The sequence below is a fragment of the Neomonachus schauinslandi genome, chromosome 10 (assembly GCF_002201575.2).
Source record: "Neomonachus schauinslandi chromosome 10, ASM220157v2, whole genome shotgun sequence".
Taxonomy (NCBI): Eukaryota; Metazoa; Chordata; class Mammalia; order Carnivora; family Phocidae; genus Neomonachus; species Neomonachus schauinslandi.
This window is the reverse complement of record NC_058412.1, coordinates 60,737,990-60,810,078: the sequence shown is the minus strand read 5'-3', so window position 1 is coordinate 60,810,078 and position 72,089 is coordinate 60,737,990. Positions and strand designations below refer to the sequence as shown.

Below are 72,089 nucleotides of genomic sequence, written 5' to 3'. Positions count from 1 at the left end.
CAACGCAAACCAAACACAATCTGCTTCTTTGTGAATTGCAAGCAATTCCCAACTGCCTGAGCTAATGGTACGGAGCAGTAGAGCAGATAACCCAATACGGTGGATAATCTCAAAATCATTTTCCATTTGGCTTGTGGAATGAATTAAATGATTTGTTTCAGCTTCAGCAGATTTACCTTCCTAATTATGTTTTTTGTTAGGCTAGAAACATTCAACATCACAAGATGTTGCCAGGGATTTTAAAAGTACAGCAGATAATAGCCATGTGAAAGATTGGCCCAGAGCTCACCTGGGGTCATCGATATCTACTGACTGCCTACTGTGTGCAAGTTACTAAATGGAACAAAAAGTGATGAAAGACATGGATTCTGCAGTCGGGACTGTAACGGAGTAAATAAGACCAGATCTAGAGTATAAAAATATACCTTAAAGATAGTTGGTTACATAAATGCATGTAAAGCAAAGGCATTTCTATACTTGAGAATCTCTCTAGATGTTCTATAAATATTTGTCAAATAAATGAATGAATGGATAAACAACGCATATCTGGAAAGAAGTCAAAAAAATACTTCCAACGGTAAGCATTCCTGGACTTCTAAGTAAAAGCAGTTCATTGTTCACTAGGGTGGCCAGAAAAGGTATTCCCCTAAATCAGAAGCTCCTACAAGGTGGGCTACATGCTCCTCAAGGCTCTGTACAGGTGAAGAACGAGGTAGATTTTCTCCCCACATTGCCTGATCCTCTTCCCTTGGATTAATCATCAACTTCTGGAACTCAACCCAATATCTCCTCCTCAGGGAAATCCTTCCAACCACTGACCAAATCAGTCCGCAGGGATATGCCTCCTAAATACCCTTCACCTTGTGAGCACTTCATCCAACTGAGGTAAACACTTATCTTTGTAATATTTGTTGAGAAGCTGCTTCCTCTGATCGAACGTAAGCTCCATGGAGGCAGGGACAATGATCTCTCCCATTTTTGTCACTGTGTTTGCGGCACTTAATGTAGTGACTTGCATTCAGTGAAGCTAGATAAGTATTTGTGGAGTATTGAACTCGAGTGCTGAAGTCAGGAAAAAAATGTCTAACTGAGCCCCAAGGAATGGGCAGGAAATATTTAAACGAAGAAAAGGGAAGCTTCCTGGAATCCCAGGAAAGGGAGTCTGCCTGTATAGCCACATGAAGATGAAAATAAATAGGAAGATATCATGGGATCATTAGCAGCCTTCTTCATAAAGTTGTAATAAGGATTAGGAATTACTAAAAAAACAACAAAAATAGCTACCATCTATTGAGTGTTTCCCATAAGCTAGTTTAATGGATTATCTCATTGTCTCTCGTAGCAACCCTATGAAATAGCTATTATCCTTTATTTTACAAGGGGACCAAAGCTTACGGAATTTAAGGTCACTTCATAAATATATGGCAGAACCACTATTTGAACCCAGCCCTATTCATCTAAATGACTCCAATGCCCATGATCTTCACCAGTAAGCAAATGAGGTACTGCATTCAAAAACATTTAATAAATTGTAAAGCACTTGGCAGCTATAATGTGTGTGGGTGTAATCAAATATCCAGGTAACACACTGACTGACTGACTAGCTAAGAAATTCAGATTTTCTCAATAACTAAATACACCTCTATTTCATTGGGTTATGTAAGTCTTGCCTTGCAGGGCTGGTGAAAGTCCAAAATGTTCTACTATCTGAAGGACAAAAAATGTGGGTCTCCTTGATGCCTACATATAAACAGGTAACAATGGAAACACCCACGCACTTTGCTTCCAACTAAATGGTTTAACACTTTTTTTTTCTTTTCTTTTCCACTAAGGCTTAAGAAGATTGAATAAATATTAAGACCAATATGGCCCTTCTCCATAAATTCAAGGCTAACTGGTCCAACTAAAAGTGACTATCAGAACAGATTGGATGCAAGTGTACAAACCCTGGTATGGCCAGAATTGTCAAGCTGTTTTGGTGTAAGGACATCTAGATCTCTGGACCACAAGCTCCAAGAACAGAGGGTCCGAGCCTGTCATTCACCTTTATATCTCTGGTGCCAGCACAACAGAAGGCGCCCAATACATTCACAGTTACGGTATGAAAGGGTGAATGTTTAAGATTCAGTTAGTTTTAAGTGTAAAAGGTTAAAGGGACATGGAAAGCCCTGGGCCATATATTTATCCTCACTATAATTGTCTGTTGTAGAACTAAGAAAAACAGGACACTTTAGGAGGTGGTGTCAAATAGATTTGGCTAAATTTGGATTATTAAAAAAAATATATTTTAGTCACTGAAGAAGCATTTATTTTGCAACACAGTGGCAAACAAATGTAACAAACTAAGTGAGCTGACTAGAATCTTCTTTTCCTTTGTAACTGGTTATCTTAGCATCCCGATGACACGTCCTGACTGGCAGCTCCTAGACTATCATCAACTCTCAATTAGCATTTACTAGTATTATTATTAATAACAATCAGCATGTTTAAATTTCCACTCAGGAGATGTCAGTGGATTTTCATTTTTCAATAATGAGGTTTTGCAAAATGATTTTAATACATCTGCAAAATACGCCGCTGAAAATAATAAAACTTCTATTTGTCCTAATGGCAGCCATTACCTCTGACACAGGTATGCCAGGGTAGGACACAGAGCTTTTTTTGTGTTTAGCAGATCCTGGAGGTTTGCTGGGAGCTGGGCACAAACCACAGAAAAGCAAACAAGTCACCACCTCAGGAAGCATTCCTCAGATATGCTGGTTTTTGAGACAAGTGGAATTATTCCCCACTAATTTATACACCAATGAAACTGGCCGGGTGGCAAGTCCACAATTAATGTGAACGCCAAGTGGGAAGGCAGCTTTGTTTCAGCTCAGAGAACCCTTCGCTGAAGAGCAGCCTCCCCTGCTGAAAATGCATGCAGTGTGTCTCTTCTAACTTGCGGCAGACGCTAGCGTGTCTTCATCTCTATTCACTCTATCATTATGATGCATTATACAATGTAATGATGTAATACACCAGAAAGCTGAAATGTGCACGCCTTGCCAAAAATAATAATAAGAAGAAAAGTATACAATTATTTTCTGCTATGAAAGCCACTATCACTATCATTTCATCCTTCCCCAGCCAAAATGAAAGCTTCCCTAATGGCTCAGAGTCTCTTTATGTTTGTGAATTGAACATGAATGTGAAAAGTAGGACGTCACCTCGTCTGTACTGAGTTAGAACTTTTAAAGGATGTAAACAAATTTATCACTTGAGCATGGCGGGCTGGCTCCCGAATCTGCTCCGGCCATATTTTCGATGGTGTGATTTCTGGTGTGATTCTAAATGTTACCAAGTCTTTATTTGTTAATAACAAATTTTCCTAAAAAGGGCCTGCCTTTTCATGTTTCATTAACATTAACCTACAATCACAAGCCACTGTTCTGGGCAGGAAGCACATTTCAGGGAAAAGTCACCGTCTGCGAGTAGCTGCATTTGTGGCTGATTAAATCAAAAAGAATCAAAGTAATAAAACCTCAGAAATAAAGCCAACTAATTGTCAACATTTCCCTGCCCCCTTACTGAGCCCTATTTTGAGTTACAGAAGCAGAAAATTGTTTTAAGAATCAGATATTCTGAATGCATTACAAGAAAATATTCCTGAAAGATTGCAATATTGAGCAGACTTTCTTCATCTAATTCCTTCTAGTTCTATCCCTCCTTTTCTTTTCTCCCCTCCATTACTGCTCCCCTCCCATGCTCCCACTGATTTTCTGGGTAGATTTTTTTACAGCATATCTAATATTCTTCTTCATTATTACCAGGGACCAACCTCTTATAAACGGTTGGACCAAACCAAAAGAAGAAAGCTACATCCCTGACCGTCCAGCTTGCTGGCAGAACCTCTGTCAATTTGGACTGCAGCAACACTTCAAAATGATATTTTCAGCTCTGTTATTATAATTGTAATTAGGAAGTGGTTGATTAGATGGAGACCAGAGACAAATTTTAAGGGAACACGGGGACCAGAGCAGGGGCATGCTGCCGTCCACTGCATTCCGTCTTCAGCTTTGAGAAAACTGCCTTGACAGAGCTCACTCACAAAACCCAGCCACAGATCATAAAGTTCCTAAGTGGGCTGGCCACCAGCTTTATGCTGAAAATTTGTGGGATGCCATTTTTTGCCTAGCAAAATTAGTAGGAATGCTTAATGTAATTAATTTTTATACTAAACACGTGTTATTTTTTTTTTAATGTACAATTACCAAACCATCGAAACCACAGTAGAGCACAATCAGATGTGCCTGAAAACACATAACTGACATAAAGGACGTGCAGGAAAATAACGTGAAAACATAAAATAAATGGTTATTGCTATTTAGAGTCTGCATTTAAAGAGTGGAATTCATCATAATTATGCATTATTAGCTAATAATTGGGTGGAAGCATTCAGGGCATATCGTGTTTATTGTTGCTGGTATGCCATTGTTACTGTTACTATTATTTTCTGTGGAAATTTTTACCAACCTGAGATTGTTTTGAAGAATTCCCAGTGATTACTCAGTGCATACGGCCTGTAGACTGTTTTGCATTATTCACTCACCATTGAAACACAGTCACCTCTGGGGGAGACCCCAGAAAATCCCAAACATCTCATAAAAACACACCAGCAGGTGTAGGGCATATTTCTTCATCCAGAAGAAAGCCAAAGAGGGGCAGAAAGTAAAGAGGTATGGATTCCTCATGCAGGGTAAAAGCAGCCTAAAGCGAAAAGCAGAACTACACTGTTTTGCTGATTCAAGCATTATTCAACATATCATTTCTTCATTCATTCCATCTATCTCCCTCCTTTTCCCCTCCCCTAATATATATACACATACATGTATAATTTCTGTGTGTGTATATATATATATAATGTTCATATTACATATATGTGTATGCCTATATACATGCATACACACACACACACACATCTGTTCCCAGAAATATAAGAAGGATACGACATGGTAACCAGGTTTTTAATGACTGTTGATAGTCAATAGTTATGTATGATATAAGTTGTATATGTGTCACTGAGGGTCAAAGGATGGAAAGGTTCATATAATTCAATACTTTCAATCTTCAGGCTTCAACACTCCAGGCTGGCAGCCCCGAGCTACCCACTCCAGGTCTGGTACTTTGGGGCATGTATCAAGTGAACTATGATCAAATTTCTGTGCTATGAAACCATGAAGACTAAATGACACTGCATAAAACAGAAGTGGTGTCCTCAAAGTGTCAAAACAACCCATCGGAAGGTGAAAAATTTGCTGACATAGCCAGTTTTCTTGGTCTACATGAGGTAAAATAACTTTTACGATGGATATTTTGTTTCTTTTCTCCACACTTAAGTGTCACATAAACTGTCAAAAGAACAAGACATAGAAAAGAAAATGACCAAAACAGTAAAGACAAAAAGAGAATGCAAAAATGAAAAATCAACTTGGCTCATTTATAAAACTTAAATTTGTTATATATTTAAAATAAAACCAGTTGAGTTGATAAATCCAATCCACTTATTCCATTTGCTTATTTGACAATTATTTCTTGAGTGCCTACTGTGTATCAGACACTATTCCGGGCCCTGTGGATTCAGTGGACAAAACAGACAAAAATCCTGGCTCTCACGAGGCTTATGTTATTTGTGAAGAGGGTGGCTGGGGGTAGAGGGAGGCAGACAAACAACAGACACATAATTAAACCATATAGTAGATCAGATGGTAGTAGGTACCTTGGAGACAAAGCACAAAAAAGAGGTCGGTAAAGACCTCCCTGAGAGGGTAACATTTGAGTCATGACCATAGGCCTATCTGGATAGAAACGTAGCCAAATTATCTAGCTGAATGAACTTTTCCTCTTTAGAGACAGAGGTACTCAAACTGATCCAGCAACCTGTTGCAAGCATAACCTCAGGAAATCACTTACAGGGCTCCAAGGAAGATTTGTCCAGACTGCAGTTCCTGTGCCATAGTACAAGTTCAAGCTAACTGAATCTTTACAAAGAGGAAACACTGTTTTCCGAGAATAATTCAAGTTGTGCATCTCTCATGTTTTAAACACAGATCAATTTGTCTGCATTCAGCAAAGTAAAACAACACAGAGCAAAATGAAAGAAAGAAAAACTGTGGTGGGCCCTCTGCATGGGGTAGGAGGAAAGGAAGAGCAGGATCTGGTCTTTCTAAGCAGCCAAGTAACCAGTTCGTCTGCATTTACCTTTTTAAGCCATTTGCTTTTTCAAGCATTTAGATCCAAGAAAAAAGAAGGGCAGTATGCGTATCTCTAGTGACCATATTTCCTGAGTCATAATTTAGAACTCAGGACCTAATGAAGAATCCTTTTTGTGATTTGTAAGCGCATTTATATAAAAAGCTTTTCCAAGTTATACAATTTAAACTATGTTTGGTTGTTATTTTTAAAAATTACTTTCTTGAAGGGCACCTGGGTGGCTCAGTCAGTTAAGGGTCTTACTCGTGATTTTGGCTCAGGTCTTAAACTCAGGGTCATGAGATCCAGCCGCACCTCCGACTCCTTCACACTCAGCTCAGCATGGATTCTGCTTGAGATTCTCTCTCTCTCTCTCCCTCTCCCTCTACCCCTACCAATCATGCTCTCTCTCTAAAATAAAATAAATAAAATCTATTTTAAAAATGTACTTTCTTGAAAAGAATATCCAGAACCTATGGTTCTCATAAGTTTACCTCAAAACCAGTGTAATCTGTATTACCCTAGCAGAAAATGTACTTCTTTCCTGGAGTACACACAGCTCCTGGACTCTTACTACTGTATTGGTTTATTTAAATAAGGAGCTTTAGCATAACCTAGCATCAGGCATATCCCTCCTCCCTCCTCCCCAACCCCACACACCAAGCTGATGGAGCAGGAAGTGGAGAAGATCACTTCCTCTCAGAGGCTCCACCCCTACCCAATGCAGGAAGGATAAAGCCAGCATTTACTGAAGGGATACGGGGAGGAGGCAAATCCATGTACCATTCTGATGGGAGGAGCCAGCGGGAATGCTGGAAGAGCCACAGACCCTAATCCCAAGCTCCCACCACCACTGCTGCCAGACCCCATTCCTCCCTGAGTATCAAAGTCAATGGAGGGACTGAGGGAAAATTTCTTTCTCGTTACATGGGACATGTTGCTGTGGTGGCACTTGTCTCAGGAGCAGGGGTCCTCCATTACCACCTCTGCTTCTGTTGTCACCGATGCTTACTAAGACCTTCTCAGAGCCAGAGCCAAACCCAGATTAAAACTGTGACATTTAGGAAGAAGATTACATGTCATACAACCTTCTCTATTCCACCTCTCTCTCCTTCCTTATACTGGTCTGGTTGGGCACCCATACCTCCCTCTTTCTCCCCACCCCTTGTTTATTCCCTTCACCAAAACTTTGCTATCAACTCTTATACCCTGGTGTGAATGCAAGTTTACCAGAAACTTCCAGGGAAATTAGCAACTAAAGTCTCCTCTGTCATTGAAAAAAAGAAAAGCACTGTCTCCCATGCCAAGAGTTCCAGGGTTCTATATGGATGTTATCCTGGAGGCTAGAAACTTCTGAAATACATTTCAACTCTTCCACTTGGGCACCCACCTCCAGATGAGCCTGAGTTCTAATTAGCCTTTAGCAACTGGTTAGAAATTTTCTCAAGATACATAAAAAGTGAAGATGGAAATGATTTGTGCAAAACCACCTGTCCATTAACTAAATATCGTCCTCTTTAAATGGTTTGATAGACAAGCAGAATCAATTTGGCCATGAAAAAATACCCTTTCATTGGACTGAAAAAATAAATTTGCTCATTCTTCTCAGACATGGGGTTGCTTCCCCCCTCTCTACCCCATGCCCTTTGCCTCCTTGATGAACTTAGACCCATGAAACTAAATGTGGTATGTTGCTAGGATTTTCTCCTCCAAACTTCCTTTGCCTTGGTGGGTACCAAAGGGTAGGGGTATAGGTGGGTGGGAGGAGTGCAGACCATCCTCAGCCTTCTCTGGAGAATCTATTCCCTGCTGATGCTGAAATGGAGCTTTATTCACTCAAGCACCTCATGACCTTAAAGCCTGATTTGATAAAAAAATGTTAATTATGCTTCTCTTTAACATGATTTATAGGACATTAGTGACAGCAGGGGAGTGTTTACTCCATGCAGGTAAGAGACCAGTCTAGGGGCTGCCTCTGATTTCCATGTAATTAGGAAAATTTGGCCCACCCAGGGGCCTAATAAGATCACCACTCTCTTTCCCCTCCCAAAATACAGAACAAGCTTCTAACCAGCATGTTACATCTCCAGTTGCCAATAACATTTTTTTTAACTATAAAATTTTTTTTAAAGATTTTATTTATTTATCTGAGAGAGAGAATGGGAGACAGAGAGCATGAGAGGGGAAGGGTCAGAGGGAGAAGCAGACCCCCCGCTGAGCAGGGAGCCCGATGCGGGACTCGATCCCGGGACTCCAGGATCATGACCTGAGCCGAAGGCAGTTGCTTAACCAACTGAGCCACCCAGGCGCCCCTTAACTATAAAATTTAAGGTAACAAACAAACAAACAAAAAATCACATTTGTATGTATGTGTCATCTGTGAGTGGCTCCGTGCCAACAAATGGGATTGGTTGCTAGCAACTACAGGTCTCTGCTAAATGAAAATCAAGTGAGTATTTCCTTTCTGGAGGAAGAACTATGTGCTGAAATGACGGAAAATCTGGAATGGATAGAAGACTTAACATCTAAGACACATAATGAACACAGAAATAGTAAGAGTTTATACCTCCTCACGCCTCCCCTGTGATAATCACAGGTATAGTCATGAAACGGTTATACACTTGCCCGGTGTCTCATCTATAAGCCCATAGGTAACCACGTTTCCATCTGTGCAAGCATCTTTCAAAAACACAGCCCCTCAAGTAAGAGCTTCCGCCAACCTATACTTCTTGTGCCTGTAACATGTGCTTGATGTGGCTTCCAGGAAACTTATAATGTTACACATTTTTATGCTGTTACAGCATGAAGCATCTACACAGTATAAACAAGAGTGTAACGAGACCCCTATAAAGGGGCAAACCTGCAGCAAAAGTCTGAACCCATTCTAAGGATGTACAGCAAAAGGGCTTAATGGCTATTCTGGAGAGAAGGGACAGTGATTACAAAGGAGAAAGGGAAGTCTTTCTTCTTTTTTTTAATCAGACTGTCTTTGTGTGAGGGTACACTGAGCTTTGACATGAGCAATGTTTGAGTTTGTGTTGCCAGCAAGAGAAAATTCAGTTTGTGCCACAATATATATGTGTACGGGAAGAGTATTTTTTAAAATACAATAAAATGTTATCTCTGATTAGAAAGGAAAGATGAATTCTCCTGCTAAACCAGGTAACCCTAAAAGCATGTTAACATGAAATACTAAATAAAATGCTACTCATCTATAATAAATCTTATTACACATTTTGGCAATTTTACTACTAACATAGTGAAGGATTCAAGCAATGTTTGAAAATAGAAATCTTAAATTGAATCATTGTTGCATGAATATATGCAAAATATTCATTTCTAGCACTGTGAGGGTTGAGTGCTTTTAAATTGGAGAAATCACTCATGACTTCACCTTTTCATGCAAGATAAAGTTGTATGTGGTAACATCATTACAATGTCATGAAAGGAGTGGAAATCATACAACAGTTCTGCCTAAAGCTAACATACAAAAAAGGGGCTTCAATATTTTTCAATATTGTTCAATATTTAAAGGTGCAGTGCAAGGATTTAAATATATTTTTAAAAAATCATTAGGCTTTAGATGTCAGTGAGGCCTTTACTGAGCTCAGAGACTAATAAAATCATTGATGAGATCTCTTTAATATTTAACGGAATTCATGTCTTAGGTAGTCGCCTATTTTCCACTCCTATCTCTGCAGATGGGGCTAAATATAGATTTAAAAAAAAGATTTATGAGAAGGTGATTATAGATTTTCTTAACTATAGCACTCAAATAAAACTATTTACTCAATGATACTGTCATAACAAGAGAAAAAGCATTATGACATTTAAATAGGATTTTCTATCAATTCTTTAATAGAAGATCGCTTCAAAAGTAGCTAACACATTTATACACACTAACAATCAGGGAGTTCAATCAGTGAAAACAAATGAGCAGATTTTCAAATGAGTTGCCGAACCATGAATCATCAGTAGAGGGTTAGGACTGTGAGAAACTGAAAGATTTTTTTTTTTTTAATATTGAGGACAACAGTAATTGTTGTTGCTCATGGATCTCTTTGCTTCTTCTCTATCCAGTGATAGAGAAAATTAGGAGCCAAAGTTCAGACTCAAAATCCTAAGGCACGCGCACGCACGCACGCGCACGCGCGCGTGTGTGTGTGTGTAAGATATAAGAACAGCTCTCATTTAATTATATTTTTATAGTTACTCTGTGGAGGGAATATCATTCATTCTAAGGTAAAGTAAGGCATTCACAGGCTCAACTTTAAACCCCTGTTTATGTTCAAAATTGATAGCTTCCTTTCTGTTATCAAGTCACTAGTCCAGCACTTTAAAGTCATGGTCTGCAAAATAAAATTGTCTCCCTTTTGAATGTCAACCCCTAAAACCAAATATTCCCATTTATTAAAATAAAAATGTAAATTTATAAATTATCATCCTATTTTTATGTAAAAGCATTCTGGAAAGTACCACATCCCACTGTCACATGGCAAACAGCCCTCCCCACCATTGGCTGTTGCTAGGCTACCAGGAAATGGAATGGACCATTGCCAATGATGAATTAACTGATGAGCCAGGATGACAGTAATCTTTGTCACTGGATGCAGTAGCTGTCTGAGCCCTGTCATTTTCTGCATTTCATGTTAAACAGATATACCTAGATTGTAAAACAATACAAAGAAGAATCTGAAAAGAAAGAAGTAAACTTTGACAATCAGAGGGCGGTAGCTTTTTATATATACACACGAGGCTTATTACCTTCGCTGAAGAATGCAATCCAACATTCGTTAGCTTTTCTTTTTTAAATTAAAACCTGTGAGCAAATGAAACTTTGTTCTACATCAACAGAGCAAATTCAAAGAGATACCTACTGGGAAGCATTCTGAAAAATTCACAAAATAATCAGGATGTTTGGTCCATGATGTTAACTATTGGGATTTATGTATATGTAAGAGTATCCTTATTTGGGGAATTGTACAGACAAAGATGACCAACCAAATCTGGGTGTTTGGGCTTTGTAGACTTTATAGGCATAAATAACTAGCAACTAAGATACCCAGTGAATAACGTCATGTTCACACAGGACATAAGATTTTTCCATTTGAACAAACTAATTCAATCAAATTGACTTTTTCTCATGAATTTATCTAAACATATTGAAGGGATTGGTAGTTTTGTTCTACTTATAGATTCAACCTTAAACCAGTCATGAAATCTCACAAGCAGAGGACAGGGACCCAGAAGTTCTGAGCAGTGGACTTCAAGGGAAGACAGAAGTAAAGTGAATGTATGCTCAGAGGTGTGAGCACACACCATAGCAGAAATCCACTGAGAAAAGCAGGAAAAATGAATTTGTGGACCCAATACAAGCATGGGGGTGTCCAGAAAGTGAGCACAGTGAGACACCACCAGCCAGGAAATTATATTGCAACAAGCATGGCTTGACTCCAAAGCACTAAGACCAATTTCCATAAGTCAAACAAGAAAGGCTGCCTTATCATATTTTTAAGAGATGAGAGGAAAATAAATGGGGAAGATCTAGCAGTGGCACCTTTAGACAATGGAAATATTTAATGCTAAAGGTCATAAGGAAGAAACAGTATGGAGAGAGAGACAACATCAGGTGGAAGCAATTATAAGTTAAAAATGATGTCTTGCCCAACCATTTCTGTACCTAGGTTTTCCCCAAACTGTCCTGGGGACAAAGCTCAACAATCTGATTGACACTTGTACTGATACCACATCCCCTGTAGAAATTTTAGAAATGGCCCACTAGTTAGACATCCTCCTTCTACTTGACTATGCAGCGACTAACTCATTATGAATTGGGTTAATTCTCTTAGATAAAGTAGATGTGAGCAAGGGAGTATGGATATGCGTGTGTGTGTGTGTGTGTGTGTGTGTGTGTGTGTGTGTGGTTTCAGTAGGACAAAGGATCTGCCAATGAGACAGAAACTCTGGGGTCTTGTTAGTCCCTGCATTAGTGAGAAGATAAATGGCAGGGGGCTCTTTGGACCTAATACTTCATAGCACTCAAGCCCCTGTTCTGCTCTTTTTTAACATGTGGATTTTCGAAATGATAGATCATAACTACAGACCCAATACGTGTGGATGCAGATTGTATGTACTTAATATTTCAGGGGAAGTGTGTGCAACCTAATCCAATCACTCTGAAAAATGTGGAAAATGGAAATGCATAAAGAAAGCTGCTGGCATAAAGGAGAATAAAGAAGAAATATTGATGAAGCTCTGTATGGATTAGGCACAATATATTCATGTAGCATGTGAATACATATGTATATGTATGTATATATTCTGATCTATGTATGTTTGTATATATTTAATATATATGTACGCATATATACACACCAGATAATCAATGTATTAACACAAAACAAGTCGGATCAGAAAATTCACCTTCTCTGAAGTTAGAATAGCTGCCTATCTTCTACTGTGGGTTTTTACCATCTCCGTTGCAAAGATCTAGAGAATTATGGAAGATTTTTAATGAGACCATAACTAATACTTCAAAACTATTAGTAAATACTGGAGACGTAGCCTAATTATTAGATAAAAGTGTTGACTCTGGAGCCAGATCTGGGTACGCAAGCACAAATTTCAGCTCTGCCACTATTACGTCTCAGTCTCAAGCAAGTTACTTAACCTCTCCTTGCACCTAGCTCTTCATTATAATATGGTGGGAGGGGAGACAATAAGACTAGTACTTACTTCTAGATGCCTTAATATTTATTTTTTAATCATTTAGAACAGTGCCTGGCACATAACAAGCATTACAGAAGTGTTTATTAAATCAATAAGTACACACATACATAGAGTATTTATCCAGGAAATGTTATCAAGGGAGGTTTTGAAATTCTTTCCCATAAAAAGCAAAACATTTCATCTTGAAACCTAGTGTGGATGTGGACTTATGTTTTACTCTCTGCCCAGGTAACTTAATCCTACGGACCCAGAGAAGAATGGGTGCACCCCCTTAGCTCTGCCTTCCTAACACCAGGATGCTCTTCAACTACCTGCCACCTTGGACAAGTGGCTAGTCACCTTATCTACCCTAGGTTGTCACCTTCACCTTTCTCACACTACATCGTGACTTGGCATAAAGATTTTGTGGAGAGAGAGGAACTTGCCCCAAATGACCGTGAGGAACACTGAATGGAATACGGTATAGAGGACAGAAAAAGAGAGAGAGAAAGCCCAGGACAAAAATGAAAACAACCTCTCCAGCTAGCCCCCTGGCCATAAAAGAGCTGAGACATAGAGACAGTTAAGAGAGGAGACAAAATGGCTATTGTGAACAGTAAGACAAAGGCAGGGCCTCTTAGCCAGACTGTCCTACTGGGTGTCCAGCACCAGCATTCATTCCTTCAACAGTATTTAGTGAACACCTAAGAAGACCCCTCAAATGTGATCCAAATGTTCAAAATTCCCTGCCCCTATGGAGCTTATGTTCCACAGAGGAAGAAGCTAAATAATGAATAACCTAAATCAGTAAAATGTCCAGGATGATCCATGACAACAAGAACTAAGGGAGAAAAGCAGGCGAGAGGGTCAGGAAGTGGGTGGGCGCAGGCAGGGGGCTCACACTGGGCACTCACCTGCAGTAATTCCATACTTCGCCACCCGCAGGGAAGGGCCTTATGCTCAGACCACTTATCTGATCACTGTCTGATCATCCTACTAGGTTTTACCCAACTGCTCCCATTAAAACCTCTCCCCATGGCAGAGTCTTGCTTCTCCCTTGCTTCTCCCCTGCCACAGACCCCCCATGGTCTTATTTGGAGGGGCGAAGATGGACCCAGAGTCTTCTGATTCCTGATTCTTGCCTGAGAGGCCAGACTCTGCCTCTCATACTCTCCAGTAAGGAGAACTCATTGAACACAGCAGCATGGGAAAGCGATGCAAAGTTTATCGTCCCGCATTCGGAAGGGCCTTTCCCCTCAGTCTTTCCTAGTGCCTATTCTCTGATGACCTGCTTTTTGTCATCTACGGGGCACCTTTAGCAGAGAAAGAAGCTGCTAAAAACAGATGAGCATTTCCAAACAGGGAAGCCGTGTGACCCTTCTCTCCCACTCTCCTTCTTCAAAAGATCATCAACAAGCTTCTTAGCACTCCTCCGACATTGTCCTCTTGCTGTTTTGTTGTTTGTTTTTTTTTACCTTTTTATAGCAGTTTTAGGTTCACAGCAAAATTCAGCAGAAGGTACAGAGATGTTCCATATACCCTGCCCTCACACACGTGTGGCCTTCCCCATTATTGATGTCCCCCATCAGAGTGGTACATTTGTTACAACTGATGAACCTACAGTGATGCAGTATAATCACCCCGGTCCACAGTTTACATTAGGGTTCACTGTCGGTGTTGCACATGCTATGGGTTTGGAGAAATGTGTAATGGCAGATATCCATCATCATAGCATCATACAGAGTATTTTCACTGCTCTAAAAATCCTGTGCTCCTCCTATTCATTCGCCCCCTCCCAGCTCCTAGCTTTCTCTTTTCTTCTTGATCTTGTCCCCTCCCTCTCCTTTGTCTCCTTATTTTCAAAACCACACATAATAAATAGTTTTGGAAGCATTATTAGGTCTGGGGTCTGAGGATGAGAATTGAGGTATACCTGGAAAGGAATGATCACAAGGGAAGGGCACTTTAGTCATTCCCTTTAAATGCTCACATTACAACTGGATGGGTGCTCCAAACACAAAGCCCGAACTCACAATAGGTTCAATCCATGATATATTCCCTTCATGCTCTGTGACTGCTAGGCAAGTTACTTAACCTCTCTGAACCTCAGTTTATTTATCTATAAAATTGGGATAATGAAAATATCTATGTTAAAAGGTGATTTTTAAAATTAAATGAGATGATCCAGGTGAAGCTAACTTAGAACAGTGTCTAGTACATGGCTTACTTTAAAATGTTGCTATTTGTGTTAAGTTACACAGCTCTGAAAGGAGCAGTGACTCAGGGCTATTGGTCTCTTTTGCCTACATATAACAAGACTTCAGAGGACAAGAAATCAGAAACCAGTGTCTCTTTCAAGTGATTCAATTGTTGTATGACTCCATTCAAGCTTGGGTTCATTACATTCTTCTATTTTACCTAGTAGAATGATTTGATAGTATCCATGGACACGCAATCTTCAGCATCCCCCCAAGGTTAGGTCTCTAATAGAGGCCAAGGACTGAAGCAGAAGGGACAAAGCTAATGCTCTTAAACAGTTTTCACAAAGGTGTTTTGTGCTAGAACTCGCTGTCACTAGAACTAGAACACAGTACTCCAAGCTGCTGTAGGTATGTCTGTCTCCAACTGGAGAGTGAAGCACTTTTGGAGAGATCAGCCCTTCATAAACCCTCTGCCCCATATTTCAAGGCCAGCAACCTGTGTAAAAAGTACTTTTGGAAAAGGAAGTATGCAAAAAGGATATCAGAAGTGGGATCATACTTCTTACCTGGTAGGCCATATTGGTTGCTCTGTAATGGCATAACAATTCTGCTTGGAACCTTAAAATGACAGGAAAAAACTTGATGTCTCAGCCTGTCCAAATACAGATGGCTTTTATCTCACTGAGGATCAAGTGGCTGCCTGGGTACCACGGAAGTCTGGCGAAACAGCAAGTGAACTGAGTGAAGTTATCTAAGACCATGATGATGCTACCGAGAGGAGGAGGGAGCTCCCAGGCACCGAGAGAAGCTGCCCTCCAATCGAAACTTCCCTGAGATTGACTATAATTTAACCTTTCCTCAGCAAATCATAGAAATCTACTCAGGATTATTAGAAACCCCTATTATAACCTACAATCAGCCTGACAGAAATATCTGAATAGCTAGCTAAACTTTTCAGGAGACTTCAAGACTCTTGGGGCCATGTGCAAAAAGCCAAAAATACTACAGTAGTAGCTGTGCTAAATGTGCTATATGAAAATCACATAGGAGTAGAAAGGAGAAAGGTGATTCTCCAGTGTATTCTAGGGTTGGGGGGAGGGGGAGCATCGAAGGGGAAAGGATATTTGGCTGAATTTAAATTTCTCTCTTCCCTGGATTCCAACAAATGGACTTGCATGTGGAAACAGAAATGAAACCTTCCAAGAAACACTCCATGATTTCAGTACAGAAAGAATGGAGATTCTTCACTTTAGATCTAAATTCAGGTACTTCGGTTTCCCTGGTGCCCTGCAGAAGTACTGCTATCTACAAATGTCCAAAGCAGGGTTTTCTGCATGAGCATTCAGTTTTTCTCTCTTGGGTATATTGACTTAAAAATCTGTCAATGTACATAGTTAAGTCCACTTTTCCCCCCCACAATCCTTACTATATGGTTGGCCCTTGAACAACATGGGGGTCAGAGGCATCAACCCCTTACACAGTCCAAACTGCTGGTATAACTTTTGACTCATCAAAATGTAACTACTAATAATAGCCTACTGTTGACTGGGAGCCCTGCTAATAACATAAACAGTTGATTAACACACATTTTGTATGTTATATACTGTACTCTTATAATAAAGTAAACTAGAAAAAAGAAAGTATTAAGAAAGTCATATGAAAAAATACATTTAATAAACCGTACTGCAAGAAAATCCATGTACAAGTGGACCTGCACCATTCAAACCCATGCTGTTCAAGGATCAAGTGTAGATGACTCTAAAAAGACAAACCTCTCTACCCCTAATTCATTCCTTCGGAGACCTTCCCAGCATCCTGAGAAGTAGCCCAGCATGCGGGGTCCCATCTGTCCAGCCACCCTCGCTCACTCAACTGCTCAGACCAGGAGTGGACAGGTGACCTGGGCTGCAGCAGGTTCTTTCTCCCAGGAATGTGAAATAGGGAAACAGGAAGTGCACAGTCATGTCAATTTGCAGGCTAAGACCACCACTGCCCTACTTGTACACCTGGGTTTCAGGAGATGACCCATGAAGACTTTTAAAAACACCTAGTTTTTTTTGTTTTTTTTTTTAGCTTATTCATGTACATTCTCTTCCTTGTACCAAATAATTCCTAAAACAAGTAGTAAGTAGTAGACATGCTATGGCACAAACTCTTCAAGGTATCTTGTGGTTTAAAGGACTGCTCAGCATCAGGTAAGAATTTCATCGCATGAAAGCTGGACAAGGGTAAACAACACAGGAGTTCAGATATTGAAGGACTTGCAATATTGAGAAAATTAAATGGTTATCTATGAGCTAGGCATTGAACAGCTGAGAGGAAGGGGCTACTCTCCCAGTATTGTTTCATGAGAAGTTAGCAAACACGTCAATGCACTTTGGTAGCATAGTGATAAGCACTATGTCAACCCAGAGAGGGAGATAAAAATCACCAAGGATAACAAATGCTAACAACTATCTTCATCTGTAGCACAATTGGCTTGAGAGAACAAAGTTAAGCATCCCCTGCTCCCTGGAGACAAACTCTCTGGATTGGGACTTAAAGAATACTACAAAGGCCTTTACTTAAAATAAAGATGGGGGAAGCATGCTCTCGCCTATCATAAAGGATCTCCTTCTAATCTACTAATCATCCATCAAAACAACAACAACAACAAAAACAGATGGGTATTCTGACGTGTGTGTATAATTAATGAATAAGCATGGGTGAATGTCCATAAGTGAATATGGTATGGATTTAATTGTCAACATTCATTGAACAAACATTTAGGGTATAGGAGATTTGATTTTGAGCTCTGCCACACTATTAGCCATATGACTTAGTGTGAGTCTTAGATTTCACACCAGTAAGAGAGAGATAATAATACCAGTTTTGTTGGGTTGGTATGACATAATGTTTGTAAGACACAGTACACAGTAGGCATTCAAAAATGTGCCATAAAATCTTACTCCATATCAAGTGCTTTCACAGATTAACCATTAATAAAATCCTAACTGCAATCACTTCAATATAATACTCAGTACTAGATGGAACTATCTTAAAAGAATTCCCTCCTGTGCTATAGAATGTTTCACTCTGATATATTCATTGATGTCTACATTATAGTATCTAAATAGACCTAGAGTATCTTAAACAAATAGGAGTAAAACATGAAGAAAGAGCCTAGGCCTAGCAGCTTCCATGTTCTTGCCGTTACATGGCTGGCTGGAAACAGTAACCTGGCCCATTGCAAAGGCCACACGGTTTTGACTATCCTAAGAGTGCTAATTAAATTAACTTACTTGTGCTAATAAATGATAACCAAACTGATACTTCATAAACTCTTCTACTCACTTTCTTACTTCAGGGCACACTAAAATAGTGTTCTCCCATTCCCCCAGGGCCCTCTGTTTTAATCAAAAACCACCCCTGCTCACCCTACTAGAGACTACAGACACCATTTCAACACTGCTTTCCCCAGGTCATATCTTCCCCAACCTCAACCACTGGCTGTTTCCTACTTTTCCTCTCATAGAAACTACACCACGTCCCGAATGGTATGGTTGATCTTTCTAGAAAAGCCCACCCCCCTCTTGAAAAAAAAAAAAAACTAGGCAGCAATACTTGTCCTATTCTGAACTGAGCACTGTCTTGGTCAACATGTCACCATTAACTCTCCCTTGCTGCTCAGACAAGATGAGCCCTCATTCTCCCTACCCCACCTCCCACCCCAACCTTCCCAAAGACTGTGCATGAGATCACTCCCCAAGGATCTTCCTTCATTGAAAAAGGCAACGTGGAGCTTCTGGTAAGAAGCTTCTCTCTGACGGCAGACCAGAATGCTAGCAAGAGAAACCAACGAGGTGTACATGCGCATCTAGCAGCAGTTTAAAGGAGAACAGCTTTGTGGCGGGCACAGGTCAGGGGAACTTTGGTTTGGAGAACAGGTGGGCTACCTGACAACCAGCAGGCAGCCTTGCTTTTGACTACCACCATTTTAAATCAGGATGTTTGGCAAATCATTAGTGTCTGCTAGCTATTAAACAGAGGAAAGTTCAAAAGCACACGCATGTTTTTCTCCCAGCTTCCCAGGTGGTAGCTGTTTCAAGCAGCAACCTTTTCACTTTGTACACCAAGACTTGTACACTTCCCGTGGCTAAAACCGTGTTTTCTAACCAGGTGCCCACAACTAAGCCTCAGCCTTGCAAGAGTGGCAAAACCCATATGCAAACGTCTGACTGAAGAGTTGCCATTCCCTCTCCTTGCAAGTTTACTGTAGAAATTACTGAAATATACACAAATGACTGCATTTGAAGGTGAAATTTGGTGGAAAAATAAAGATATAATAGGATTCTTTCTTAAATAATTTCCTAGTGTGATGTCTGTCTGAAAAAATGAAGTGAAATTATATGATGTCAAAAAATCATGTTTCAAAATGATTGACAACATGTGAATGTTTTGCATTGTGAAATGAGGTGGAAAATTTTAATTGCATGATGGGAGGACATAATATTTATTAGAACCTTGTAACTACAGAGGATTGCAATGAAGAGGACACAATTTTAAATTTGGCGTTAATACGTCAAGTCTAAATCTTAAATGAACATGCAGGAGTAAAATTCTTTATCAAAGCCTTTTCTTAGAGCGTATGATTAAGTTTTCAGATTCTAATAACTAAACAGGATCGACGCGGGGGCACGTCCATATCCTGACAAAGAGGCTTGCTAGTCTGCCTTCGTATGCAATTCTGAACAGTGTTACCACACAACACATGCCTTGGTGGGAGAGAGAGAAAGTTTGATCCTCCAGCAGGGCTCACATGAGAAGTGGTGTTTGCTGGAGACCTACAATTTGCAAAGAATGCAAAGAAGGGGGGAAAGGGCTGAAAATTAAACACAGAGGTGAGAAAAAGATACAGAAAGGAATATACAAAACTGGCAAAACAGAGATCTCAAGCCAAATTACCTTTAACTCAACCTTGAAAGCAAATGACTCAGCTGAGGAGGGCACGTGGCACCCACATTTGCTGGTCTACTTGTCAATTTATAAGACCGGAGCAAGCATATACTACGTAAGTGGTAAGAGTGGCTCAGCTCCTTCTAACAGATGGCTCCACAACTCTCAAAAGCTTGACAGGAAAGGGGAAAAGGCTCTGCTTCCCCATAGGAGAGCAATGGTACAAAGGCCAAGGCAGAAGCAGGCTTCCCCTCCCTTCTCTGACTCTCCCAGAAGTCGGCAGTTTTATTGATCAGATTACAGACTGTAGGATCACTTCCCATTCCATCCTGCCCCAAACTCTACCACTCAAGACAACATTGCCTCTCAGTCTGTAATAGGTCCAGCAATTAAAACCCAAAGAGGAGTCCTTTTCTTTTTTTAGGGATGGGAAGGACATTGCTGGGGACATCTAAAATTGCCAGCACCAAGATTATTAAGATTCTAAGAAAAGAGAAAACAGAAAGCAAAGTTGTTCTGACACCAAGCAGGAGAATGGTAAGAAAGTATCTCTCTTTCTCTCCCTCCCCTTCCTCTCTCTCCCTCCCTCCCTCTCTCTGTCTCTCTTCCCCTCTCTGTGAGGTTGATGCTGGCGCTTCACATGAATGTGGCAAGGACATAAATCACCGAGTTGGAAATCCTAGAGGGTCAGTGAATGGGTCTATAACTAGTGGAGCAGAAGAGGTCAGAAATTAAAATGGTTAGCAATGAGCAATAAGAAATCTGAGCAAGGCTTAAAGAGGACTTGGAAATGGATACTTTATGGCCTCTTTCTTACAGAATTGAGGAGATGAGCTGAGAGTAAAAGAACAAAGATTTGGTCAAGAAAAGAGAAAGTCACCATCTTGTGATCGATTTCTCTCTCACAGATCTATGTTTCCCCTTTTCTGTTTTTCCCAATGTCACAGATCCTTGAAAGCCAAACTTAGCTAATAATATGCATACAAATACACCCCTTCTTTTAAAGTATTTTTGCTTTCCTGGAGATGACAAATGGATGAAAAATTCCCACCTGATAAATACAATAATATTTTTCACATAGCCTCCACTTTCGTTAGCCAAAATCATTTTCTTTTCTGGTAGAAAGAGTAATTGTTCCAGTAAATTAACACCTCATCTCATGTATATAATGCAAGACCCAAGATTTTTCAAAAGCATCTTTCCCCTCCCAGAGAACAGTTTAAATAGTATGCATTCAAAACTTCAGAGGTTTCTAAATCGCAGGCCACTGAAGACTTACCTTCCACCTGCTCATATTGTTTGCTGCATTCTGATCAGAAAGGGAATTTGCGTCTCTGAACCAACAGATATAAAGTGCACGAGAACATCACAAAGTAATTACGAGTTTTTTTTTATTTTTTATTTTTTATTTATTTATTTGAGAGAGAGAATGAGATAGAGAGAGAGAGCATGAGAGGGGGGAGGGTCAGAGGGAGAAGCAGACTCCCTGCTGAGCAGGGAGCCCGATGCGGGACTCGATCCCGAGACTCCAGGATCATGACCTGAGCCGAAGGCAGTCGCTTAACCAACTGAGCCACCCAGGTGCCCCTAATTACGAGTTTATGACATCACCTTAATATTACAAGAGAGAGAATGAAAGACCCGAGAGAAACGTGCGATTTCCCTTTTGGGAAAACATTAATGGATGCTTACAATCTGTTTTCTTTTGTTTGGATGTTACAACCAATAATACACTTTTATGTCTATAAATAAAGACTAAAGTTGAATAAATCCAACAAACCCCTGAGCCTGCAGCTTGGAATCTTGATTCACGTTCAAGGCCAAGATTTATGAGTCACTCGCAGAGAATAAGTTGAAGCTGCAAGATTTGGGGGGAAATTATTCCACATGGCGATTATTTGGGGGAGTGATTATGCATGCACACCTGATCACGGCGTCACCTATTCCAGCTCATCTGACATGATAAAACATGGCAATTTTCTCTATTTCCCTTTGCTTGCACAACAGAAACTGATGCACACAACCTCACACCATTCATTTTTAAATGGGCTTCCTTGTCAGAGGCATTCCTCCCTTTCCCACTCTAGCTCTGACTTCCTGGAGGTGTTGTACAATGATTTATGTAAATGCCTTGATGACTGCAAAGGGAAATGAGGAACACCAACACTAACGATCGACAGTAGAAAAGAACAGCTTTCAGAAAGGTTCCCCACCCTCCTAACCCCCGACAGGATGGGCTTTGCTCCTGGAGGATACCTACCGCCTCCGCCCCCACCCGCCACACACAGGATTTAAATTAGGGTTGCGGCCTCCTGGCTGTTCTAGCCCCATTCTCCCGTACCGGAATGTCTTCAGAAAAGGCGGGCTTTCTCTCCTGTCTCTGGAGCTCCCAGAGTCTTTGAGCTCCCCTGGAATTCCCGCGACACTTGCAGTGATGGGGCCTCAGCCACCTCCCCGGGCAGTTCACTTCGGTGCCTAATTGCCCTTACTGGGAAGAAATTTTTCCTAATGTCTCCTAACCGACATTTTCCCCTTTCCTTGTTTCAAGCCGTTACTTCTTATTAGACTATTCTCAACCACTGCAAGCAATCCTCTTCTTTCCTTAAAATTATTATTGCTCAAATATTTGGAGACAGTTAGCATAGGCTTCCATCTCTCTAGCTCCTTTTCCTGAAAGATTTAAATGTTATGTTCCTTTAACCTTTCTTTATAGGTCACCTCTTCTAATCCTTTTATCTTTTTTGTCACCCTTCTCTGAGTTCTCTCTAATTTACAGTATTGATGTTCTCTTTATAATGAGGTGCCCCAAACAGTATGCCGTGCTCCGTAAGTGGCTGCCGGGAGAGGCATGATTACAGGAACTCCATTTTCCTATAAGCAACACCCCCCTTGTATGCTGTGTGCCTCAGTAGAGCATTTGTCTTTTTCGCAGCCACACTGTATTATCTAAATACACTATCAGTCCCAATTCCTTCTCCCATTTGTCTCTTGAAGACATATTCACCTAATCCAGTGTTTTTACTTTTCTTCCTACCTGCCCCAGGAGCCCCAGCCCCCACACCAGGATTGTTCACAACTTGAATCCAAGACTCCCTGGTCAATTAAAAGAAAGCTTTAACTCCTTCAGTTATCAAGGCTCTAGTCTATAATAAACTAGACACAGGTAATCGTTAGCCGTGACCCTTTTATTTACAATGCCATCAGATTGGGTTTATTTTTACAGCATTGTTAGAGATTAAGAGCAAAGCTTCTGTCTTCATCACATTGGTTTTACTGTGGGTTAGGACCTATGGTGCCCCACTTCATTTCCTGAGACCCGAGCAATGAGCACAGAATCATTTCTAGTAAGTTCTGACTCTGATTAAAAAACAATCTTTATGAAATAGAAGCTAATAAAATTGCTTTCCTAATTACCCTGAGCTAGTTCATTTCCCAGCAAATATAATAAAATAGAGTTACTTGGCTCCGATTCACAAAATCTGAACCCAAGCTCATTATTAAGGCATTTAGCAGGGAAAAAAGCATGTGTGCGTAAGATGCTGTCCCATCAAGCAGAATGCAAGAAACCTTTTGAAGTTTAGACCTTTGAAGTTTGAAGTTATTGCTGTATTTTTTTTTAATGCAGGTATTTCTGCTAGGAAAAAATATACATCAGAGTCATTTATATTAATGGCGCAGAGTACCTATACTAGCATAATCTTTGGAGAAGCTTTTTTGTTGAGAACAGCAAATCTTTATTTAAGAAAAATATTTAGATCCTTTGCATTGTACTTGCTAATCTACAGGGCTATTATACAAGGCAGCAAGACTTTTACGTAATAGAATAGAGTAACTCATGTCCCAAGGCTATTTCTGCCGTGACTTATGCCACTCACAAATCTCTTTCATCTGTTTAAAGCGTGAGAGTCTGATGACTATAAATGTATGGAAATGTTTGGGGATTGTTTTATTTTCCTCTGAATGTCCTATCATTCATTAACATGGACATGATTTGCTAATATTTCTAATGCATGCATGAATACTCCACTAACAGAGGTTTAAAATGCTCCATTCCCAGGAGGAAAAAAAGACAATTACCAAAATTGAGAGACTTTAAGAAGAGGATATCTATTAACGAAAAGGGAGACGGTTACATGGCAGAATCAAGTAAGTCAAAGAATGAAATCTCTCCTTCGTTCTATAATGTGACACACCCATTTTATGTGACAGCACCAATAGAGTTACAGCTCAGGGTAACTCTAACACCAAAGTAAATACAGCCAGGACTGACTCACGAAGGCAAGCCAAGCTGCTCTGGCCAGTAATGGAGATTCGAAAATCTTCTTTTCTCCTCTTTGGGTATTTGCCTGAAACCAATCTCTTAGAGCTCAGTCTCGCAAATCTAAAATGGGGAAAGAAATTGCCTGTGTCTTCTACCAGGGAGTGCAGCTCTTCTTGGGAAAATTTGTGAAATTCCACCCCCTGGGCAAAAACCATGGCTTTTTGTCAATATGCCCTGGGTGGAAATCTGACATTTCCATAATGATATGACAGATTTCCATCTGGGAAAACTGCCTTCTGTTTTCACAATGAATTTGAAGCAAGAATGAAAAATCTTTCACTTTGTCTATAAAACTATTTAAAAGAAAAAAATCTGCACTTTTCCTGCCTTGAAATAATGGAGAGGGTATTAAATGAGAAAAATCTGTAACTCTTTTGAGTTCAATCAAATCATCAGCAATACTTAGAAAGAAAAGAAGGGAACTATGTGGTGAATAAATCCTTCCGGACAAATTTGTTACTGTTTTTTGATAGTTACCAGCAGATGAAAGGAATAATGTATATCTAGCAATCAGTGAATGTGCATCAACAGTATACAGCTGGAATTCAAGAGAAGATTGACAGAGGGCATCAGTAAGTCTATTTTGTGAAACTGGTTCTAATTGATTTCGATGGGAGTATTGTCATATGGATTGAAAATTTGCTGAAAGATGATAAACAAAGAATAGCAATGAACGAAAAGCAAAGGGGATGACATCGAGGTTAATGTGAGTTTTGATCTCATTTCTCATTTTTAGAAATGCAACGGGAGAGGAGCAACCTGGACAAAAATGAAATATGCAAATGTGCTAAATGAATGGTATAACAATTGCCAACAAAAACTGAAAAATGGAATTTCCTTAGAGAAGTGGTTGGTGGAGGTCTGCAGGGAGAGGGGAACAGAGACATCAGCTGGGCCTGGGAAAGCTGGAGCAGGGACGTGTTAGGGGAAAACAATCTAATACACAAAATGAACGAGCAGTTCCACTTCTCAATATGGACCCACTCTCCATCTCAGTCCTTTGAATTGCTGGTTGTTTTGTTTGGTTTGCCAGCGTGGGGGATGGGGCTCCACTCACTCTCCCTTGTCCCTCCTCTTCCTGAAGTTGGAAAATCTGAGTGAAAATCAGGAGATCTAGGGTGGGCTGGGTTTTCTTTCTTCTATGCAAAGTTAATTATCCCAGACTCTCTGAGAAGAAAAAAAAAAGGGAAAAAACAAAAACAAAAAACAGAAACATTTCCCTTAGTGCCTAATGCCAACAGACTCTGCATTTTCTTCTCACCACCTGAGAAGCCAGAAGCTGCTATTGCAGCTTTTTGTTGTTAGTGTGGTTTGCTGATGTTTTCAGTGGGACCTGTAGAGTAAGACCATCCTGCGGATTTGAAGGCCACCAACCCTTGCAGAGTCAGCACTCACCTGGAGGGAAATTTCAGAAGGAAGCGGAGGTGCAGGAGTGGGGGAAGTGGTTTGCCCAGGAGAGGCAAGTGTGCCCTGATGATTAACACCAGGTCGACGTGCTGAGAGAAAAACGACACAGACACAGGGACCATGCGGCATCCGGTTTGCCGGCACATCCTAATGAGCACGATGGTCAAATGCCCTGGGTTTGCCATATGTTGTGGCCATATGCATATCTGGTGAACCAGATGCCCTGTTTTTTTTTTTTTCCCCCCATATTGCACCATTTTTCTCACAGCATAAAGACATGGCTTAAGTGAGAAGCAGGAGGGGGCATGGGTAGGCAATGAGAGCTTGTTATTCCAAAAGGTTGTCGGACAGAAAACATCAGGAAATCCATCCATGCTCTCATTCCGTTTTCAAATATTTAATGAGCACCTACTAAGTTCAAGAAGAGCTTAAACGAAACCAGGGATGACCAATCTTTCTTGAGTTTAGTAAGGAGAGGTTAGACAGTCTCTGTGCACCGGCCACAGCTTCTCTCAATAAGCCCTCTAGTCACTGAGTAAAAGGATCTGCTGTAGTTTGCCATTTCTAACACGCATAAAGTCTCCAGAGATTAACAGGGGGCCACTTATACTCTGTGCCCAATGAAATAATGTTTAACCTCTGTTAGCCAGCTCTCTCCCTCCAACCTCAAAAGGCTCGCATCGTGTCTTCTGCCTTCTACATGCCTCTTTATCATTGGGCACAATGTGGCGATCACTCACATAGTTCCCTCCACCCAGAAGATCCTTCTCTACTCCAGTTCCTACCTACTCATTGCCCACTCATTCATCCATTTATTGGATATTGCTGAACATTTTCTAATCTGACACTAACCTGGTGGATAACACAGTAAGCAAAAGGAACACAGTCTCTACCCTTCCGGGGTTTACAATCTAGTGGCACAGACATTATTCCAACAGTGAAATAATGTGTAATTACAACTGGGAGACATGCCAAAAAGGCCGAGTCCTGGGAGCTACAAAAGTGTGAACCAGAGCAAGCCAATCCCAGCGGAACAAGAACACGTCACTGGGATGGCGCCTCCTGCGAGGACGCCTTTCTGATTCTCCAAGCCAGGTGTGCATGTGTATGCTTGTGATCTCTCTCTGTCTCTCTCTCTGTGTCTCTCTCGGAATCCTAGAGCACACTGCTAAGCCCTTAACAAAGTCCATTTGTGTTACTTACAAATCGGTCTGACTTTCCTAACCCTCAACAGCACACATTACATGTCACCCACCTTTGCATCCTTAATAGCGCTTCCCCCACTCAATAAATATTAGCCGAAGTCCACTGACATCTCAATTACTCATCCATAGAGAAAAGAAATGGGAATAATATAAAACATCACATAATCCAAAAATCCTTATGGCTAAATATTGCCATGTCTTGGGCTCATACAGCTACCATGATATTTATCACAAGTTCCTGTTTGTTCACCACAAGTTTGTGAGCTCTTTGAGGGAAGGACTGGGTCTTCATGAAGGGAATTGGGTTTGAGCTGAGTTTAGAAGAAAAAATATGGATCAGCCTGGCACAATTTCTGGCACTTAGTAGATTCTTTACACGTGTCTGTGAAACAAGTACACAAACACGTGCATGAAATAATGCTTGACCTCTGTTGGCCAGGTCTCCCCCTCCAACCTCAAAAGGCTCACACTGTGCCTTCTGTCTTCTGCATGCCTCTCTATCACTGGGCCAAAATGAGTACTCAATAGCTATTATTGATTTAGAAGTCAAGTCTGGGCCTCAGCAATGTACCGTTCATTCCAGAAGATGCCATTCTCACTGTGGTATATGCGAATGGAGCCTCCCTGAAGCACCATACAGACGGCAATGTAAATAGCGCCCCCTGCAGTTGTGCAACACAGAGGTCCTGCATCCAAACATTTCCTCGTCCAGGGAGGAATGCGAAGTTTAGAAGAGGTAAGGGAATGGCCACAAATTGCACAACGAGCTCGTAGCACAAGTTGAGCTATGTTTCTGACTCCCAGGCCACTACAACGAGTTGGCTTATATGTTTAAAGTGATACTAAATTTAAAATAATTTATTTCAAGCATCTTTTGACTCTCCTTGAAGTGAGTCCAGCCAGCCTGGAGCACCAACACAGCAAGGCTTGGAGTTATTACTTAAGTGAATTTCTGCTGTGAACCACAGTCAACATACTTATAAATCAGCCCTATAAACAGTCCCTTACATACGGCAAATACTCCAAGACCAATTGTAAAAAGTGTGGTTTTCCTTTAGCCATATACCTCTGGAGAAAGAAAAGGATGGGGAAATTGGCTAAGGAAAAGGCCCAGAGGTTTGATTTAGGTACAATCCAGATTATTTTTACGCTTATCTTTGTTTACCCCCATTCTAGAATCAGCAGAGAGGAGGGTCTGCACACGGGAAGTGCAGCGAGGGGCCATGTCAGCTCTCCTTTGAAGCCCTAGGATTATGGACGATGGTCTCAGAGTAGAATTTCCTACTCAGGAATGCAAGAAAAATGATAGTAGAGCCTCAAAACAAACAGAAATGAGTATTTATGGAAAAGTACAAGTTGTATAATACAAAATTGTTCTTTAAAGTAATCTGAAGGAAGCTAAAATTAGAATAAACAATCAGGCAGCCATTCTACCTTAAATCCCCAACATGATATTTCCATTCCTCTCGGTCATGGAGCTCTGAGTGGCATCCCAGCCCAGTCCCATTAAGCCCAGGTGAAGACAGGATCCAGGCCCTGGTGTCTTCTATTCCAACATTCCATCCCACGACGAAAGGTTTCCTTAATGAAAAGGATTCTACAGATCAAGGGTTGGCCCTTTCTGTGGCATATTCTAAAATGAGTCGTCTATATATTTTCTTCAGGTACTTGCAGAACGTGTGAGAGACTGCCATTTGATTTTCTGTAAATGGGTCATTTCTCAATTCCTAATTTAGAAAATTCACTCTTAGTATTTTCTTGCTCTGGGTATTTGGCAGGGAGTTGAGTGTGGGGAGTGTCAGAAGAAATATTACGCCATAAGTTTAAAAACATATTTAAATTATTCTCTTCTATTTTTGAAAGCCTTACATTATGTACCAGTATAACTGAGTTGGTTCCTGAACACTTTCATTTGGTTTCTTAATTGGACATTTTATAGATCTGGGGGTACATGTTCAATATGTCTAGGGAGAAAAATCCAACTAGCCAATAATATCAAAATAGGACTGGAACCAGGAGAGAAATCTCTTGCACCTATCATCTTCCCATTTTTCTTTGCTGTACTTTTTATTTGGGGCAAGGGGAGAAGAAGGGATGCAAACCCAGGGTCTGCACTGGCACAATAAATTAGAAAACTGAGGCAGCTAGTGAAATAACCCAGTTCAAAAAAATGTGGTGACCTGAATTTTGCAGACTGGATGTCTAATAAGCACTCTTACCTGCTAATGGTTCTATTCTCCATGCCCCTGCCAGCTTGGGGTTTTCTAAGTCACATTTCTTCAGAGATTTTAGGTTTGGGATCAGGTTGTTAACTGTATAGCCATTGCATGCACAGTAGAAGCAGCAGAAAGAGAGGCCTTTCCATCCACTGACAGAGCCAAGAATCTAACAGCCAATGTGCTGCTCAAAAATAAAGAGGTGATTTCTAATGTGAATCTAGACAAATGGCCATCACCTGCAGAAAGTAAGTGCATCAGTCAAGATCCCAATAGGAAATAGAGTTGTCTGCAGATGATTGAAATGAGACTTTAACAAGGGGCTACTAACAGAGGAGTAAGCAGAGTTAAGGAAACAAGCAAGGAACAAGGAACAAGCAGAGCAGCAAGAAGAGACTCAAGTTAGCAGGAGGCCCTAAGGAAGGAAGGAGCATAGGAAATGGTTTCCTGAGACCAGTGAGAGCTCAGCCAAGGGAGAGGCGTCCCAGATGCTGCCAGAGATGTGCACTCAAGGAAGTGAGGGAGTGGGCATACCCACCTACTCTTTCCTTCCTCCCTCTCTCCCACCAGTCCATGCCAGTGCCTTCCATTGGCCAAATCCAACCAGGAGTTCAGGTCAGCCTCCTGGACACAGAAAGAATATAAAGAATAGAATGAACTCAGGGGTGGGAAGCAAATAAAGAATAACCAGCACTATCAGTAACATTCTTCAGATCACAGTACATTGAACTGTGACTGGTGCTTCAACCCAGAGTTGGCACAGGGCAGTTATCTCCACATATTCTGTCATATGTCCCCATATATCCCTTAGCCAGCACTATGCACGCTTCCCAGTCTAGCCTCTCTCCTAATACCTTCCCACTCTGCTCCCCATTCCAACTCTCTCCTTCAAAAACTAGTATTTGGGCGCCTGGGTGGCTCAGTTGGTTGGGCGACTGCCTTCAGCTCAGGTCATGATCCTGGAGTCCCTGGATCAAGTCCCGCATTGGGCTCCCTGCTCGGCAGGGAGTCTGCTTCTCCCTCTGACCCTAACCCCTCTCATGTGCTCTCTCTCATTCTCTCTCTCTCAAATAAATAAATAAATAAATAAATCTTTAAAAAAACAAAAAAACTAGTATTTATCAAGGCTCTCCTCACCTTACTGCCCTCCCCTAAGTCTCAGTTCTTCTCTTTACTCCCAGAGTACTCCCTTAGCAGAATGTAACACCTGCTATTAGCAGTTGATAGTTATTACATATTTTTTTATCCAGTAAACAAGTAGTTATTGAACCTTCATAAGTACTAGGCACTATACTTCAACCTGAGGATACAACAGTATATAAAAAGGACAGAGTCCCTGTGCCTTGGAGCTTTGGTGTAGTAAGGTAAAGAACAATGAGTGGAACAGTCACAAAAATACATATGCAACTGCACCCTTTGTTAAGCACTATGGAATAAAAAGTGCAATGTGCCCTGAGAATGTATGGCGGACAGACCTCGTCTGTAGGTCATGGATGACTTTCGTAAGAAGTGATGCCTGAGTTGAGATCTGAATACTGGGTTGCAATTAACTTGGCCAAAGAAAGGCTGAAGAGGAGATCGAGAGTGGGGCTTCCAGTGGAAATGGCATGTGTAAAGGCCCCAAGGCAGGCGGAGTTGTGTTGTTCTTTGCTGAACTGATGGAAGACCCAGGAAATGGGCCATGGAGAGCCAAGCAGAGCCAGCTCAGTAAAGCTGGAGGCTCACTCTAACATATCTATGGCCATATTTGGCCAAGTTTGTAGAAACTTAAAGTAGTTCTGCTGAGAATAAACATGAGTCTGCAGTCTTTTTTAATGCATGTTTCACCACCGAAGCCTTAGAAAGATTGCATTAGTTACCCTCAAATCTCCTTTCCAACAGTCATTGATTTGCTGAATTTTGTTTAAATAGCCCATTTCCCCAAGGCAGAGAAAATATTAAAGTGACAGGTGTCTGAGCTACAATATTCTGTGAGTTCTTCATATTACCCGATTATTCAAAGAATTGGGAGGCTAAAGAATTGAAGTTGGTTTAAAGAACAATTAAGAACTACTGTTTTGTTTTTTCTTTGTCTAGATTTTCTTTGTTTGCTTGTGGGCTCTTTTGGTTGGTATGGGGTCTGTTTCTGCATTTACCATACAACAAAATTTGTGAGTGAAGAATCAAAACATGGTAGACTTTTAAAAGGCAGCAAGTACATACCAGGGGAGAGAAGATAATGGTGAATGATCCCATCTTGCTCTTGTGGCCTTGTTTTCCTTGAGCTCCAAAGAGCACAGTCAAGTTCTCAAACCAAAGCTGTTTATTACCTTGTGCTCCCTCTGCTGGTCCCAGGCTCACAGAACCATAGAGTTTATAGAGGTAAGTCTCCAAATTCTACCCACATTTCTCTGCCACTTCTGGTCCCAGCACTCCCAGGGGATCTCACTACTCACAATCTGCAACTCCAATACCTATTTCTCCAGTACTGAAACTACCCTTTCTCTGAACCCATCAAAGCATGGGCTGCCTTTGCCACTTGATGCATCACTTAACTGCAAATACTCTCACTTCAGGCACTTTTTTTTTTTAAGATTTTATTTATTTATTTGACAGAGAGAGAGAGAGAGAGAGAGAGATCATAAGCAGGCTGTCAGGCAGGCAGAGGGAGAGGGAGCTGAGCACGGAGCCCGATGCCAGGCTCATCCCAGGAGCTGGGATCATGACCTGAGCCGAAGGCAGACGCTTAACCAACTGAGCCACCCAGGCACCCCTAGGAACTCTCTTTTTATCAGTATACTCTCCTTGACCAGTCCATAACTTTCTCCAGGCCAGTGAGTATGACTCTATTTCTTTTGAACCCCAGAGAACCCAGCTTGAAACTAGGCAGGTTGCAGTGGATTAACCATCAGAAAGAATGATTTGGTGAACCTGCAAACAATAAGTAGTTGAGAGTAAAAAATATGGCCATGTCCAACCTCTTTTAAAAAAGGATTATCACAGATAACATATTGCACAATACTCTATGTCACCAGGTGTTCAATTAGTATCTGTTAGCTGTTTTTTTTTTTCTTCTCTTCCCTCTCTGATACTGCTCACCTATTGCAAGTGAAGAGACCCAAAACATTTTAAGAGCCTATATATAAACACAACACACACATACACACACATACACATACATACACACACAGACACACACACACACCCTTCTAAACCTTCCTCCTTAAAAGGCAAAGCTCCTTTTAAACACAACAACCATCCTGTGTCTAGGAGAAGACCATCGAGTTGTACAGCCCACAAGGCCAGCCAGTGGACCGGTGTCCCATTTCTCTGGGGTTGAACCCCTTCAGATTTTCTGTCCTAACCCCAACACCTCACATTATGGTTTCTTTTTTGCTGATACAAGCTCTGGACGTGTCCCCATGGAGACATAAAAAGGCTTCTGGTTTCTACTTAATAAGGAAACCTAAAAATATACAAGACCCTAAATGCATGGCCTCTGAGAGAATTTTCCCATGGGCCACATCCAGGTGTAAGAAATAATTAGGAAGGGTACAACTACACCTGAATTGAATTTGATATTACGTTTACATGCCTGCAAAACACTGGCCCATCCTCACCTTAACTTTTTAAATTATACCTTTCCTTTGTTTTTCTTCTTTTTCTCCTATATAATGATAATACAATTGTTTCATGCTCTAGATTTTCAAAGGTTTGACCACATTATTTATTTATTTATTTATTATTGCTTGATCTTCAAAATAACTATGGACAGTAGGCATGGGAGAGAGGATAAGTGGCCTGCCCAAAGTCACATAGCTAGTTAGGCTAGCTAGAATATAAATAGCTATCTTTCCCCAACTGCCTATCTTTTTTTTTTTTAAGATTTTATTTTTAAGCAATCTCTACACCCAACATGGGGTTCAAACCTACAACCCCAAGATCAAGAGTCACATGCTCTACTGACTGAGCCAGCCCACTGCCCCCAACTGCTTATCTTAATGCAGATCTCTAATGCCAGAAATATACATTACAAAGTGCAGGAATGCTGAGTCAGGGAAAGAAGGTAGCCAAGCCTTTGGAGGGCCAACAATACCTGGCTAGCCCCCATATTGAGAATGCACTTCCAACTGGAGCACTTCTATCTATGTGGCTTAGATAATGGTACTTTCTAGTTATCTGATTTTCCATAAGAACTGAATAAGTAAAGGGATGCTTATAAAAGTACTTGGAGACCCCCAAGTCCTAAGTGCTATGCTTATGATGTCAGCATCCACTGCAAGATAGACTGTTTTATATCAAGCAATTGTAAATACTGGTGCTATCTGTAATGTCTACTAGAGCAACTTACAGGTTCTGTTCTTAACCTTGATTTTGACTTGTTTCTGGGACAGTAACTTAGAGCCCTACCCTTACCCTAATGCACTTTTTATAGTTTAATTTCCTCTTTGTGGTGCTGTTTGGGGTTGGAATTTTTTTAAAACAATATGACTCAATTGAAATCAGATTTCCCCCAAAGAAGTCAAACAGATCACAGAGGGGCCCAATCTGAAAACTCTGCCCCACAGCCTGTGGCCATTCTATGGAGAATAGTATTCTTCCTTTGCTATCCTTTTGTTTCTACCTGAATGATTTGTCTCAGCATTATGATGGTGTAATACTGGGGTTGATGAACAAAGCCTCATGAACGTACACAGAATTTATTAGTATCACCCACAAAACCTCTGTGGGTGGGATACTTCTTTCACCTCTATTTAGTCCTTCCTGGTAATAGGAACTCTACTCTCTTCCATGGTTAGCGCTGCCAAGATACGAACACAGAGATATGAATCTCTAAGGAAATCCGTTCATTGCAGAGGGGGCCAGCCCCCAATACTTATGAAGCAGGCTTAGTGCCTCCTTCCCAAGGGCTTCTCTGTTGAGGCTCTAGCATGTAACATACCCAGGAAAAGCATCATTTTAAGGACCTCCAGGAAACAAGAGCCCTGCACTGAGATTAGGCAGCACTTACATGGGAGTTAGGAGAGGTTATATAGCTCATCCCCTGCTCACTCATTTTCCCCAGAAGAGAACAAGACTTTAAAGAAATGGTGGGGGTAAAAGGACTGGGGATGGAGAGAACCCCAGGCGAAGGTGATCAGGAGGAAGAAGGAAAAGGTCTAAAAGAAAGGAGGCCACAATAGGTCCTACTTCTTCCTATTCACCTGACCTTCGGAAAATTGTTTAATCTCCAGGGGGCCTCATATTTGTTTTATCTGTAAAGCAGAAAATACACTAGAACCCACCTCATAGCATTGTTGTGTGTGTCAATGAATGACATATAGGAAGCACTTAGTGGAGAACTTGGGGTTTGGTGGGATGTCCACAGCAGCTTTGGCAGTGATAACAACACTATTGTAGGGACAGCAGGACCCCAATCATGGGGGGAGGGGGGCAGTGGTGGAGAAGATCAAATAAAGAGGAAAAATATGCCAGGGACAAGCTCTGATTCCATGACATTGCCCAGAGTGGTCTCTGGGGATACTCATTTCTCAGTGATGAATTAATGAGTTAATGAGATCAGACATGCTGTATATACACTGTGCTAATTTTTTCTTTAAAGTTTTCATAATGGACCAAGGCTTGTGGAAGAAAGTTTCTACTATTAGCAGTATTTGTCTTCCATGCTACACAATTAATTGTTCAGAGGAAAACAAAGAGCTGTGTGTGAGACAATAATAAGGTGGCTTGTGTATTAACAGGAGAGAAGTTACATTCTTGTTCCTTGAGTAAAATACCTGCATTGATTGAACCTTTAAGAAATCCCTTTACTAGGATCAAAATGTCTTGGCTCTAGAGTTGGAGATAAGGGAGGGTGGGGGGAGGGGGGAGAATTCCATTTAATTAAGATTATTTACAGAACAAAGCTGTTTAGTTGCTCTAATTATTTTTTAGAGAAGATCCTCACATATCTTTTCAGGGACTCAGTGATGGTTACAGGTATTACCAAGAATTTTCTGCATATGTGCAGGTTTCAGAAGAATGCAAAAAATTTGAAAGGTACAGTGCCCTCTCTCTTATGAATCTTCTTTAAAAAAAAAAGTCCCCCAAGGTAAAAGACACAATAAATTTTATCTATTCTACAAAAAAGGGACATTCTATTTTAACTTTTGTTTTTGTCTTTATTAAGACTCGAATTTCACTACTGTACTTTAAAATCTGGCAACAGGTTTCTGATATGCCATATAACAATTTGGGTATATTAATTAGTTTTCAGGACCCCCAAGCAAAAAAAAGCTAGTCGTTCAAGGTCACAGTTTGACTTATTTACAATTGACAAATAACTTGGCAAACTCTGCACTGAGCCACTCCATACAATAGAAAATATATTGTCATTCAAGTTAACAAAAGAATCTTTCTTTGCCATCTCACTACAATGGCCCTACAAATGAACATCGCCTGAATAAAATCCTAACCACATTTTCACTCTCATTAACCACAGTAGGGTATCACACAATTTGCCTGGCTCCTGCTTAGACCACTGTGCACCATTTTAGTAGCAGCAGTTTGATGGGTTTTATGGCAGGTGATATATGGAGTGGGAGTTTCGGGAGTCGTAAACAGAAGGCACTGTGTATCACAATGTGGTTTAGGGATATAATGACTGTGTTGTAAAGCAAGGGATGACAATACTGCACTAGGCTTGGGGTACTGAACCAATAGACCAAACAGCTCAACATAATTCAAATAAGAGTGAAAAAATCCTAAGAAGGGGTGTGGGCGTGTGTGCGCAGGTGCGCGGGCGCACACGTGCGTGTGTGTGTGTGTGTGTGTGTGTGTAGGTCTTCTTCTAGCTTTCATTAATTACTTCAGATGAATTTGAATAAGAACTACTGAAACTGAAATAAATCTGTGTCCCTCTGAAAAAATAGAACATTTCTCTTTCCTTCCAGCACAATCCTTTTCTGCCTCCTCTGTCCAACCCTTAACTACTTTCACTGTCAGAATAATTAAGTAAACAGCTAGTCCTGGTACAAGGAAAGGAGCAGCAGACATTTAGGGAGATTGATGCAGAGGAGAAAAATAACACCAAAATAAACTTTCTTTCCTTTCCAGGAGAATCCATCCCTATGGCAGGGTGTCAAATTCGGGTTGACCTGACAGGCATCCCTGCTGCCCAGAAAGCAGGGAGACTTCGAGGGATTTGGAAGTCTCAGGTTCCCTCTGTTAACATCCCTGCGTGTCAAAGACCCTGACTGTCTCTAAGTCACTTCGAAGCCACTTTGCCCTAGAAGGGTAGGCCTGGTATTCCCCAAACAAAAGATGGCAACATGTGGCCTCTTTTCAAAGAAAACTATGTTGAACCAGCAAATGAGGACTTGTGGTTACTAACCTACAGTGTGGCCTTGGCCAATTCACAAAACCTCTCTGAGTTTTCATTTCCTTTTGGCACACTCTCCTATCTTACTGGCCTACTACAGGGAACATACCAGGCAGTGGTTTGAAATTCTAAAGCCATATGCCAATATAAATCATCATCTTTATCACCATCACTGTCATCACCATCATTATCACAGCAGTATAATGCACTGAGATATTAATGTGTGTTTTGTTCTCACTATATTTCCCCCTCTTTAGTTCCCAAAAAGTAGCCAGGCTCTTTGTGTTCCCTTACTTTAGCAGAGGGTTGTAAAGGCCAAACATAGAAACTGCCTGCAGAGAAGTCTTTACCTGTTTTATTTTCCCCCTAAAAATTTGAGCTCCTTGAGACATAGGTAGAGAAGTAGATGCTTTTGAGTTGAGAGGTTTCCCAAGACTGGAATGAGGTTGGAGGGGGGGTGAGACTCCAGGGTTCTGCGATGCCCTGAGGAAGTGACAGGGCCTCTGGTGGAGAGCTGGCATTATGCACCTAACAAGGCTGACCCTAGACAGAAAGATTCCCAGCCTTGACAATAATAGGGTGCCAAGGAAGCACCAGACCAAGGAACAGATTAGGGTCTGAACAATACCCAGGTCCACTGATATCAGAGTGGCCTGAAGAAACATCTTCATCCCCCACTCTCTAGCAAAATGAGTGAGATTCGATTTCTCATCTGAGCTAAATCAAATACAATTTGATTTCAATAAAATAATGTTGCACACCTGTATTTGTGGCCAAAAGTTCAGATCTAATTTACTATCACCCTGGATAACTGTATCAGAATGGAAAAAAGACCTCAACCATTGTTTAAATTATACAGTACAGTCTGTAGTAATATTCCCATCTCTGTTTATTTCACATCTTCAAACTACTCCTCTAAAGATTTGACACAACTGAGGACACTCAAAAAGGATATACCATCTCCCCGCCCCCCACAGAAATCCCACAAAGAAAACATAAGAATAAAGACAGCCCCACCAGAAAGCATTGCCAGGTTCCCAAGGGGCCTGCTAGGAGGGGGACACCTGCTGTGAGGCTGCTGAGGTTCTGAGGCCCTCTTTAAAATCTCCGTGGCATTGCCTATCCACAACCACCCTTTATATTTGCAGGTCTAGAATGGAGCCATGTCCCACTGCACTCCAGCCCCTGCTCAGGTCTCACATCCTGATACCAAACTCCAGCCAGGCACATAGCCATGGTCCGTGCAGAACTGCTGAGGCTGTCACTTCATTTCCTCCTTCCTCCTTAACAAGGAAATGACTGACCCACGTGTACCACATATCTATTTATCAACAGATCATAAGCCCAGTCTTCTGAGATCTTGTGACAGGTCCCATTAGCTGTGAGCTACCCAATAATGTGTATAATCAGTTGTTAATGGCACTATGCTATTCCGTGATAACTGGGCCATTAGTGAGTGTCAACGCAGTCCCTCACCTGACTGATATCCGGCTTCAGAGGAGCTGCACATTTCCATTTGTGATGGTTCCCATACAGGTGAGAGGTAGAGGGAGTGCCTTTCTAAATTACCCATTCTGGACACCTTGTGTCCCTGAACAGGCTAATGGGCACTTGTGTTATAAGGGGAAACAATATACCATTTGAAATGATAAAACTAAGTCCAATAGCAGTCAGGTCCTTCTGATCCTCAAGGTACTTTGAGTCACAGCAAGAAAACTGACACATTGGGGACACTTCTAAAATTCCAAGTCCTAAAAGCAGATCTCCTCAATACCATTCCATGTAGTAATCCCTTATAAGGGTCCAGCCATAGCTGTTCTTTGTGAACTTCAACAAGTTCATAGAGTTTAGAGTTACACACACACACACACACACACACACACACACACACACACACACACTTCTTTTCAAGTAAAAATGTCTCCATCACCAAAGCTTGGGTTCAATTCTCCATGCTTATTTCAAGACCTCCTCATTTTTCTTTACACATATTTTGCATCCAATTCATTTAAGGGACAAGGAGAGGAAAGTACCAAAAGCCTCAAACAAAAGGGAAATGTGAAAAACTCTACATCGCGAGTTTTCCCCTCATGTTTACTACAAAATCCATGCCCATCACCCCAACAGAACAACCTCCAACCTCAGTCCAAATTCAGATACTTCAGAAGCGTTCCCAGCTTAAGACCTTTATAGGTCAGAATTTGATTTATTTGGAAAAGGAACGTTTCATTGAACTTAGAAATCTGTCAACCGAATCCAGCCAATGCTCAAGTGATTTACATCCGCTCAACATCCCAGCACTGCCTATCAAAGGCCCTAGAGTTTTTACTGCTGCCTCCATAAAAAAGAAATTTAGCACTAAGGACTTGCCAAAGGGTCATCACATGTTGTTGGAAGGAAATAAAGAATGAGATATTTGTAAAGAGCGGGGAGAAAGGATGAGGCTCAGCTTACACTCTCCCTCCCGTGCTGGCTGCCAAGAAACTGGGGGCTGGGTCTATTCTTTCCAGAAAAGTAATTTCCTCAGAACAACTGAGGAAAGAGAGGTATTCCCAGGCCTTGGAAGGGAGGAAGATTCCTGACCCAGCTTAGTGCCCTAGAATGACAACAGCCCTGGTCCAAATTCACCCCAGAATAAGAGGGCTTAGGTTTGTTAGGTATGTCAAAACATAGCAGGGATGGGACAGAGAGACCAAAACTCTGATCATGAATGACCTAAAACATCAAAGTACAGTGTTCAGAATCCTTTCTGAAGGAGAGGTGGACCTAAGGCACATTCGGAGGCATTGTCTGTACCAATTCCAACAGAGACCAGACATCCCAGCCCAACTTTCCAAGAGTAAACTGGAAGATGAGAATGTGGGGAATTATTCCCCTTGGGCAATGATTCATTCACTCATTAGGGGGAAAAAATAGTGCCCACCGCCTGCCACATGATGAACTGAAGATGCAGAGACGACCCAACCAGAATGGAGCCTCTGTATTCCTGAACTTTGTAGAAGAGTAGAGATCCCTCATGGTTGAAAGGGTGAGCTCAAGGGATGGAACACTCAGGGAAGATCGGAGCTATCTCCTGGTAAGATGACTCAGCTGTCAATGTCTCCTGTACTGTTAGACAATCCCACATCCTGATTCTGCCTGAATCTCTGCTGTTTTGTATGTGTATCCACTCATTTACTCATGCATGCACTTACTCAACCAATATTTATCAAGTACAGAGTATATTCTAAACATCATGCTACACTCTAGAGATATAATGCTGAGCAAAATCAAACATGATTCTTGCCTTCATGGAGCTTATTAATAATTAATTGCAAATAAATGTGGAATTCCGACTGTGTTAAGTTTCACAAAGGAGAAATTCATGGTGCTCTTTGAGAGCCTAAAATGAAGGGCGAGGGTTGCACTGATCAGGGAGATCAAGGATAATTTTCCTGACGCTTGACCTCTGATTAGAAGGACGGGAAGATATTAGGTAGATAAAAGGAGGAAGGAAGAGTGCTCCAGGCAAAGGCAAATGCAATCAAGAGAGCTCAGTACTGTGTGGTGAGCAGGAGGACTAAAGGAAGACCAGGGTTACAGGTGAACACCATGAAGAAGCACCTGGAAGAAGACACAACTGCAGAAGAATGCATGGGAGTTCAACCACACTCATTAGAAACTGCGACTTTGTCCTCAAAACCATGAAAGACTTTTGCAGGCTGCAACATGATCCTATTGGTTTTAGGAAAAGTCCGTCTGGCTGCAGGATGGGAAAAAGAAAGGAAGCCAGCATGGAAGCATGGAAGCAGGGAGATCAGAGGGGAGTCTATTTAGAGTCCAAGTGCAAGATGATTTGGCTTTCTTAAGGGTGGTGCTGGAGGTGGAAACGAGGGGAAAAGCAAATGCATTAGAAGGTAGAAGAAAAGAGATCTGCATTGGACATGTGGGTGAGGGGTTGTCAAGATGACATCTAGGTTTCTGGTTTGTGCAACTGAAGGGACAGTTGGCCAAAACACAGCCAGCACTGTGGTCTTGATCTGTGTTCCCCACCACATCTCCACCTGTCTAACCTTTTCCAACCTGTGTATGCTTGGTCCCTCACCTTCTGACCTCAACAATGAGCTAGCTGGTCTCAGTCTCAACCTTCCAGACCAGGTCTCCTGATAGTGCCCTTCAGTTATTTATCTGGCTTCCCATACCATGACATCTCCACATCTCTGACTTAGATCCTCTGAGCTGCCCTCACCCCCACTTCCTCCCCACTTCCACCTCAACTTCAACCCATCAGATCTCTCAGTTCAAGCTGCTACATGTCCTGCTATCCTGGCTAAAACAGGGGGCAAGATGTTTCCTGGCTGTTGGCAGAGCCTTATCCCTGATAGATAATACTGAGCTTTCAGGGTTGGACATAAAAATAAATAAATAAATAAGGTGACTCTCATTGATAACAGTAACAAAAGAATCAGTAGTGATGCTATTCACTGAACTACTACTTACTGAACACATTATATACTTACATAAACTATTTAAGCTTTATAAAAATGCCATGAGGAAGATATAATGATTATTATCCCCATTTTACATATGAGGAAAATGAGGCATAGAAAAGGTAGGTAATAAGCTCAAGGTCACATAGCTGATCAGTGGTAGAAGTGGCATGTAATCCAGGCAGTCTGACTCTGGAACTAGTGCTCTTAGCCACTACCCTCTAGTGCCTGGATAAAGATTTCTATCTGTCTGGCTTGAAAGCTCATGCTATAGCCAGGTGTACACATGCCCTTCCAAACTCACAATTCTGGTTACAGGTCATGAACCCCTCTTGGTCCAGCCATATTGCCATCATCAAGTAATCCCAAGAAATTCTACAGTATAGAATCAGAAGTTGAACGTCATTTGTTTCTAATGAATTTCTACTGTCCTCATATATCAGCCTTTGCTATGGTTATCTCGAATTTTCTTTGAGAAACTGGATCCCAGTAGTGACTATGAAATGAAGCAAGGCTGTTTGTTCCTCACACTAAATAACCCCACAATGATGAACATTCACCCTGACTTATCTATTTAACAACTCCTCCCCACCCCTCACCTGTTACTTTTCAGATCTCCAGGCTGCCCCTAGTTCTGGATATCACAGCTTTCTTCCCTTCATGGAATTAATCTGTTGTCCTCTCTTGGAAAATATGTATGCTTTTTCCTAGACAGAAATATACTACTCTGAATAAGAGGAGAGCTGCCCTCTTTGTCTACTGTACTTTGTACATTGTATAATAAGTCACATCAAGTTGGGGGTGGATCTCATCCACTCCAGCAGAACAAAATGCATGAGCTCGTAGATACCTATTCATTTCACATATATGATTGTTGTGAATATTAATAAAAACAGCAAATATTTATTGCATATTTTACAATACGCTAGGCCTCATGATAAGCACTTTGCAGCTACCACCTGACTTAATCCTTGTATCGACCCTATTTGCTAGACATAATTATTTAGAGAAGAGGAAATGGAAGCTTCGAAAGATGGTGTAACTTCCCAAGGACACAGATCAGAAGCCGCAAAGCCAAGACCTGAACTCAGGCTTCTTTGGCTCCAATACCATTCGCTTCCCCACCATGTGAGACAGCTAGAAGACCATCTGAGAAGTCAGCAGCAACAGGAATATGTTAGAAATTCAGAATCTCAGGCCTCAGTCCATGCCAACTACATTTTCACAAGGTCCTCAGATGACCTGTATGAATACTGACATTAAAGAAATGCTGATCCATACCACTGCCCAGACTTCAAGTGTCAAAGTCCCCTCCACTGTCCGAAATACACTGAAGAACGGGAGAAAGAAGCATGAGAACACTACCTCTGCCTTGCACCGGGACTGAGTCCGGGGTGCACATGGCGGGAGGCGGCAGAAGAGCTCGCCCTCTCAGATGATCCTCACATATCACTGCAACCATTCCAGGCCTCTGCAGCTGCATCTTGAGCATCCCCAGACACACTTGTCCAAACCTTGAGGTACAAGTCTGTTTTCATGCAGCCCCACCACATCCATGCAGGTTGTCTTTAGCATTTGGTACCTTCCCTTCTCCCCTCCTTTTCCACAACACTCCACCTCCAATATACCCAAGCTTGAGCTCAGAAACTGGTCTTGCCAGACAAAATACAGAATGCCCAGTTAGATTTGAATTTCAGATAAACAAGAAAAAAAATGTTATATGCATATGCCCCATGCAATATTTGGGACACACTGTACAAAAAAATGTTTATATTGTTTATTCAAAATTCAAATTTAACTGGGCATCTGTATTTTTATTTGCTACAATTGTGTGGTAAAAGGTTTATAAGGAACAAGATAGTCACAAGATTTCAAAGTATCACTCTAAATGGCAAAAGGAAAAACATAAACCTATCATGGAAAGTGTTTGTGCTCACTACCTTAACTAAATGATCAAACTCAAGATCACTGATAATGGGATGTCCTACTCGATGTGCCTCCTGGTAAGAAGCAATGTCAAGCACACAGAACCTCCTGTAAAGCATTCTGGCCATCAAGGTCACCTGGGAATCCTGCCAGGACAGTGGCACAAATCAAATGACACCAAGAGAGAATGACCAAGCAAATCCAGATGATGGGATACTCTACAAGACAGCTGTCCGGATCTCTTTTAAAAAATTTATACTATCAAAAAAAAGTGGGGGTAATGTTGGACTCTTCTAAATAAAAGAATCTAAAGAAACGCTACAAGCAAATGTAATGTATAAACCTTGACTGGATCCTGATTGGTACCAAACTTTGACCAGCTACAAATGACATCTTGTAGACTTATGAAATTATTCTTAGGTATAGTAATGGTAATATGGTTATTTAGAAGAATGTGCCCATTTTTAGGAGTTACATTCAGAAATATTTAGGATGAAATATCACGGTGTCTAAAACTGACTTTCAAATGGCTCAGTATATACATATATGCATATGTACATATAAATGTGTGTTTAGATATCTACTGATAGAGAAAATAGGAATTGTTGAAACTTGGTGGTCACTGTACAATTCTTTCCAACCTTTCTGTAGATTTGAAAATAATAAAAAGACAGGGGGACACTCTTCTTCAAATATCACCCAAAGCAATCTAACAAGGCGGCCTGCTTCAAAGAGCAGTCCTATCTCTAGAATAATACTATTGACTCTGCAAGATCAGAGTCCTTACAGTACCACAGAGGACTGGGCATGGTAGAAGAAAAGCCTTTTTATACAATAGCAGGAAAGTGTTTCTGCCATGAATTTTAAAAGTGTAATCTGAATGTTGTCCGAGCTTCAACTTTATAGGCTCTAAATTAAGATGCCCTGTGTGTGTTCCTCATTCTACAGGCACAGTATCCTCCACCTGCCAGATGGCCTCACCTTAGTGTGTATATATGGACTGGGGACAAAAGGGCATAAGAGAGCTCCCATATAATTAAGTCAGCTGTGTATTCCTTCGCACCGCAAGTATAATGTAATGAATGGCTATGAATGAATGGCTATGTGATATAATGACTCCTCTCTCATTTATAAAACAGAGATGACATGATAGATCAAATTAGTCACAAACACCCTTTCCTTTCCTTGTCATGTGACTTGCCCTGCCTCCTGGCAGGCAGAGACTGCTTCCCCACACCACTGTCAGGATTGGCCATGATTTACTTTGTCCTGTGGCATGTGCGTGGATCTGATGCACACAACATCCAAGCAGAAGCTTCAAAAGTAATTACAAAGTTCAACCTGCTCTTGGCATTTTTCTTCCATCGTCCCACTATGAGAACAACATGTCTAAGATAAGGACTGCTCCTTCAGCCATGGTCCCAGAATGAGGAAACATATAAACAGACCCACAACTGACCTTCAACTTGGTGCAGAGCTACAGCCAACTTGCAGCCCTCATGAAATGTGGATGAGAAAAAAATGCTGTATTGTTGTAGGCCACTGATATTTGGGGAGGGTTGTTACTGCAGCAATAGCTGACTGGCCCAGAAGATAATAACAGTACCTACCTTCAAGGGTTGTTATGCAGATCAAATAATATAACACCCGAAGGGCAGGCAGCGTAACATTTGATGTTCAGTAACTGCTCAGAGATGGTTAAGTTGTTATATGACAGGTCCGTTTCTCGAGGTTCATCCACACCTATGCCAAGCACACTGACCTGCCATACTGCTGAGGCTCAGCTTGAGTCCCTAACATACTGATGTCAACTCATCACAAACCCCCACCCGCAACCAACACTTCAGGTAGTCTCTCCTCTCTGCCACTGCCCTGTGCTTGTTACTGCAGTCTGCCTCTGCGTCTTCTGTGTTTTATGCCTCGGTGCCCATTTATGCCACCTAGCTGGTGGCACTGGCCCACTCATGACCTTCATCACCCCCTGGTGTCCACTTTCCCAGCTTCTCTACCTGGTGCTCCATTACTGCCTCATTCCACATTTCCAGGCTACATAAATCTCCATCAGGAAAAGAAATACATGCTATTTTTGGCTGTACTAAGTGAACACAGAAGCTCCTTGCAGAGATGCTTGGGTTCCTAATAATCTCATATTTTTTTTTAGTTTTATTGTGGCAGGATTCATGGGTGCCCCCAGGTGACCAGGTCAACTAGATTTGAGTAGAGCTTTTTATTGTCCCAGAACTCTGGTCCTTCACCAAATACGGCTAAGTTGGTCCACTTCTACCAGACCTGCTCACTCTGTTGTGCTCCAGTGTCCTTTTCTGCAATCTGGCATCTGTTGGAACCAACCCCACTCAAGTCTCCTAATTACGCTTGTCCCAGTGACTGAAAGGATTTAAGTTCCTTCCCACAGGCCCACATAAGTCCATGGACCGTCAGAGCCTGCCTGGATGACATGTGTAAGGGAGTGTTTGGGTTCAGGGTCACCAACAACCACACTCAAGTCTCAGCTCACACCAGCCATGACCTCTATAGTTTCCATAGTCTCTCATAATTTTCACAGTAAGCTGATCTGAAATATTTGTGAGCTCAAGTAGACTAAGACCATGCTGCTGAAAGAAATTCTCCAGACCAGGCACCCCAGAATGAAGCATCTGACTCCCACTCCACAGATCTCCAGTCCTAGCTCTATGGCTAGCTGGCTGAGGTGGCCCTGGGTGAGCCTCTTCACATCTTGGGCTTCCGTGTCCATCATCTGATCAACAGCTTAGATCAGGGATCAGCAAATTATAGCCTCTGGGCCAAATCTGTCCTGCCACTTCTCTAGTTTTAGAAGCAAAGTTTTACGGAACACAGCCACACACACTTGTTTGCATATTGTCTAGGGCTGCTTTCTTGCTATAACAGCAGAGTTGAGTATTTGTGACAAAGACTGACTAGCCTACAAAGCCTAAAATATTTGCCACTGGGCCCTTTGAAGAAAAGGTTGGTTTACCCTTGGGTTAGATAATCACTAAGGTCTCCTCCTGCCGCAATACTCTGTGATTCTCTAATTCTTATATCACATCCGGCTCCATTAATACTTACAATATTTAGGGGAAGGTGTCTGAAAAAAACAACAAAAAACAAAACAAAAAAAAGTGCTACCTAAGATTTTGAAATGGTTGACATTACAGCCATTCCACCAAAAATTATGGCTCATCGGGATGAGCCAGGGAGCTGGGTTAGAGGGGAGAGTATTTTTCAGAAGTAAGAGTATCCTGAGATGGTTATTTTAGCTTTTCAAGGAGACCTTGTATTTGAGACTCTGTGTGTGTGTGTGTATGTGTGTGTGTGAGAAAGCTCCATGTATCCAGTTCCTTTCACATTAATAGAAGGCACATGGTTCCTTCAAGAGGGAAAATATCTTTCAGAAACAGCATAATTTGCTCTAGTGGATAACAAATAGTTTGAAGTTTTCTCAGCAAGCAACCATTGTATCTGGTTTCAAATTCCGTTTTCAAGCCAAAGGAAATGATGATGATCTCTAAGGCATCGCTGTTTTTTGACACAGACCTGAACTCAGCATTCTAAACAGGACTATGCAGAATTGGATTACATTTCATCTCCCTCACCCATCCATCTTCCCCTTTCCTGCTCATTTGCTGGGGCTGCAAAATATTGAGTGCTCCAGGAGAGACTTGGTTTTCCAAACCATGCAAGTCATTATGAATGGCCTTGTGTCCAGGTAAAGGTTAAGGAGGTCTTTTGTTGTTCTAGTTTAACTTGTCCCTGCCACTGCAGCCTAATCATTCCACATAATAATGGGCCTGATACACAGGCCCGAGTCAGAGTCGCAAGTCAATAAATCCATTCCTTCCTCCCTTTCAGGCGAAGTGTTGAATAGTACTGAGTGTGCAGTGTCACCAGATCCCACAGTCCATCACATCAAGGTCGTCTGGTATACAGCACATAAAAAAACAACTTTCTCTCTTTTTAGGGCCTAGCACAACCGAGAGAAGCATCACTGTCTCCCACACATGGGTGGATAAGGGAGGGGTTGAAAGGCAAAGATCGATCGCCCTGGTTCACCAACTCCTCCAGCCATTAAAACCAGGAGCCACTTGTCCTAGACCCCAGCTACCTGTGTGGCCCTCCTCATTGTAGGAATAAGAAAACTGATGCCAGATGAGGGGAAAGAAGTGTACAAGATCATGTGGCCAGTATCTTTTAGGGCAAGGACTGGATGCAGGCCTCCTGACCTCCAGTCCAGTGTTCACAGTCGGCTTTGGAAGGGGAAAACAAGGGGCTGCAAACACAGAAGGACAAGAAATCTCCCCCCTTTCTAAAAAGAAACCCTATCCAATCCCACCCCACCCCCCCCACACACATAAAGTCCATTCTCCGCCTTAGATAATGCCCCCTCCATGGCTAAATTGTGTGAAGTCACATTCTGACTTTGTTTCTAGAGGAAAAACATCCAAACACCTAAAAGCCTCAGTTTCCTCATCTGTCAGATGTAGATACTAACAGTGTCTAGTTCAAAGGGTGCAGCGAGGCTGAAACGTGGGAGATGGTCCCTGAGCCATGGCTAGGCTCAGTCAACGCCAGCTCCTGCTGCATCACTGTTCTCAGCAGGACAATGACAACTGCTGTGCGTTAACCCTCTCTTCCTGCCCGGTGCACGCAGGCTGCTGGCCGCTCCCAACGAGACAAAGCATGGCTCACCAAACTATCTTTTCACCTCTGGTGTGAAAATGAAACCTGATAGAGGCTCCTTGAACGTATGCAACCCTGAGTTACACTTTGTTTACTTTGCTAAGGGACTTCCAGCTTTTCCAGGTTCATAAATTCCTTGTGGTGGATGAGGGAAGGACTGTAAATTAGCTCAAATAACAGGACTACATTTCTGTATCTTCCAAAGGTTTAAATTGCTTTGAAAGGGGGGGGGAAAAAGTCACACTTCTCATCTGCTGTCTCTGTTTTTCCCTTAATTAGCAGTTGGATTAGGTACCACTAGAGGTGAGCAACTAAAGGCACCAAAGACCTGAACCAAATGTCAAGAATTTCTGCCTAACAAACTTGAGACCATCTTTCCACCACACCTGTGAGATGGATACAATAATGTGGACCTACTGCCCCACACCGCACCAAATACCTGTTTTTCATTTGGCAAGGCCTGGGATTCTCTGGCATAATCACCACCTATTATTGTAAATACTATGCCAATGGGGTGCATACATCAGGTATAGAGAACTGGCTTCCTCTGAAGAATTAAGAATGCATTGAAAATCTGCCCATCATGGTACCAGGCATGTAATAGGCATTCTTTACAAACTTCTCATTTCTTCATAAACCTCTCCCTTGTCTTGGCTTCACAATTCTGAAAGCCCAACTCTAGAGAATAATGCTTTCAATCAAGGCAAAGGATAACCACTGGGAGTCAGCTTATAGTAAAAAGGAGTCCAAAGGTCTGACTTCCATGCATCGACCTTGAGCCAGTCTGAATTGAAGAAGATATTTATTCTCATAACATTCTGAGATACTGCAAGGATGAATGAAACAACGTCCATAAATACTGTCTAATGTCAAATAACAAAATTCTTTTTGCTTGTTTAGACTAGAAATTACCGCATACGAGTTATCACTGGTACCATTTTTGGAAACAATGGTATGCTGGCTCAATAACTTGGTAAGGGCTCTTAAGTCCTGGCCCTTCCCTATGCCCATTCTCTTTTATTCTCCTTCCCTTTTAGTGTTTAAGTTGATCTAAACTCAAAAAATATAGGAAAATAAAAATAACTAGCATTTATGGGTGATTCTAATTGCTTTAAGTTTTAAAGAATAAATTCCTACTACTATAAGAATTCTCAAGAAAATCCAAATTGTCATCAAATGGTCTTACCAAATAATCCGACAGATTTTTACACAAACCTGAACATCTCAAACACATATGTGATATACAAAATGTCTCATGTAGGTCAACAGAAGACACAGGAAGAAGAAACAGAAAAACGTACAGATTCAAGGGCTGGTCAGAGCAATACTTGGATAATATACTGTATTTTTCAACCAATGGGATCAGTCCGTGCACTGGTATCTGACGTTTCCTCCAAATAAATTGGTTAGAAAAACTTATATTCACAACTATGACACTCAAACCACCTCAAAAAATATATGAGTTATCCTGGAATCTGAGAGCTCAAGAGGACCCCTCCCCCCCAAGAAAGCATATTCGCAAACCATCTTAGAAAGAGTAGCCAAGAATAGAGTTGCCCATTCACTTGGCAATATCCAGACAAGAAATTGTCTGCATTCTGATAAACCTTCGCATAAACCTTAGAAACAAGAAGCTTCACTTTTTCCTAATCTGGCTGGCACACAAGCATTTATCTCCACGTTTTGTTCTGTTTTAGATCCCACAGTGAAGGGGAGACAGGGTCACTGTGCAGCTAGCACAGACCTATTCCTAAGAAAGTGGTATTCTGAAGAGCAAAGAACTTACCTTTCCAAAGAGGAGAGGGATTGTTGTTGTTGTTGTTGTTGTTTTGTAAGTACAGGCAAATATCAAGGCAATAACTACTAATGGAGTGATTACTTTATTCAGGCACTGCGCTATGCACTTTGTATGTACCAGTTCATTCAGGAAACGGAGATTAATGGCTAAGAGGTCAGCCTCGAGAGCTAGACTGCCAGGTCTGAATTCCAGCCCTACTGTTTCCTAGCTTGGTTATTTTGGAAGAGGTAAACTCTTTGTGACTCAGTTTTCCTCACCTGTAAAATGATCATCACTGCAATGTCTACATCATAAAATGGTTATGAAGATTCAAAGAGTTCATACAAGGAAAGGGTTTATAACAACACAAGGCTCAGAGTAAACAGTAAACGTATGCTGTTATTCATCCTCACACCATCCCTATGATGAAGGTGTAGACAAAGGATGGAACCTAAAGAGCGTTTCTTCTTCCTGCGTCTTCCAGTGTCACCTACACCTAGGCAGCTGCTGACCCCTGCGCTAAAATGTTCTCTCAGGTTTCTGATCCCTACCTGCCATTGCTTGGCCACCTCCTCAAAACTCAGTTCACATGTCCACCCCAGAGAAACTCCCTTGATTTCTCTCCATCATGGAATGAAGTGCTTCTGTCCTGGTACAATCCCATGGTACCTATGATCCTTCACCGAAGCGCCCCTTCAGTGTCTGTTCCCTCCGCTAGTGTACACACCCCTTGGCATCAACAGCTCCTGGCATAATGCCTGGCACATGGCAGGCTCTTAATAAATCTTCACTGAATGAAGAAAAATGAGGTAAAACATGACAAAACTGAATTTCAGTTTCAATTTCTGACCTATTAGCCCCCTCATGCGAAGTTCTTTTCTGCTTGGTTTCTGAAGAAAGTGTGCTGCAGCCATATGTGGAAAATGTGAGCACAGGATCTTCGAGCACAAGTGCTGAAAGAGCTCAGCAGGTAGTGCCCAAGGTGGGCAGAGCCGTCAAGAATGTTTCAGAGACAATCTCAAGCTAGTCCCTGAAAGGCGTGGGATTAGCACAAACAGGAGTGTGAGGAAAGGCTTCCACACAGAGAGAGGTGGAAAAACACAAGGCAACATGAGAAAAGACTGTGTCGAGCTGTGGATCCTAGACCAAGGAGATGAGAAACCCCTGGATGCCACTCCTCTCCGGGACTATCCTCCAACGTCCCAAGGAGCATTGCCCTGATTAACAGACAATACCAGGGATACTTTCAACCATTTGTTTCACTAGAAAGGGAGACTGGCCCATGAGATAAAATCAGACAGCCCTGGATTTGAACTCTACCTCCAACTGCTGAAGAGCTCAATGGCATTACACAATCCTATCAGCCTCAGCTATGGACATCTATGTAAGAGGCATATACCTTTACAAGGTTATTGAGAGGATTAAATAACAGGACATTGTTGACCCACAGTAGGCATTCAATAGATGTTAGCTGCCATTCTCAGCCTTATGCCACAACCATACCCAGGCTCTCTGAAAATTACTATAAAATCCACCTCACAGTCACATCCTCTTTATGAATCCATAACCCCCCTCCACATGTCTGCGAACTCTGTTCTAGCAAGACTGTTTATGGTTAAGCATTGTGCTTTCCCCAACAAGGTCTGGTCCTTACCAGACCAGCAGTTCCTCTGATGGAAGGGTAAGGTTTGTACTACTCTAATTAGGTCCCTGGTCCCTGGAGAGAAGGGAAAAGGGAAGCTCCCACCACCCCCTACCAACCCTTATCCCACCATCACCTCCCAAACCAATGGTCAGGACTAGGGAACACAATCAAAACTGCATCCCTCTCTGTCACTATTTCATAAGGTGGCTCTGTGTGCATGTATTTTGCACCACTCACCAGGAAACAAAACGGAGTGGTGTAGTTAATTGAAAAACAGCTCTGCCCTGCCTGCCATAATTGACATTAAGTACTGTTTGGGGTAGGAAATCAGCCATTTCCAATTGATATTAAACGGGAAATCATTTAACATCAATGGATATAAACCAGGCACAATTGTGCTGAATTAGTGAGAAACACTTTGGCTCATGTTAAAAAATGTTTCTGTAAAGTGGGATTTTTCAGAGTAAGTGAATATTAAGTCAGCTTAATACCTGTATTAGGAAAAAGAAGAAACCACTTCTCAGTCTACCCTCAAGGCTTGGAAGAAAGCTGCCAAATGCTCTTTTGGAAGAAGCCGCATTCTGAGGTGGTCTTGTCTCTGAAAAACAAAGTAGAAAGAAGGTATAATCTGGGAGAGCAGACGAAAGGAGGAGGAGAGTCTCTTGCGAGTTTAGCCAACATTGTCCACTGTTGGGGAGCAGCTGGAGTCCTGTGAAGGGGCACAAATGAGGAATCCCTTGACCTCCCTTGGAGTTGAGGATATGGGGACCATGGCCCCAGATACAAGGAAAACAAATAGGAGCACAGATATGCGAAGGAAAAGAGATGCCTCACATCTTCCCTCTCATCCCAATTCCTTTTTATTTCATGCACCAGCACCTTTTGGCAGTCCATGGCTTCTCGCAGCCCATGATATCTTGGCACCAACTGTCCTAATTAGAGTAGTGCAAACCTTACAATTATGGCTGATATATCTTATCAACTGGGGCTTTAGAAATCTCTCCATTATTCTCCAAAGAGAATAAATACCATATCCAACTTGTGATCCTCCACTCCTCACAAGAATGAGGAAGAGAGAGGAAAGACAGGAGAAGAGGGATGGAAGTACAGAAAACAACTGGAAAGAGATGAGGGCTTTGTGGGCAGGGGAAAGAAGAGTGGACTGTCTGGGGGTAAAAGAGGGAAGAAAGGTCTGAAGACTGCAGTGAGTGCTTCACAGGGTATGCAGAGTCCAGAGCTCCATGTTGTAGAGGAAGAAACTGAGGACTAAGGACGTTCTGTGGAATGCCCCAGCCCACACAGCTACTTATTAGGGCCAGAGCCTGGCTTAGAGCTCTCCTGATTCACTGTCCATTTTTAGTACCTCATACCATCTCAAGACAAGACTAAGAACAAGAGAAGAAAGATGAGAGAAGTAGGAAAGACAGTAGGGAAGGGATGGAAGAAAGATAATCTTAGAAGTACAAGGCCAGTAGGTCAACGCAGAATTTCTATTTTAGGACAAAATTTAAAATATCATACTTCTGAGTGGACACCCCATACATGACACAATTTGTCAGCTCTGAGAGCTTCTTGTATGGAATGGTGGCAGCTACAGACACAAGTCTCTGAGGGCCTTCATCCCCTCGCCCATGAGATTTTCATGACCAGACCTTCACATCTGCGGCCTCTGTGTGGCCAAAACCACTAGCCAGGTTTCATCCCATGCGGAACTCTCAACGTGAGCTCTAAGGCAATCTCTGAAACCTTATCCCTTTGAGTGAGTTCAGTATAGAAATGAATTTTGTTCTCTCTTAGATAAAGAAGCTAAATGAGTGTTAATAGAAGTTATGTATCTCACAAGCATACATTCTAACAGGAGGCGGCCCAGTTGGCATGTGGTGAACAAGGGACGTTAAACTCTCGGAGTGGAGGATGGGAAAGCCTTCCTCCTGGCCTGTCCCTTTTTTTAGGACCCAAAGCTAGCTCTTTTCTGGTGCAACAAAATATGGAGCAACAGACAGAGGTTGGCTTGCAGAAAAGCCTCACATTGTGTCTCCCCTCAAAGGAGATGGAGGAATCCAAGGGCACTGCTCTGGCCTGCAGATGCAGTCAGCAATGTCTGTGCTGGGGTCAAGCTGAGAACAGGGCTGAGAAAGCTCTTTCAGGTTTTATTATCCCAGCTTTCTCTCCTCAAGCCAAGGCCTTCCCAGAGTTTTTCACAACTAGGTGCAAAAAGGCTTTGACTCCTGGCTCCCTCACCAGCCCTCTGCTCACATGGGACAATCATGTGGGTGTAACAACTGGCCAGAATATACTTGGCTACACTATGATCCTCTGGTTTAGAAGGGGAAGGCCTAGCAAGTGGGACTATGGCTATTTCACCTGTTCTGTCAAACACCCTGTATATGTAAGGTCAAGGCTAATTGGTTCATTCATCTATTCACTGTCAATCAACAAGCATAGCATTGAACATATATTCTAATGTTCCAGACACTATCCTGGGCCAGAGCATCCAGAGATGAATAAAACACATTCCCTGCCTTCAAAGGGTTTGCCAATGTAGAAAATTCATTGAGTCTTACTCTGTACCCAGGAAGACACCTAGAAACAAATGCTCATATTGAGAAAGCTGCCTCACTCTGTGTTCTACCCTTATTTCAATTCCTAAAAAGCTGAGGATCTCTCCTGCCACAGGGCCTTCACAGATGCCATTCTTTCTTTCTGGAATGGTTTTCCCTGCTGCCTGCCTCCTTCATCTAGCTAGCTAACTCCTACTCAGCTTTCAAACCTTGACTCCAATATCACTTCCTTAGGGAAAACTTCTTCACATCCAGCCTGGGTCAGCTTTCCTTGTTCTATGTCCCTTTTCCTTCTCAGTTGGTGATTACACACTCATTCGTGTGTTACTTAGTATCTATCTCTGTCCCTGCACAGGACAGTGAGTCTGGAAGGACAGGAGTAGTGGTTGTTTTTGGTTAACATCAAGTTTCTGTGACAGCACAGAGCCTGGAACAGCCTGGGCACACTGCGAATACTGGTTGATCCTTGCTGAATGAATCAAGAGGAAGATAGTAATAAAATATTTCTATCAATAAAACCTTTATCTTAGTTCTTCATGCTAGATTTCTAGGTGAAAACTAGTTATGTAATTGCGCTGAAAACTCCAACATCATTCAAATGCCCACATAGATCCCAGAGTGTCAGTATGGAGATTTAAGAGACTGGACTCTAGAGTCAGACCTGGCTATGTTCAAACCCCATTTCCACCAGCTGCATGACCCTGGAAAAGCCTTAACCTCTGACATAGGCTGGAAATAGCTCCCTGGGAGATACCCATGTCAGATCCCTGGAACCTCTAAGTATCACCTAATCTGTAAAAAGGTCTTTGCAAATGTGATTAAGTTATTCATCTTGAGATGAGAAGGAGATCCTGGTTTTTCCAGGTGGGCCCTATATGCAGTCACATGTATCTTTATGAGACAGACACACAAAGAAGACACAGGGTCAGAAAAGGAGGAGGCACTATGATCCCATATGTAGAGATAAGAATGATGTAGACTTGTGGCTACAAGTCTAGGGATGCCAACAGCCACCAGAAGCTATAGGAAGGAAAGAACTCTCCTCTGGAGCCTCCAAAGGGAGCATGGCCCTGCCAACACCTTGATTTCTCATTTTTGGCCTCTATAACTGTGAGAAAACAAGTTTCTGTTGTTTTAAGCCACCTAGTTTATGGTAATTTGTTACAGCAGCCACAGGAATCTACACCTACCTAAACCTCAGGTTCCTCATAGGTAACATGGAAACAATGCCACATACCCTGTACGGTTATAGATCTTAGCAAATCAAAAAGTACCCAAGGAATGGCCAAACCCCAATGGTCATGACCATTCACAATGGTCAATTCAGATTCCTAAATGATTCCTGGATGGTTCTGCATCACACACACTCAAAATTTTAACAGGTTTTGTTTATATTTTTGCTTTTAACTTAGAATAAGGGCATAATGGGACTTGATCTGCTAAAATCAACGAGGTTAATTTCATTCTGAGAGTGATGCTTATTCAAGGGATCAGTGTAGCTTAAGCTAAAAGTTACTTTCATGACTCACGTCCATTTTCACAATTTCCCTAGCATGATCTCCATCTCTAGGCAATAAATGAGCTATTTTGAGAGCTGTCTGTACGTGGAGGTAGGTTAATTTCTTTTGATCGCATTTTTAGTTGGTTTAAATGTGTTACAGTAATAACCTTAGTAATTACAACTACTGGTGTAATATTAATGATAAATCTATCTTAAACAAATGTGAGAGATATTTTATAACCAAATAAATATGGATCACTAAGACCACAGCCAACATAACAAGGCCAAAACTTTTCATGAATGTCTGTTTGCAAGAAGAGAGGTTGTTTTCTTGCTTTTAATTTTAGGGTGAATAATAGCTGCTGGCTGATCTGAAGCTGGATCAGCATGCGTAAGTCCAGACAGGGAGATGGGGAGGCTTTAATTTAAGATTCTGGAAAATTTCAAGCTATATTTTAGGGTTGCTATCTTAAAGACCCAGAATTACATGACTCTTAAAGTTTTCTATTTGATTAAAAGGTATATAGGAAATGTAGAGGAACCCACAAAATATCCTAACACACATTAGTTGGATATAATGCTCAGTATTTTACTCCAGGGAGCTCTAACTCTCCAGGGAAGAGTTCAACTCTTTTCAAGGTCATACACCCATTTACTCATTTACACACATTTACTAAGAGTCAGCTATGTGCCAGGCACGATTCTAAGCACAGAAAACACTTTAATGAACAAACCCCTTATGCTTATTAAGCTTACATTCTAACAGAGAATATGGATCGTAAACAAAATTAATCAATGAATGAATAAGAAACTATCAGAAAAGCATAAGCTCTATGCTAAGAAGAACACAGGGTGATGTGATAGCGAATGGAGGATGGTTACTTGTCCAGTAGTCTGGGAAGGCCTCTCTGATGGGCTGACAATTAACCTGCTCTCCTACCACGCCCACTTCCTTCTAAATACAGGATATGCAAACAATGAATCATGGAACACTACATCAAAAACTAATGATGTCATGTATGGTGATTAACATAACATAATTAAAAAAAAAGTAACAACATTTGTTTATCACTCAATATTTGGGCAAAAAAGAGAAAGCTAGAGAAAGTTAAATAACAATTACTCAATAAGCCTAAACTCATAGGTTATATTTTTAACATTAATTATGTACATTCTTCAAGGCTCTTGTCAGCATATTGTAAATCTAGATAAAGGTAAGAGGAAACCAAAAAAAATAAAAATAAAAATAAAAAAGATACAGGATAATGGAGTCAAAACAGAAAAAAAGAGAAGGAATGTGTGGCAATGTCAGAAAAGAGAAAGCTGAGATCCAGCATCTGAATGAGACTTTTTCAAAAACTTCATTTGAAAAATCACAGTGAGAGGCAAAAGGGCCATGTTCACAATACTCCCACTTAATAAACAACAGAAAGTATACCTTTACCCCTCACGTCTGTTGAGAACTGTTTATTGCCAAAGATTTACCTCTTTCTTGTGTGCTTGTGCCTTTCATGCTAGACCATATTTTATGAAATCCAGTATGTCTACCAATTGTAAAGTGCAAACCAATGCCAGAGATGCTAAAATATTAGACCATGAATGTCTTACAATCTATGAAACAGAGTAATTCTGACGAAGTTCTTTGTCTTCAGACTTAAGTTTACATTTATTTCCTACTGGAGATCTCAGCATACTCTACAGCTCTACTCCAACGACTTAGTTTCCTCCTCCCACTTCCTGCCACCCCTTTTGAAAATGCTTTAAGCAACCATGACCATTCTTACACCACCTACTGAGCAGTATTTTAAGAGGAATGGGAATTCTCTCTTCCACACTCACCAAACTGTCTTAGTTTTCAACTATCTCTCTTGAACCATGTCTCCTACCAAATTCTACCATGTTCTTGACAATCTCCCCTCGCCTTCTATTATCATCCTCACATCAATCTTCGGACTTGACAGTGCCAGTTTCAAAAATCCTCTCCAGTCCAGCTGTACCTAGCTCAGATAATCAATCAGTCTGCTCAGCTGATTTGGCCAAGGACCCTCCTTCTCTGGTCACCACCCTTCATGGGCAGCTCACTCATCAGGGTTGCTCTGGACACAAGAACATGAGCTATGTTCTTCTTCACTTGGAATCATCAGCCTCTATACCTCTCCTCCTATGAATCAGAACCCCTTCTATTGGTAAAATACCAAGTTCTCTGTCCTGGTTCCAAGGAGAACCCTTAAATAAAAATCAGGAAGACAATCTTAATTTTGGGCAATGAAAGTTAAGATTTTAATTTAAAGAGTGGGGGATTTATTCTTACTCAGGACTAAAGAAAGTGTGAATAGTGGCAGTACTAGACCAGATTCTAATACAGAAACACCCCAGAGTCTTGTCCAAACCAAAGCAGAAGAAGGTACTGGAACATCAAACAGTTATCATCAATTTGTCATTGAATATATTTATGTACTTTGCTCTCACTCTCTGACAGAAGAACCAAAGTATAGTGAGAGATTTTTGTGAACATTTTTTTTAAAGATTTTATTTATTTGACAGAGAGAGACACAGTGAGAGAGGGAACACAAGAAAGGGGAGTGGGAGAGGGAGAAGCAGACCTCCCCGCGGAGCAGGGAGCCCAATGCGGGGCTTGATCCCAGGACCCCGGGACCACGACCTGAGCCGAAGGCAGACGCTTAACGACTGAGCCACCCAGGTGCCCCTTTTGTGAACATTTTTAAACAAAGATAGGTAAATTAACTGAGTCATCTAATAACTGAAGATCAGAAAGCAGAGAACACACCATAGTCTTCCCCACTCGGTCTGAATGCCAAACAAAGCCTGACAGGGAGAGTCAGGACTCTGGCTGTAGCACTCTCAGAGTCTGAGGATGCTGCGCTCTGGCTATACCAGCCACATCTGAATGGGTGCTGAAGAGCCTAGATTCACTGAGAATATTCTCTGCACAATTTAGGAATAGTCATTCCAGTGATACTGAAGAAGAGTAGATGGACATTCCCCACAACTGCTCATCTGACGAAACAAAAAACTCTAAAGATAGCCCTGTGAATTAGCAGTTCTGTCCTGAGGGACAACTTCGAACGACTGACTACAGGATTTTTAATAAGACTCAATTAAAACAAATAAATAAACAGGGAATCCTGACACACAGATTTCATAATCTGTCCATTCTCTTTATTTCTATAAAAGGCACACGGTATGTTTAAAATGATTCTGATGATTCCCCTTTTTTCTTTCAACATATAGAAAGAAATAGAGGAGACTCTCATTTAATGGGAATAACGGTGATGGGAACTGTGGCTGTGATTAACTCTATTCAGAGTTGGAGTTAAAATTCCTTCTCCTCGGCAGTATTTTTTAACTACACTCCTGATTTTCTGTTTGGAGACATCATAGACCTGTTCTGGTAAATTGTCACACAACCACAGGTCAAACACTCATATGTGCTAAATATTAGAAAATGCTGCCATTTTTATCTGATTTGTGATTCATTCATACACTGTTATCTACTTTTAATTAAATAATATAAAATATACATGGTCAGCAGTTTGACTTTTCATTTCCTTACTATGTCAGTAATTCAACTTGATTGTTCCCTTCTACCCTGAAATTACACGTTAAGGATGTAACACTTGCATGGTACTCAGCCAAAATCTGGAAAAGTCAAGCCCCTGCTAATAATAGCCACTGTCCAACCATACCCTGAAAAAAAACAGGCATACCAAAATATGCCAAAGAATATGATCCCTCAAAAACACAGTGTGCTTTAGTAAGGAGGCAGCAGCCTTCCTTGTCTGATCTTCTTGTTTCATCCCTTTCCCCAGTGTCATATCCCTTGTTGATTTATAGTGTACTGAGTTCCTTAAAGATCCACAAGACTCCCATGGAATTGCTTAAGGCACTGGAAGAAAGAACTTTACTCACAGGCTGTTATGGACTTAGACAGTTTACTACTTCATTAAGGCTGCTCTTCCCCTGGACAGTTTGCATATTGCTGTGCCAAAGAAACCACTCGCTTCTTCCTCAGCCTCCTACCCCCACCTTCTCCACATTCTTCCCAAGAACAAAGACAGGCTGAAGACAGAGGAGTGAAAAAATGAAAACCCAAATACATACAATTCCTATTTTTTGTTATGATTACTGTTATTATCCTCATCAAATCTAGCAAATTAATTCTACTGACCTATTTGACAGTGTGCTGTTCTGTATGCAATTTTTTTTTTTTTCAATTTAGAACTAAACTGGACAAGGACTCTATGGAGGAACTCTGGATAGCGGAAAGGTACAGAATCCTAGCTGAGGAAATACACACTCAGCCTTGCTCCTGATGAAATGGGCAGTGTCCTTGGGAATTTATTTCCCTAGGATATTCTTGAAATTATCTCAAAGCTAGAAGTTTTCAGGATGAGGCAGCTCTATTCATAACCCAAATGAAAATAAAAGCGATTAGTTGAACGATGATAACCAGGAGGTAACCCTAAAAGCAAAATCCTCTTGTAAATAAACTTGATTTACTTACATTTAAATGTGTGATTGCAAAATATATATATATATTTTTTCAGCCAAACCATAGAACTTCTGCTTAATAATAATAATACTTAGCACTTATACAAGCACTTTACATCTGCAAAGTGCTTTACAAACATTAACTGATTAATTGTTAACAACACCCCAGTGAGGTAGGTAAGTATTATTCAAGTATTCTCTTGAATGTTCAAGCCAGGATTACAGCAACTCCAGAATGGGTTGGTGCTTGAGTGTGTGAGTGTGTGTGTGTGTGTGTGTGTGTGTGTATGTGTCCTGCTCCACTCTTACTAAATATAGGACTTTGGAGTATCTTATAAATGGAAAGACGGCTCATCTGGGGAATGTTTGAAGCCTTTCCAAAACCATGGCTTCGGAGTTTCCCTAATAGAACCAAAACAAACTCTGAGGTGGTTTCTCCAAATCTTTCAAGTAATTGGGTAAGGAGCAGTTTTACACAGAAGAAGCCAACCGCCCCCTCCCTTCCCACATTCTTCACTTCTCGGAGTTTTGGTTCTCACCATCATTTGATAATAAAGACTAAAATCTCACTTTTAGAAGGATTTCGCTCGATGGTTAGGAGAGTAGGCACATAAAACATGGCGCAGCATGGAAGAGCCTGGCATCCCCAGGGATATATAAGACATAGGCTTAAAGAGCAACAGTTCTGGAACCTTATGGTAGATGCCACGAGAGTGAATCACAGTGCTGTAGAAACCAAAGAAATAACTAGTAAAAGCCAAGGGTGGGCCTTGTTGGAGCAGCGGCATTTGATCTGCCCCTACAAAGGGTCACGGTAGACATTCAAAACGTCTGTGATAAACATTACCACTATCCTTTGGCTGAAGACACTGTAACTTCAGCAAATGAAGGCCACTGCTAAAGTGCTGATCTCTTTCCTGGGTCAGATAACATCCTGCCAAAAATGACCTTAGATTTTTTTATCGATTTCTTCATTTATTCATTAATAATAGCTAGTATATACTGAGCATTTCCTCTGTGAAGGGCACTATGCTGAATTCCTTAGTTTTATTTGGTCACTTAATCTTCACCACAATCCCCTCAGGAATGTTCTATTAGCTTCATTTAAAGATCAGTAAAATGAGGCTTAAAGAGGTTAAGTAATTTGGTTAAGTCACACAGCTAGTAAGAATCAGAATTAAAACCCAGACTCCTAGATCCCTGATTCCACTCTCTAAACTCTACTCTATATTCTTCCATTCATGTGATTACTATCTGAGTAGATGCCTGGCCTAGAATTAGGTTCTGAGCATAAGTACTGAGCAAACAGACATGATTTTTGCCATGGTAGAGACAGACATTGGGAAAAAAAAGTCACAAATAAATATGTCATTTCAAACTGTAATCAGTATTGTGAAGGAAAAATCAGAGTAGTGTGAGAGATACAGGGAACATAATTTACATCAGAGAATCAGAGAAGTCCTCTCCAAGTAAATGGCATTTAAACTCGAACCTGAAAGATGACAGGTGTCAGCCAGGCAAAGAAGGAGTAGGAGAGCATTCCAGGCAGGGGAACGACAGGTGGGAAGGCCCCAAGGGGGGAAGGAGTTCAAGAAACTGACAGCAGACCGGTGTGGGGAGTAGATAGTGATCCAGGGGGACAGGCACACAGACGAGGTCAAAGAAGGAAGCCAGGGCCAGATAATCAAGCAGGGCTTTATGAGCCATATGTATCAGTTAACATTAAGTTCAGCTGCATATAACTGAAATACAGAAATAACAGTGGCATGAAGAAAACAGAAGCTTATTTCTCTCACACATCAAAGAAATCAGTCCAGGGTGAGTATCACAATTCCATAACTCAGGACTAGGATCCTTTCTCTATCTTTCCACACGGCCATCCAGCATATCAGCTTCTTTCTGACAGGTCCCGTCATGGTCCAAGAAGGTTTGTGGTGACCCAGCTATCACATCTGCACCAGGCAATGGGAAGGAGGAATGCAGGGCCGGCCAAAAGGGTGCCCTAAATCAATTTCCTTAAGGGATCTTTCCCAGAACTCCCAGGGGACATTTCCACTTACATATCCTTGGCCCAACTGTTACATAAACACACCTATTTGCAAGGGAGGAACAGAATCTGCCTCTTATAACCAGGCAGATTCTGTTCCTCAAGAAGGGGAGGGAATGGGTATCAGGAAGGCCACTGGTAGTCTCTGCCATACCATGGTGTAGAGTTTGGATTTTATTGTCAGTATGATGCAAAGCCTGTACAAGTTTTTAAGAAGAAAAGTAACATTACCTAGTTGGCATGCTTAGAAACTTTGGCTGCTTCATAAGAAAAGACTATAGAATGGGTAAGAGTAGAAACAGGGTATCGTGATGGTCTAGGAAAGAGATGTGGCTTTCATAATGGGAAAACATGGTGGAATCAAGATATATGTCAGAGATGAAAAGAGCAAAAATGTTTATATATTTAATACAGGACTGGAGCTGTGGGAGTTTTCCAGGATAATGCCTCAATTGGTGGCAGGTACAACCACATGGCTGGAGATGCCACTTACAAAGATGGGTAATACTAGAGAAAAGAAATATTTGGGTGTGGGAGAGAGAGATTTTAGTTCTGGACATCTTAAACTTAAAATGCAAGTGAGTTATTCAGAAGGGAAACAGGGAGTGTGGTATCATGAACACCAAGAAAAGAGAGTATTTCAGAAGGGAGATGTCAACTTTGACAAATGCTACTAAAAAGAGACCAAAAAAAATGAATACTGGGTAGTCAACATTAGATGGACCAAATTGGAGGTCATTGGCGACCTCAGCAAGACAAGTCAGGAGTAGTAGAGAAAAAAGACATATGTATATACAGAAGAACAGCTGAGAGGTGAGGCAGTAGAAGAGGAAACATTTGTCCAGACTTCTTTTGTGTGGCTTGGCTGTGAAGTACAGTTAGGGTAGTAATGGAGGGAGGAACTGGGATGAAAGGAAGACATCTGAAGAGTACTTAATGCTTGCTTCAAAGTCAATGGAAAGAATCTTGTAAGGAGTAAAGGCTGAAGATGCCAGAAAAAGAAGGGCTTGCCAATCAAGGTCATGGTCTAAGAAAAAAAAAAAAAAGGAATACAATCTAGAACCTAAATGAAAGGACCAGTTTTTTTTTTTTTTTTTTTTTTAAGATCTTATTTATTTATTTGACAGAGAGAGACACAGCGAGAGAGAGAACACAAGCAGGGGGAGTGAGAGAGGGACGAGACTTCCTGCAGAGCAGGGAGCCCGATGCTGGGCTTGATCCCAGGACCCTGAGATCATGACCTGAGTCAAAGGCAGATGCTTAATGACTGAGCAACACAGGCACCCTGAAAGGACCAGTCTTTGAGGAGAGTATGCATTTTTCAGTAACACAGGTGGGAGTTGGACAGGATAAGAATAGAATCAGGTATGTTTATTGTTATGGTGGAGATTAAATGAGAAAACATTTCTCCAATGCTTTCAATTTTCTCTATGGAAATGCAAATTACAACTACAATGAGAAATCTTTCCCATTTATCAGACTGGCAAAGATAAAAGATTGAGTAGCATGCTGTGGTGGTGAGCCGGAAGATACTGGCATTCCTATAGACTGCTCGAGGGAACATACTGCAGTAATCACTGTGGAGAGAATTCCAACAATATCTGTCAAAATGGAAAATGACACACCCTTTGACCCATCCAAAATATTTCTAGGAACTTATCTTACAAATGTGCCAACACATATGCAAAATGACGTAGGCATAAATGTATTCATTACAACATAATTTGTAATAACATATTGGAAATTAACTATCCATCAATAGTAATACTACAATATTATAAAAAGAATGGGAACATTCTCCATATACTGATATGGCTTTATCTCTCTGACACATCAAGTTAAAAAAAAAAAAAGCAAAGTGTTACCATATATGTAAAAGAAAGAAGGGAGAGAATATACATGTGTATTTGCTTTTTTAAAAAGATTTATTTATTTATTTGAAAGAGAGAGAGAGGCGGCAAGGGAGAGAGAATCTCGAGCAGACTCCATGCTGAGTGCAGAGCCTGATGCGGTGCTCGATCTCACAACCCTGAGATCGCGACCTGAGCCAAAACCAAGAGTTGTATGCTCAACTGATTGCACCACCCAGGCACCCCTATATTTGCTTTTATATGCATAACTGTCTCTGGAACACACAGACTGAGATCAGTGGTGGCCCCATGTGAAGGAAAATGGGGAGTACAGAGAACTGCGATAGAATGGTGACTTTTGTACCTTTTGAATTTTGGACTGTTTGAATTTATAGACCAAAATAAATAAAATTATGTTTAAATAAAGTTAGAGAAAAAGCATTTATCTATGTATTATGAGGCCTGGTAGACCAGGGAGGTGGGAGGCAGAGATGACAGAAGGAGAGGAGAAGAGAGAAGAAGATACATTGGTCTGTCAAGTGTGGGAAAGCAAACCTACTAGAGATAGGCAGGAAAAATGTTGGGCAATGTTGAGAGCCTAGTTGAAGGTTGTGAAGGTCAATGTACAGTGGCGATACACTGCTTGGTCATGTGATAATTTTCTCTTTTCCTCCCTTCCATCCTTCCTTCCTCCCCAACCCCTCCAAACCCCCTTCTCCATCTCTCAATCTCTTTCTCTCTCTTGCCAGAAATGTCTTGCTGTTTAATTACAGGTACAAAGATAATAGGTTGTTGAGCTCATCTAGAGTGTGTGTTTTTCTGCCAGGTGGGAAGGAAGGAAAGAGGGTGAGGGTATTTGTAAGACTGAGTATAATAAGCTAGATACATGGCATGTGAAAGTGATAGAGAGAAAGTGGAGGAGTCAATGGATTAGGGTCATAAAGATGTCTAAAAATGTTAAAGTGGGGATCTTGAGCAGGTGAGTTCTAAGAAGAAAGTTAACTTTTTCAGTTCCTAGAATGAGCCAACAATATTTTTCCTGTTGGGGGAGGTGGTTATTAGAAAATGTTCAGATTAAGAGTAAGGCAGGGCGAGAAAGAGGAAAATAAAGGGTATGTGGGAGTCACAAGAGCACTGAAGACTGTGGCCCAGAAAGGGATGCAGGATGCAGAAGAACGGCTTCTCTGGACCATGCCCAGGGCACTTATGTGGATTAATGTCTTCCAAAGTCAATGCTGTGGGGGCTTTGTGCTTGGGACAAAAGCAGTCCAACAGTCAACTTAGAGAGGGGAGGGTTACAGGAGGATTGCTTAAGCCATATTTACAATCGAAAGGGAGTCCTTAAACATATAAAGAAGAGCAATGCTAAGATCATGGCAATTTCATTATCAAGAAAAGTATCATTGTCATTGGTCTTTGAGAAAGAAAGCTCCAGAAAGGGACTCCCACAAGACCAGCTATGGAATTATCACTGTCTAATTCACAATTCTAAAACTCTTTTGATTCTTGAAATCACATACTTCCAATGGCTCTAGGTTAACCATAGAATAAAACTAAACTCTAAAGAACATGGCAGGAAATCCTTCTACCCATGGTCTGCCCTATCCAGAATCAGCAACTCTGATTTCCTGCTTACATTGAGAAGGAATGTACCCACGAGTCCCAAAATATCCATTATTATACCTGCTTCCATGCTTTTGTTCATGCCATTTGCTCACCTGGAAAAATCTTCCTCCCTTCTATCTAAAGTCAACACTTCCAAAGTCCATGTCAAGTCCTACCCTCCCCTCTAGAGCCATCTGTCTAGCAACATACAAAGCCCAAGGACTCAAAAGGCAGCCCAACTTCCAAGAACGGTTCCCAGTTCTGTTGGCCAGAAGCCTGGGGAGAAAACTCATTCATTCATTTGCATTGAAAGAGAAGTAAACACTAGACTCAGGTCTCCCCAAAGAGTTGTAGGTAAGAGAAATGCCTCCTCTTTTTTTTCAGGGGAGCAATTTCTAGCCCTTGCAGGTCAGGTTTAAGTTATTTCCTGACCAAACACCAGCACAGTTCCTACGCAACTCCAGCCAGGTTCAGCTCCTCTGGAAGACTCAAATGTAGTTTCTGAATTAATAATTCCTTCCAGCTTTGATATCTTCATTTGAGAGTTCCAGGAGAACAGTGTGTTTTTAAAAGGAAATGGGAGAAGGGATGCTCAAGGGGGGCACTTTTAAAAACGCATCTGGATGAATGAGACTAACTTCCTATGACTAATGTCCCCCAAACATTAAGCTAATGATTAAACGAAAAAATGCAAATCCCCAAGATGTCATATGCTGCTGGGCGGACTGAAGGAAAGAAGCCTTGCAAACAGTCCCAACATCGTGTGGGGAGTAGGAGAGGAGATGTGCATGAAAACAACGGAGAGCCATATGGTGCTAGCCAATGGTCAACAACCAAAAATTCAAAAGCAGGGAAAGAAAACTCCAGAGCTACACAGAAATGTGATTCTCCTACACTCTCTTATTCTGGCACTTCTCTGGAAGTTCTGAAGTGAGAAGAGAGCAATACCTCAGGAAGCAAATCTGTAGGCATAACCCCCTGGGGCTCAGCTCAGCAAGCTATATGACAAGTGATGATCTCTACCTGCACAAAGATTCTCCATCTCCAGAGAAATGAACGGGTGCTAGGCTTGTGTGACCTCCCAACAGCCACCTGGGTCTCCTCACGATCCTCCACATGCCCCCAAGAAATACGATAGTCCCCCAAATCAAGAGGAGCCTGGAGTTAGCAGGACATCCCAGAAAGTACAACAGAGACGCAAAAGAAGATTCTGTGGCAGCAGTGACTCAGAAAGGTCTGTTTTGGTGGTGCAAGAGACTTAGTTACCTTCTGACCTTGGAGGGTCTAAAAATTGTAATTACTTGATTTGGGGTATCTTTTTGTTTCAAACTACCACTAAACAAAAAGCTGATAGTGTCCCTGCCTCTTCAACATATGTGTAACTTCACAACAGAGGGGCTTGAGCTGGCATTTAAGGCCTTCTGGAAAGCCCAAGGAACCCCCAATATTGTATGCCATATTTTACAAGTATGCGCATTTTAGGAGAAAAGAGTCATTGCTTTTATTTGATTTTCAAAGAGACCTACTACCTGAAGTTGGCTTAAAACTACTGGTATGCCTCATGTAGCCAAGAAATGATATCTTAGTTATGGAGAATATGAGATTATGTTTTTCAGAGGTTTGAAGGACGTGATTGTGGGACCTCATTAGAATCTGGGGCTTGGGTTCAGAAATACCCACTTTAGGTGTACTTGGGTGGCTCAGTCAGTTGAGCAACTGACTCTTGGTTTTGGCTTGGGTCGTGATCTCATGGGTCATAAGATCGAGCCACGCATCAGGCTCCTCATTCAGTGTGGAGTCTGCTTGAGATTCTCTGTCCTTCTCCCTCCCCCCCACTTGCTCCTGTGCATGTGCTGTTTCTCTCTCTCTCTCTCTCTCTTTCTCTCTCTCTGTCCCTCCCTCCTTCTCTCTGTCTCTCTCAAATAAATAAATAAATAAAATCTTATTTAAAAATACCCACTTTACAGACTCTCTTTATTAGAGTAAAAGAGATACGATATGCATTCTTTTGCTCAGGGTATACACCTTGATCTGAACAAATGCTATAAATAAGGGCTCTTTAATGTAGTCTTATTTCTAAGTGAGATTAAAGAACAAAATGCCCAGACATACACAGAAGGCATCCCCAAGACTTTGCAAACAATATTAAATTACAGACCTTATAGGACACATCACAAACCAATATCATATCATTCAATGAACACATATCCTTTCAGTCTGTTGTATTTTATTGATATATTTGTATATTTATCATACAGTTTTTCAGAGTTTGAGGAGACCATAATGAAACATCTCATTGTGCAGAAGAAGAAATTAAGACCTAAGGTCACAGAGCAGCCCTGCACCAGAAAGCATCATCTTCTGAATTAAGCCCCGGAAAACAGCTGTCCAGACTCTGAAGCTATGGAGAAACTGGTCCAACCTTCCTAGAAGACAATCTGGCATCTTCTCAGGGATGGCAGAGTTTCATGCCATTCCCTCCACTGCCAGAAAGCTGCTGCTACAGGGTTCTGCTTAAGCAAGCTGGACTGAGGGTGGCAATTTCTATCAACACAGTTTGATTGTTTTTCAAAGTTTCAATGCTTTCTCTCCAATGACTGCTTTCATGAAACACGCAATATATGAGCTGCCAGCCAATCACCTCCCCAAAATGAAGATCAGTGAGTCCTTGCATTTGAATGTGGGAGAAGGATAGTTACCATGGTTGTTCTTGTTTTCCTTCACCAGCTAGGGCTTTGGTAGGAACGAGGAGTTCTGGAACCTTACACAAAAGAAGGCTGTATTTCCGAAGTGGCAGTCATTGGGGTCCCAGGGAACACCAGGATCTGATCTTATAATTAGGTTAGTCTTTCAGGTTGACATTTTTGAAGAGTGTAGGCCAGCTATTTGTAGAATGTCCCTCGACTGGATTCTGGTTGCCTGATACTTTTTCATGATTAGCTTCAGGCTATGCATTTGAGGCGGAAATTCCTCGGGACATTACATGAGAAGGCACATGCTGTTTTTCCTGCTTTCTACCTCTTACCTGAGCTGTGCACTGGGACTGGGGAATGCAGTCCTCAGAGACACCACTCAGACAGCAGCATGCCAGGCTTCTAGCTCAAAATGAAGAAATCTGAACCTCTTGAGTCAAACCTCCACCCCCAGCTCCTCACTCAGGCAGTATGATTATCAGTTCAGCGGAGTTCCGTGGAGGCAGCCCATAGCAGGAGCACTGCAGGCTGGCAGCTGAGAGCTGACAAGGAGGAGGACTCCACTCCAGGTCCTGGAGTCACCCCCACCCAGGTCTTGCATCCTCGGGGATTGGCTGGGGTGGGGACGGAGGAAAGGGCCACCTCATTCCTGTCTTTCTGATTCACGTCTGGGAAGCTAAGATGCCTGCAGGGTGACCTTCACCAGGGCTGGACAGCCAACACCCTCTGGGTAACTTGTTGCCAACCACAGGTCACCCAATCAGTCCGGGGCTTGCTTCCAAACATTCGTTCCCAAGCCATTATTCATTATTCATCTAGGCAGAGTTGGCCAAGGGGAAGAGGAGACGCAGCTGGAAGCATAAGATCAAGCTCGCCCTAGGCAAAACTGAAGAGCCCAAATAGCTTGTTTTCAGAGGCTCCTGCTCTTTCCATACATTTCCCCTTTTTCAGAAATAATTTTCTCCCTGGGGCCTAAGGCTCCCAAGCGCTGCTGAGTAGAGACGGCATCTCACTCACAGTAAAATGTTGGGTGCTTTCTGCATATTTGGAGTACATGCACAATTTTTAAAAAGGAGGGTTCATTTTCTCCTGGTGCAATTATTATCCAAAAAAAAAAAAAAAAGATTGGAAAGGGGTGGGATGTCCACAGCAACGGGGGAGCCGGATAGGGTCTTCAAAACATCCTTCAAGTCACTCCAAGGAGCCCACCAACTGCCTCTATGAATCTGAGGCTGGTCAGCAAGGCTTTAGTACTAAACCCTGTGCTCAGCGCTGCTGTCCTTTCTAGCAAGCCCAAGTCCCAGGAAGCTCTCATCAGGAACAAGGAGAAATATCTGCAAAGAGCACTAGATTACACAGAATCCACTCCACCAATCTGTTTAATATGTTGGTTACTTTACCTCACCAGGCCTCAGTTTCTTCATTTAAAAAATGAGAAGGTCCAGCTGGTGGATCATGAAGCTCTCTCAGCTTTGAAAGGCTGAAAGATTATATTCTGGCCTGTCATGATTCATTCAAAGTTATGGAAATGGGAAGTGGCTTCAGATTTTTAAAGCTAATAACATTTCAGATTTGTTATGTGCTAGTCTAAGTACTTAACCTGAATAAACTCCTTGGAGCCTCAAAAAAACATCTGAAGTCATTACTCTTACCATCCCCATTTCACAGATGAGGAGACTGAGATGCAACCACTCAGGAAGTTGCAAAGAAGCCGAACACAGCAGTGTTAACTGTTAGTGCTCCAAACCACTATGCTATACCGCCTCTCAAAGTAGAACAATGTGCCACCAAGAATTGAGGTATGTTAGGCAGGGCTGGGGGCAAGAAGAAAGAGAGCTAAGAATGCTGGCCAGGACTGGTGGTCGGGCTGCCCCAAGCTTCGGGGTTCACGCACAACAATGGAGCCCATGGCAAGAGACGTGAGCAGAAAGCAGTCCAGCCGGGCCTGTATGACCATATGGAATGAGGCTCCCTTGCTGCCACCTTAAGTCTCTGAAAGCCTGCGGCTATCTCTGAGCAGAACTGGCAAGGAAGGTTCATCACAGACACACAGGGCAGACTGTGCAGTCCTGCACCCACCCTGGCCAGCCTTCTTGAAGCCAGGCCTCTCCAGGCTCGCTCCTGCATGGCCATGATTACAGGACTGGATGCCTGAAGGGCGGCCTGCAGTTCTTTTCCCTGAAACTCCCCATGCCTGAGCACATGGACACACAGGTCTCCAAAAAGAACATCCAAGGAACTGTTTCTTCACTCTCTGTACCGCTAATGGCAAATAAGCAAAAGTGTGTATATAAATGTGATACTGTGTGCTCGGGACCCTGCAGGGAAGAGAGACAGACAGAGACAGATAAAGAGACACAGAGAGACAGTGACAGAAAGAGACGGAGAGAGAGAGAGAGAGAGAGAGAGAGCAAGACAAACACAGAGAGACAAGAGACAGAGAGAAAGTAGCAGAAACATAAGACAGACAGAGGGGATGGGGGCGAGAGACAGGCAGGCAGGGAAATGACTCTCAAGAAGTCTCAAATCTTGTTCAAAGCTTCCCATTTAAATAAACCCAGAACCTACTGCAGTGTTCGGGAGCCTCTGTTGGTGTCTTAAAATCAGTGTTTTAGCTCCACCTAACTTTTGCAGGTTTTTTGTTTTTGTTTTTTAAGTTACAGTCTGGCATAAAAGTGCCAGTTTGTTATGTGGGTGGGTAATGGTATGCTTTTAATTAAGGAGGCAGAGACTAAATTAAACCACATCAAGTGGCTAGTGTTTCTTTAATTTCAGATTGTGGGTCCCTTACCCTGAGCACAAGGAGTTGCACTAGATCATGATTCCCCTTTAATGGTTATGGCTGAAAAGCTCCATCTCATGACCAGCTTCATAATTGATTAAACACAACTGTGGACTCCCATGATCAGGAAGTGCAATTTTGCTGGTGTCACTTCAAGTCTAAAATACCTCCAGGGTAATTACAGGCTCAGAGGCAACTCCAAAGGCTTTGAAGTAGAGAAAGAAAAGATTAGGGCGTCCAGAGGATCTGTGCCTGTTCATTTGTCCTTCATGGCAAAATCTTGAAAGCCTTTGGGGAAAGATGCCTCTGTCTGCAGGAGTTCTGGGGGTCCGGACAACCCGGGTTGGCTGCAGACTGGGAAGGAGAGCAATGTCCCGGGTCATGACAAGCTTCAGAGGTTACTACGGTGTCCCCTACTTAAGGCCACCTTTTCCTGTTAGCCCCGAATCCAGGATTCATGCAGCTCTGATTCTCTTTGTCTTGGGTTTGGTGTGCCTGACTGGCCGTGACTTGAGCCTTCCACTCGAGGCGGGGAGAAGTGCACTCTGTCTGACCAGCTAAATTATTTACTTTGATAGCAATTATCAAACACTACAAACCACACTCTAAAGGCCTCTTCGCAGTTCACACAGAGAGGATATAAACCTCACTCAGAAATGGTGAGAGTGGAGGGCTCTTTTTTATTTTTTAATTAATAATAGGTTAGAAGTAAAAACCATTATTAGTGACAGGACATAAGGGGAAAGCCAGACCTGCATTGTTAAGAGGACTATTTAAGGAAATGTTAATGAATTGAATTTGAAGTTCTTCGTAGTCAACCTGGAGACAACTAATGGTTTCAAAGTGGAAAAGTGAAGAGTTATTAAATGTTGTATATTTATTACACTAATAATCAAACTGCCAGAGGCTGGGAGAGATGCAAATACGGGTCCAAGTCCTATTTAACCATTAGCTGTGGAAATGCAAGAGATGCACTGGGGGAAAGTTAGCGCATGCAAACATTTGCCAATGCCACCGTGATGAATAGTTCATGGATTAGGACCATAACTATTCCAGTCCCAGGAAAGAGCCCATTTCAGCAGAGGATAGAATCGTAACTTAATTTTTTACTGGCACTTGGAGAGAGACAAGGACAATATTTCTGGCGGCTGCCATTTTACATAGTGTGGGGGTTTTGTATTGAAATAAACAAATAATAAAAGACACCTTTTCCAGTTGTCCAAGTCTTCCAGCTCTCCCAGGAAGAGGTGAGATCCCTCAGATCCTGGCATGTAGGAAAGAGCTCTTTCTAAGGCAGACATCCCTCTGAGGTAAATCTGCAAAGTTCCTCTGGTATCTGTGATAACTTCCCTCAATGAACAGTTCTATTTGTAGCAAACTAAATCTCACAGAGTAGAAAGAGTGTGGATTCTAGAGACAGAGTCTGAGTTCTGAACTTGGAATTCTGAATTTGCTACTTCCGA

At 41.7% G+C, this 72,089-nt stretch overlaps 1 long non-coding RNA gene across 1 annotated transcript; it reads right to left on the bottom strand.

The window, feature by feature from the left end:
- Window positions 1–28,562: 28,562 nt before the first annotated feature.
- Window positions 28,563–51,616, bottom strand: LOC110588869. The gene is made up of 3 exons (XR_002480847.1): window positions 51,567–51,616; window positions 29,760–29,845; window positions 28,563–28,586 (listed from the first exon to the last, which is right to left on the bottom strand). It is a non-coding gene; the product is annotated as an uncharacterized LOC110588869 (long non-coding RNA).
- Between the last annotated feature and the right edge of the window lie 20,473 nt (window positions 51,617–72,089).